The 67154-nt window shown below is 39.0% G+C and overlaps 4 protein-coding genes across 7 annotated transcripts; 1 reads left to right on the forward strand and 3 right to left on the reverse strand.

The window, feature by feature from the left end:
- Positions 1–14079: 14079 nt before the first annotated feature.
- suclg1 (succinate-CoA ligase GDP/ADP-forming subunit alph) lies at positions 14080–33660 on the reverse strand. The gene is made up of 9 exons (XM_071503235.1): positions 33537–33660; positions 31374–31474; positions 28300–28416; positions 27848–28060; positions 27195–27252; positions 26523–26606; positions 23740–23891; positions 18945–19133; positions 14080–14498 (listed from the first exon to the last, which is right to left on the reverse strand). Exons 1-9 carry the CDS (start codon positions 33568–33570, stop codon positions 14472–14474), a joined length of 975 nt encoding a protein of 324 aa, XP_071359336.1. The 5' UTR covers positions 33571–33660; the 3' UTR covers positions 14080–14471.
- A 1458-nt stretch (positions 33661–35118) lies between these two features.
- cisd2 (CDGSH iron sulfur domain 2) lies at positions 35119–40511 on the forward strand. The gene is made up of 3 exons (XM_071503238.1): positions 35119–35344; positions 38822–39036; positions 39154–40511. Exons 1-3 carry the CDS (start codon positions 35242–35244, stop codon positions 39241–39243), a joined length of 408 nt encoding a protein of 135 aa, XP_071359339.1. The 5' UTR covers positions 35119–35241; the 3' UTR covers positions 39244–40511.
- Positions 40512–40907: 396 nt separating this feature from the next.
- On the reverse strand, positions 40908–52709 carry LOC139635783 (sodium/hydrogen exchanger 9B2). Of its 3 annotated transcripts, XM_071503232.1 has the most exons (13): positions 52576–52709; positions 51063–51324; positions 49939–50140; positions 49147–49317; positions 46943–47085; positions 46405–46532; positions 44863–45038; positions 44379–44485; positions 43840–43989; positions 43488–43596; positions 42588–42724; positions 42192–42375; positions 40908–41763 (listed from the first exon to the last, which is right to left on the reverse strand). In XM_071503232.1, the coding sequence occupies exons 2-13, from the start codon at positions 51195–51197 to the stop codon at positions 41702–41704; spliced, it is 1704 nt and encodes a 567-aa protein (XP_071359333.1). In that variant the 5' UTR covers positions 51198–51324; positions 52576–52709; the 3' UTR covers positions 40908–41701. The 3 variants fall into 3 exon arrangements, with proteins under 3 accessions (XP_071359333.1, XP_071359332.1, XP_071359334.1); XM_071503231.1 differs by lacking the exon at positions 52576–52709 and having other exon boundaries at positions 41552–41763; positions 42153–42375; XM_071503233.1 differs by lacking the exons at positions 40908–41763; positions 42192–42375; positions 52576–52709 and adding an exon at positions 42900–43001 and having other exon boundaries at positions 42587–42724.
- A 48-nt stretch (positions 52710–52757) lies between these two features.
- On the reverse strand, positions 52758–60470 carry bdh2 (3-hydroxybutyrate dehydrogenase, type 2). Of its 2 annotated transcripts, none has more exons than XM_071503236.1 (10): positions 60400–60470; positions 57708–57798; positions 56363–56441; positions 55238–55334; positions 54680–54788; positions 54254–54314; positions 53962–54075; positions 53583–53641; positions 53323–53415; positions 52758–53168 (listed from the first exon to the last, which is right to left on the reverse strand). In XM_071503236.1, exons 2-10 carry the CDS (start codon positions 57777–57779, stop codon positions 53115–53117), a joined length of 738 nt encoding a protein of 245 aa, XP_071359337.1. In that variant the 5' UTR covers positions 57780–57798; positions 60400–60470; the 3' UTR covers positions 52758–53114. The 2 variants fall into 2 exon arrangements, with proteins under 2 accessions (XP_071359337.1, XP_071359338.1); XM_071503237.1 differs by having other exon boundaries at positions 57708–57795; positions 60400–60460.
- Positions 60471–67154: the final 6684 nt, after the last annotated feature.

Here is a 67154-nt window from a genome sequence, read left to right on the forward strand (position 1 = left end):
AGAGATAATAATCCACTTTGGGACTTGGGAGCAGCTAAGCATTTTCTCCGACGTCAATATGATATTGTAAGTGCCAGGTGATGGGCAGAGCAGAAGCTGAAAAACATGTTGTTTAGGTCCCACAGTTTTGCAGAAGCACACAGAAAAGATAATAATGATAGGGATTTATTTCAACATGAATATTAATTGATGTGTTTAGAAGGTCATTTCTGCCACAAAAAGAGAAAAATACATTAAAATACATCAAAATGACTCATGGTAACTTAGTAAGTTAAAATTATGTGACAATAATTAAATATCTATATTAAAATAAATTGACCATTCACAAACCCTGCCTTTCCTGGTTACTGATGCCTCGTCTGTCAAACTTTCTGTTCCAGCAAAATTCATGTTTGTTTCACATTGATAACTAGGGAAGATTTACCATTGAAAATCTGAAACAGTGGGACCTTGATTAAAGATACACCAAGCGGGGTTCTCCTTTTCAGTTGGTTACCATCAATTTTGCTGATGAAAATGACAACTGTAGCAGATTTTATAAACTGTGGCCAGATATAAATCATTGCTAACTCTCTGAGTTGGTTGAAAATACTGTCTTCAGTGGAATCATTTAAAAACAAGGGACCTGCAAAAGATGATCATGAGGTGATTAGAGCTCTTCTCAGGACTGTGTGGGAGTGTGCAGCCTGTGTTTGATTGACATCCCCCTCACTCTCCTGTTGCACTTTATTGCACCTGCCAGGGTGGGAAAAATTACTCCTTTATCATTCTAATTAGTGCTTGGAGTCCAGAGACCTTATGTAAGGCCGAGCATAGCTCCACCCACCTTCGACATGAGCAGAGCTCCAATCAGCTAGGATTAATGAAAATACCTGTGCTGATGTTAAATGTAGCTGCACATAATGGCTACATATGTACAAGTCTGAGACCACTTTCCCAGAAGGGAAAGTCCACATTACATAATGTACATTATGTAGCATTACATGAATTACATAATGTAATTCTAATCTTCATAATGGAATAAATAAATGAGCAGTATTAAAGTAAGTCAGCCCTAGTGAAACAAGACAAGGTTAAAACAGTATATGGCTGGACCGCATGTGGTCAATGTGTGAAATTGAAGATGTAGCTGAAAACTGCTGTGGAGTCGCTGTAAGCAACTACTTTCGATGGAAAGTAGCTACAGCCTGCTCGAAAAGTTGCAACATGTTGCTAGATGTTGTAATATGCTAATTAGCAGAGTCATGACATTATCGCGTCGTATTCTGCCGAGTGTCAAACAGAATGCCAAATTTTTGAAAAAAAGACATTGCTAAATCGGTCACAAAAGTTGGTTAATCTGGCGACCAAGGCGCTTCATAGGCAGGGCCGCTTGCCCATGGCAATACATTCTGAAAAAGCCAAATGGCCGATGGGGAAACTCTGACACCCCACAGACATCATTCGGTCAGTCAGTCACAGACATTCGCTGTTTTGCACTGGCCTCGCTGTTGCGTTCCAGCTGTAAAAGAACAGGTACATTATTTTTTTCTAACATAATCCCTGTGTAATCCCTGATTTATGCAGCTGTGAGTGTCAACTTCTCCAAATCCCCAAAGTCTGGCATAAATGGGCTTCCATATATTTGATAAAATGACACAGAGGAAAGATTCCCCTGTCTAGACAGTATCTAACCCCTAGCCACTTTAACACATGCATTGCAAGCACCCGGCTGCTTCACATTATTCTACTCAATCCTTACATTTTCATTTAATTTATCCAGAGATGTCCCAAGGCAGCTCTGGTCCTCTTGACTGATCCCCAAGCTGCGACCTTTAAGTCAGACCTGCAGCACTAATTAATCTTAGCAGAATGATATATTCAGAGGTTCAACCAACACATAATACAGGAAACCCTCCGCTCAGACTCCTACATTTCACACCAGGAGGAGGCACAGAAGCCCTATGTACATATTCCTACAACAAACGTATGAATGCAATACTCCCTGAGCGAAGAGCTTTAAGGAGAGGTTGAACTGATAATAAAGATTTAAATAAATGTCGAAGGGAACCTGTGCTCTATCTTGGGGATATAATATCTCTGGGAACAGTTGGCGGAGAAATTCATGAGACAAATATTTGCACCAAAAGATAAAAGTAAAGAGCCAGGGATTTGAGTCCCACACCTCGCTGAGCACTGCTGGTTTGGTATTCATTTCCCAGCTGGATGAAAGCAGAATTTAGTGGACACATAGATTATTCATCTGTGACTCCAGCACAATCACTTACAGCCCTATATCTCAACAACAGACCAGAATGTAAAACTGACTACAACTAGCTCGCTGATTGATGGTGAAGGTGAGATATTTATGAGGCAAACTCACTGTCCTAAAACATGACGGCACATCTATGTCAAACCAGGACATGTATTTTCCCTGTAATTGCTATTGATAAACACAGGCCGGTTTGAAAGACAGCACCGCCTCTTCTTTCAGACATGTTGGACATGTTATTGGAATGAATTATTTTTGACAACACAACTTGATTTTTATTTATAAAGCAGGTTTGGCAGGAAAAACGGCATTCACCCGTTCCATTTTTGATGTGATCTGGGGATTCTTAAGTGAGTGTGAGCGATGGACTTAAAAAATGGATGAATAACTGATGCTTGGAAAACAGCTGAAAATGAAATGAAAAGCTCCGAGCCTGTCTCGCTCTCCCCCCTCGCATGTTGTCCTCTCTGCTTCGACTGCAGCAAAGCATTCTCAATGAGTTACCATAGAGATGATTATTGCAGTTGCTGTGAAAAAAATTGGCTCAAAACCTCAGGGACAGTACCAACATGGTAGATATGCAGAGCAAAGGAAAAAAAAGATGAATAAACAGACATGCTTGAGAGAGACAATGTGGAGGTTTTTTTTAGGGTTGAGAAAAATCAAGAACAGCAAGTCTATCTTTTACTAGAATTTAAATTATATTAATATTCATATTGCTTTTCATTTTTTTGGGGGGTGGAGAATGTTAACACTCCTTCCCTTAAGTATTTATGTTATTGTTATGTTATTTTGCAAGAAGCTGCACCAAAGAAAAAACAAACAAACAAACAAACAAAACAAAAAGTAAACAGGCGAAGGTCATGTCAGGCCTTAGAGGGCTTGTCACTGCTTTGGTCCCAGTGCCCTTGAGTAAGACACTTAACCTTAGCTGCTCCACTGGAGCCACTCACTGGTCAACAGTTGAAGACTGCAGCAGTACTGAGCAGCTCCCAGGCGTGAATGTGTGCAGCTGTACCATGAATGTTAAGCAGGGCATAGCAGGAAAAGAGCAAGCATGCTCAGCCCACTTTACCAAGGAAAATAAAAGTAAAAAAGAGAAAATCCAAAGACGCGTATTTTCAAGGTACAGAGCACAGTGAGCAGTGAGTCAAAGCCTGTGCCTTACAAAACCAGTCAGAATATACAGACAAGGATTTGTGACTTGACTTCTGAAATGAAAAATCTTGCAAATAAATGGCAATGTCACTGTTGTCTAGCATTTGATTCCAGTGTTGAGGCCACTGGCCCCGTAATATAAAGGATGGTGCGGTTATGGCAGAAGTGAAAGAGGTTTAGGTAATCAAATCAATTTGCTTTAAGCAGCTGCAGCGAGTGCACTGATACAGCAAGAATCAGGTGTGACACTGCAGATGTGTTTGCGTTGACGGGGCACTGGGGCAAAAATCAGTTGCCATCTCTGTATAACCTGGTTCCAGACCTTTGACACACCACCTACATTTTTCAATTTGTTGAGTAATTTAACTGTGGCCATTCAAGGCTGTTTCCCCTTGTTTGAGAAAGTGTGAACTGCTGACATTGATGCAGCTGTAAATGTTGTTTCAAAAGTGAAAATTGTTAACTGCCCCAAGCAACTGTCTACACAGCCTACGGAGTTAAATGAAAATGTCTTCGGAGTGACAAATATTTATCAAATAAAGCAAATTAAGTTTCATTATCAGGCTGCATTCCTGGAATATCACATGGGCCAAATTTTGTGTGTGGTAATTTGATTAGTATGAACGAATTTCGAAATTTTTATGATATAAGCACAATTTGAGCTGAAATAATGAAGGTCTAAAAGAAACAGTTTAACACTTTGAGAACTGTGCTTATCCAGTTTCTTTCTGACAGTTCGGTCACAGCTCTTCGCCAATACATGTGTGCAGACAAGGGCTACAAAGCCAAGCTTGCTTGTGCACTTTGTGTGTACTGTATATGGAGTATTAAGTATATCCACTTCATTCATGGTAAAAAACAGAATATCTTCCTTATGAAAGTCAGCTTGTATACAGAAACTCCGGCAACACTTGAGGAGCTTACAATCTGGAAGAGAAAACGGCAGCAACAACACTATAAATGGTATTTCACAAGCTCTGAGTGATGAGTTTCTCTACAAATCTTTCCGCCATTGTTATGAAGATCCAAAACTACTGCTAACCTTACTTTCTGATACTGCCCCCATCAGTCCTACTTGCATCTTAAGAACATATGTTGATATCCGAGGCAGGTCGCCTAACTTAGCCTAAAGCCTGAAAGCAGGGTTAACCAGCTATCCTGGCTAATGTTCAAAAATACACCTAACAGCACCTCTAAAGCACAAGTAACACCAGGCCCGTCAAAAAGAAGGGGAATTGGGGTGCAATGACCACCAATGGAGCATCACGTACCCCACCATAACGAACCCCTCCACCTCTCTAAATGAATTAATTCATTTAACTCTGTGAAAGAAAGCAAAACCCAATGTTTAAATACTCCTTGAAAAGTAGGTTTTGCCACAGATTCAAGACCAAGTAGGTTCAGTCAAGTGATCACAAACCAGCTGCCGAACAGCTGCTACACGAAGTTAGAATGTATTTGATTGGGGAACATCTCTGCTTTATCTAATTATTTGGGGTTTAGGAGCAACAAACTACCATATAATATTCTTTTTGTCATATACCCTGAGACACACACTCAACACTCATGAGCAGACTGCATTTTACCAGACTGCTGCGTTAGTTATTGCTCAGGTATACTTCACCAGTAGGCTGGGGTGTTATAAGACTCTCTATTGGATTTAAGGCCAGTGAAATTGCTCCTATTTTCTTCTTTTGCAGGCATCAAACCTGTGACCTTTAAATCGCAGGAGATTCTCCCTCAGCCTTTTTCCAAAGTGTTGTTATACAGGAGCTGTTTCCTCTTTGGACTTTTGTCTACCTATCAACCTCCCTACCGTACCTACGCTGCCACTAAATTCAATAAAACCACAACACAGAGAAAAGCTTAAATTGTGTTAAGTGTAACATTAAAGGATCTGTTGCGCACACTCCAGGTATGATGGATTGGCAGCAGTGAGGAGGTACTCTACAGCAGGCTGCTATAAGGGACTGAATGAGCTGCTGGAGGAGATCATTGACTCTCTGATGAGACTCTGAGCTGTTAGGAAGCCGTTCTGCAGCAAAATGCGATGTTCGTCAATCTTCCTCTTATCAATAGCACAGGTAAACTTACCCCTGTGCTGTGAGGAACTCCACGGCTGCGATCAATACATCAATCAGAGACGTTCCCGGCTTGTGGCAGCTCTTGCCAGTAATCATCCTCTTCAGTCATCCTTTCGGTGAAATAGAAGTTACGATATCTTTATCATCAGCGGGACTGTGTTTATAAAGGCCCAGAGGGGCTCTGAAGAGGACAGCAAGTGAAAGGGCTGAGCTCGACTATAAATGTCCACAAAACGGCAACAAGGGGATCAATAAAACCATGACACAGTCGAAAAGCATTTCTACAGAAGTTGTACAGATCCTTTTGAGGATAAGGCCATTTTGTTTATCTCTTTAAAGTTGAGGGATTATTGCACTTTATTTAGTGCCTCATGTTCTTCAGTAACTCACATCCTCAGGCATAGCCCGGAACTACTAATCATGATATGTAAAGAAAAACATCCATCCTCCAGCTTCAGACAAACCAATGCTTAAACTGAAACTTCAATAAACATTTAAGGATCAGAGGCGCTTATATTCATTATGCCATTCATATGCCCCTCTGTAACCTCAGCTAAATGCATTTAAGCTTGAGTCCTGTGTCTCATGCTTGTGTTTGTCAGTGAGTTGGAGAAAAAAAAAGAATAAATGTTGGCATTAATAAAGATGATGGAACAGGGTAATGTTGGGGGCAGATGGTTCATGAAATGATACTGAGGCACACATGATAGGAATTGTAATAGTCCTGTCAAGGTCTAATAATGCTTTTTAGATTTCATATTCTTGTCAGTCCTGTTCCTATTTTTGCAAACACCATTTGTGGCTGACAACTGAAGTAAAGGCCACCCGTGTTCGTATCACAAAATGTACCCCTGCACATCAAAACCCATCTCTCCTTGGGATTAGCCCAGACTGGTGCCATTCCCACTGGGAGGAATCCTGATGAGGAGCCACTGCACCGACTGGTTGGACATGATAACCCAGCATGTGAGCTCACCATTACTGTCATTATACGGCCACCAATGGGGACACGTGTAAACTCATTCCTCCTGTTTCCAAATCCACACCTTTTCTCTACTGCAAGGTAGAAACACAGCACCACTTACACTCCTTACAAACAGTGATGACTTATAAACCACTAACACCCAATGTATATGGGTATTATTTGTACAGCACTTTCAATGTGTTAAAATGTGATGTCATGTACTTGTGTGCACCAATCAGAATTTAGCAACATTTGAATCTGTTGACGGTGGATTTTTTGGTCATTCTCAGTCAAATCCGATGGAATCACACTCACTGCAGTCCTGATGAAGCAGATCACTGTAAAAGGTTCTGTAGATTATTATCACTGCCACTAGATGCCATACTAGATCACCAGCATCTCAGACCAAAACAAATGCTTCATAAGCCACACCTCCAGCTTTCCATCACATTCTCAGTGAGCAAGATGTCATGAACCCCCCGTGCAAGTGGCCACTAAATATGAGGCACATTTGAATAAAGCTACCCTGTGCTCTTGAGCCAACATAAAAACAATCTAGCCATAACCATTAGCCCACACTAGCATTGCCATTATATGGTCCTCAGACATGCTGGCAGTTAGCCAGCTAGCAGTAGTAACATTTGCCCTAACAAACTCATAGTATCGGAAACAGCAAGTTAGCTAACATTATCATATTATCATGCCCTCTGTAGCTGGTCACTAATAAAAACAATCATGTAACATTATGTAGCCATGAAGTTACTTACACATCCAGGAGAAGAAAAACCTGTCCTGAGTCAAGCTGGAGCCCCGTGGCATCTTGAAGGGTTCTTCACCTCAGTAAAGCTAGTCCAGTATTGGCTCAATGGTCAGAGTGGGAAAGAAATCCAGCCTTTGACTTTATCTGCTGGGACCAGCCAACGGAATGACAGTGATGGAGCTGGTAAAAACTTTATTAGTCTTACAGTAAAACTTTGCTATATTGAAACTTTACTCGGCCATCAGCCAATCAGGAGACTGGTAGTCTCCATGGCCAGTTTGTCTGTGCTCTTGTTTTCCACCTTAACTCTGCATGAACTGTGCCATCTCACCTGTGGGCAGTCCCTGTGTGTTCGTAGACATGGGGAAGATCAATAGTAATAGAGGGACTCACCTGTATGAACATGCACCTGTACAGGCGAGAACATGCACATGCTGACAGACCAGATACTCAAGTCTTTTACAACATTAGTTTTATGTTCCTGCTTCCCCATTTTTTCTATCAGTTATCCTAACGCTGTACTCCCCAAAGTAATTGCCAAGCTTTCTGAAAAAATGGGTCCAATGGGGCAACTAACAGGAATAGTCAGATGATCATACAGTTTATAAACAAGCCGACAATTTTGCTAGATTAGCTGCCACTTTATTTGGAGAGAAAATTGAAAGTGAGCACACCAGTTAGGTTTCTAATGATCCTCAGCTGTCTGTTTGCATTACATTTTACAGGCTGACTTACTTGTTCAACTATATTTAACATGTCATACTTGTATTCAAAGAGGCATTCATAGCTTGCATAGTTTCACCTCCAAAAAAGTGGTAGCTAATCTGACAAAAAAATTTCCTCATTTACACCATTTGATTGCCTGACCGCTTGTTTTTGTTGTACTGTTGGACCTATTTTAGTTTAGTTATATTGCTAGTAATGCTCAACAGAAGTAATCATTGAGTAAATACTTTATTGAGTAGGACATGATCAAAACAATAATAAAATGGATGGTGGAATCTATGAAAACCATGTCCAAAGTTTTCCTGTAAAGAAATGTTTTGAATATTCGCTTTCTAACAAAGACATAAGTTCACTTGTGAACTTCAGAAATGCCGGCGAGTAGATTTTCATTTCCCTGAAGAAAAAACCAGACTAGCTGTTTCGTCCTGTTTCCAGTCTTTGTGCTAAGCTAATCTAACTAGCTGCTGGTTGTAGCCTTATATTTACAGCCTCTGACAGTTGTACGGATCTTCTTACCATATCGCTGCATGATAAGCAGAGCAAGTAAACATGTTTCCCAAAGTGTGCTTTAAGAATTGTTTTGCTTGTAAAAGAACTATGAAGCATTAGTCATTGATTTGTTAACCATTATAAAACACTGGTTGCAACCTAGAAACCAATGGACACCTTGTTAGAATGTTGTAGCAAAAAGCAAAACATAAAACACAAGCCAAACATTATTGCTAAGAATTATATTAGAAAAATATTGTTTAAAATTATTAGAAAACTGAAAACAAGATGACTCTCATTGAACAGATGCCAATAATATGAAGGAAATTCATCAGAACATCAATTATGAAAAGGCAGCAACTTACTCTCTGTATGAAATATTGTCTTGTGTCTTTGTATCATCATAAGCCAGACAAATAAAACCTTTCCTCTGTCTGAAGAAAAAGCCAATCCACAGCTGACTTGAAAAAAGAATGGGGCTCTGTTCCAAGATCCCTTTACATCCGCTCCTCTGTCCTCATTCTTGCCCTCAATTCCCAAAGCAATCTCAACTCAGTGGTTCTATTAAAACAATACCGCCTCATGCAAATTGCTACTGTCAAGCCCCTTGGTTTTATTTCTCGTCCTCACTGCTGCTCTCAAATGCTTTAATGGATATTGTGCCAGCCAGACTTTGCAGCATCAGGTAGGATCAATGGTATCAATAAAGCAATCTGACAATCATCACTAGCACTTTCAGGCTAAAAAGAGCAATATGTGACTGTGAATGGATGAGCACTTCATTGAGGGATGCTGCCAACAAACTAGGTAATTACAAACAAGAGCAACAAATCGAACCTGCACCTGAACAGCTTCCAGATTGCACAACTTTTTGGTACAGAAACATAATTATCCTAATTGGCAGGTAGCAGCTTGTGCTATTATTACATTTCAGTGGCAAAGTTAATGACCCACCGTATGCACCATGTCAGCTTCTACTCATCCCTAAAGCCAGTGTCACAATTTAGAAAAAAATTGCTCTATCCTCTTAACATAAGATTTATCGTCTGTTTCATTAGCAATCGTTTAATTAAATGACTGATTTGCATGTTGGGCACTTTGGCACTGTTCAACTTCGCCTCACATACATTAGTAATAAGGTGTTGCTGTGTGCACGAGGGCACTTGCAGGGTACCCTGTTGAGTTCATTAGGACTGCTGTCTGCTCTGAGGAAAATCCTTGTTTCTTCAACTCATGCAACTGATTCGGCTGAAGTCTACACTCTCTTGGTAATGAGGCCTTTGCTGTACGTCTGTGGGTGGGTCTCAGTCAGCCATTCATATTTTTATGAATACAGTTAACTCTCTGGTCTGGGGGAATAAATTGTCATCTCCTTTGGATAAAAGGGTGACATCAAAATTGAACTCCACCTGTCATCAGTGCTGCTTTGTTAGTCAAGTGCAAGGCTATGAAGTGGTTAGATGACTGTTGTTCCATAAAGCAACTACCATTTCCAGCAGAAGGTGAACCAACCAAGATCTTAAAAAGAAAAAGGTTGTCTTGGAGTAAAGTGGAATAGTAGAGTGGAGTGGCCAGCAGTGTAGTTGTGGAGTACACTCAAGTTCTGGACCAATTTAAGTTCAAAGACTCAAAAGTATTTCATCAAAAGCACAAACTCTATGCTTTTTGAGGCAAATGCTTAAGTGTTTGGTGATGGGTTCTCTCTGAAGTACACCACTCTTTTTAAAGCAGCAAGCCTGATCCAGCATTTCACTACACATTACCAATATTTATGCCATTCTCTCTATGGCCTTTGTTAATCTAGAACCATCTAACAAACAAGCCTTGAAAAATCCCACTAACCCTGTTGCAACTTTACTGTCATAACAGAGATGACAAAATCAACCGTGTTTGCGTCAACAACCATGTCTTGAGAAGGCAACAAATATGGATAGCTAAAGTCAGTACAACTTTTCATTCAAGGTAATTAAACCAAAATGTGGTTCATTTACTGTTATAATGTCATTGTGCAGTATTTTTGACTCACATTTTCTGACGCACTCTCTGCTATCAGACTGCCGCCATGAGTTGTCCAATGATGTCAATTCTTGCATTAAAGAAAAATGTATCTTTGTCATCTCTACTTTTCATCAATCTCATTTGTGCACATCAACAACAACTCACAATTTAGGCTGGAATCCATTTCCTGTTTGGAATAACCCAGCTCTGTTATTACTCTGTTACTCTCCTCCCGTGTGGTTGAAAACAAAGCGTCATCCCAGTAATGAAAAATACTGCTATAAAGAGTGTGATTTGTGGCACAATGAAATAAGCGATGAGTGATGAGCGAGAGTGTAATATGAAATGACAAACAAACAAGCAAATAGCTACTAAACGTCACCAGAAGGCAAACTTTGGCGTCTTTTACGTTTTACATGAAACCAACTACAGCAGAAAACAGCTTGGCAACTTCAGTTCAAGAAAGAACTTCTGAGCCTCTAAACAAATAAGCTTTCAGTTCCACTGTCAGCCATTATGTTAATTCGCTAATGCAGATTAAAAAGTAATTGTTAACAATGTGTACACAGAATAATCTGCCTTGGCTGACTGCTGTAGAGCAGATAAGAATTGGCTGTAGAGATGTCCAGTGTAGGGCATTATATGCTTCATTACACTCTTTTGTTCCTAGTGCGTTAATTTAAAAAGATTCTGTGGGAACAGAACCAACTGTAACCTTATTTTCCTCTTTCATTTTCCTCCACTCAGTCTAATATCACTTTGTGTACAGTAATGAAGGTGTTAATTTAACCAATAGCTTTGTCATGGAGCTTCCATTCCACAAATTGCCATTGTTATTTGTCATTTTGTCCATATTAACTGACTGGTCTATAAAATCTCAAGACCAATCACAATTTCTCAGAGTCCAAGTTAACGTCATCAAGTAACTTGTTTAGCCACAAAAGAAAAAGAAGGGAAATAAATCTTTATGTATTTGAATCTACAACTGGTTAATTTCTTGCATTTTTTGCAACAACCTAACAACTAAAGTAATTGTTATTGAAAATGCTTTGACACATCAGTAAGTGTCATGTCTTCACAAAATATATTGAAGTAGAAGATTAGTGATGTGGTGACTAGCTGCAGGACTATTTAGTGAACTACTGTAGCTTAATGCTGGCCTAAAAGTGAAGAAACTATTCTTTTCTGCTGGCCCTTTAGTGACTTTGATATGAATCGAGTTTATACCAGAATACAAAAGCTGTAGCCTTGTCCTGCCAGCTCGGCTTTTAAATGTTACCAAACTAAATGCCAGCCATATAATTTTAAGTATTATAACCTAAAATACTGTTATAAACTCACTTCAGTACTGTGTGACAAAGTTTAGCTTCAGGCAGCGCAGGACTGACTGATGTTTTCCTCATGGGGTTTACGGTGGCAGTATGCACTCACTGATGAGAACGTTCAGTTCTACAACCCCACACAAACTCACAAACTTGACTCGACTCACCTCGGCTGTTGCTGATACCAGCTCTTGGACACCTTCGCTGCCCTTGGCAATTCCTATACATGCTGATCTGCAACCTGTGCACCAAAGAATGCTTAAGAGACCAACGGGGGGCGTCAGGTTTTGCCAGATTCATTCATGAATCAGAGTCAGATAGTAGACTCAGTGCTTGTTAGCTTGTTAAATATGGATATTACTCCAGATTCCAGCTGTAGTTTGGTTAGGCCACACAACTTTTAGAACCTATTAGTGTTAATAATTATTTAACATTTTTATTTAAATACTTTTATTGCCTCCAGGTTATTTCTGATTTCTGCTACTGTCATACTGCAACATATATATGAGTTGGTAGAATTTTGTTTATTTACTATAAAAGTATATGTAGCATTAACACTTTATCATCACATTAAGTCTTTATTTCATCTTTATCAGCTTTATGTAGCCTGCAACCTCATATTTTGGATGGATAATAATATTTAGATCTGTACTGCACTCGGCCTGAAAGGTAGGCAACACTCAATAGTCCATATAATTGGAGGTACACACCCTGAGGGCAAAAACACAACATTTCATAAAACACGACATTTCACAAAACAACATTTCACAAAACATGATGTCATTTTAGTTTATGGAAAAGGTGGAATAGCGTTTATTATTTATGGCTGGACAGAACCCAAGTCCCTGGTGACAGTTCAATGTCATTTCCTGTTTCTACTGTGCACTACTCTGAGTATCCTTGCATGAATTTTAAACTGAGTTTGAAAGGATGGAAAGGGAGATTGAAATCAAAAGGAAATTTATGGGAGTTTGGGTGTTAGGAAGTTAATAACAGGGTTGGCTCTATCCATTAGGTTACCCTAGGTGAGATTAGGATTTTGGCCTTGTATGTAAAACTGTATGAAGGAGTTTTATACTTGTACTACTTTTTCTTATTAATACCTACTTTTTGTTAAAGCAGGACTTGTAATGGAGTATTTTTTCTTTGTTGAATTGGTACTTTTACTCAAGTAAAGGATCTTAATACTTCTAACACTACTGCTGGAGTATGTTTATAAATGTCATTAAAAGGCTGTCTTTGTTGATTATGTTTTTACTTTATCCACAATTAATAAAATGATATTAGTGGAATTCTTGACACCCCCCCCCCTTACATTCTGTGCCCCAAGCAACCCCCCATGCCACCTACCCCCAAACTGGCCCTGTCGTTGTGTTTTGACCCTCATGGCCACTGTATGAGGGGAAAATAACACCCTGACATCCCAGAACTACCAGCTGTCAAGCTAGCCGCTAACAGACCAGCAACCAAGATTTTTGGTACTTGGCTGTTTACTCCTCCCTGACATTTTGTTCTCAGGTGCCTCAATTAATTCTATAAAACCTTATTGAAGAGGAATACAATCTCTTTGAGCTAGCGACTTTGTTAAATGACAGCAAGCTAACAGAACATGTTGTTCACACATTCTATTCATGAAACATATTCATATATTGTCACGCCTCTTTTGTGGATCAGTTTATATGAGATTAAATAAAAATGGATGGTGCAACACAGCTATTAAACTACAATTGCTTTCTCCATTTTGGACTTGCCCCCAAAGATCAGCAGTAGCAAGACAGCTCGTTAGCGCTCAACTGCACAAATTTGCATGTGAAAGGTCATCAAAATCGAATTAATCTTAATAGAATAATCCTAATAGTTAAAATGACCATTTGGCTTTTCAAATGTTTCCAATAAAAAATGTAAAAATAAATAAATCTGCCAAATATCTATTAATTGTTTCTGCTCTCCTTTAATAGTCTTTTAACAGTACAGTGGCCCGACTAAAAATAAAAGCTATGATTTTACATGGTAGTCTACACAACTGAGAAGAGGGAATTTTCAGAAAATCTTAACCTTAAGATGTATCACTTAAAAGCACCTTCATCTTGACACCTCACCTGGTACACTGGTATCTGGCACACGTTGTGCTTCAAAGCTTGTAAACATCATGCCCGCTTGATATCTTTTGTATCCCTGTCTGTTCTCTTATACATGTGGCGTTTTATACCCCTTATGTTACTTCAAAAAGATAGACACCTGGAGAAAGATAAGTTTGTTCTATGAGATCACACCAGTTTCTCAAAAGTGCCACAAGAAAAAATTACAGACACAACACAGCAAGGAAATGATATGAGAAATATTTCTTATTCAGGTAGACAGCCAGTGAAATGCGTGATGGAATATGTCTTACAGGAGTATAACAGAACGACTGATCACCAAGGTTACCATAGCATACTTCGGCTGTCGGCATTGTGTGGAGGAAGAAAAAACATCTATAAGCTTTGACATTGTGTACAATGAGTTCTTTAGGATACCATTAAGACGCTATCTTTTATTCTTTTATTATGTGCAAGGTACAAGTTCATGGCAGAAATTACAATATAAACACTGTATGTGCGCATCGTAGTTGAAATAATCAGGGTTTACAGATCCTGTAGGGCATATCCACCTCCAGAATCAGGCTGTTCATCTCAATTTTGGAGCAGGGGGTAAAAGGTTGGGTGTCTTCTTGCGCAATTTACAACATCTTCCTCTTCTCAAACTCCTACAGAGATGGACAACAGAGAGGAAGAAGAAAAGAAACAACATGATGTGAAGTGAGATAGACAGAAGTGAATGATTTATTCATGTAGAATTCACACAGCTCTGTTTTGATCCTGTGTTTTAGATCAGCCGTTGAGGGGGGAAACAGGACGGCTGGAGCTTTAGAGAGCATGTTGTTTTTTCCCGGAGAGTGCAAATCATGTAGCGCGTATGTGTCAGTGAGTTCCAGTTGTCAACATTAAAACAGCTCACTTCCTGTGATTGATATGTGCTCAAAATCTGCAAAAATCTGATTTATGTGTGGTTATAGCTCCTGTTTATCCGCACAGTCCAACCATGTGACTATAAATGAGAAAGCATTATGTTAGCCATTAAAAAGGATGTAGCTATTTACATATTCAATTTGGAAAATATCACACAAACTGTGGGATGATAGAATATGTCGTTCCCTGAGAATTTTCCATTCCACAGGGGGAAAGTAACTTAATGCAAATGTCATTTATCAGGTCTACAGAACACACAAGCACTCATGCTCATGTTGGCTCACTCCTCTTTGGCTTGTGGATGCCTGGAGGTCTACTGCCACCTTGAGGAGAAAATATTCTCCTCTCTAACCCTGCCTATCTGAGAAGGACGAGTTGAACGAGGAGACATTTCGATAGGTGGGGGGGCTGAAGAGTTGTGGCCTAGTTCATTAGATTTTTGCTTTACAGATGAGGTGAGGTAAAAGAGGGAGTGGCAAAGGGATCAATAATTGGGGACAAAGCTATAGAGGAGGTCTGACGACAAAGAAAGAGTAATTGGATGGAATGAGTGGCATGAAAAAAAAAGGAGGAAAGTGGTTCTTGGTGCACAGCAGGACACAGTTACTCAAGAATACCATACAGGAATGATAGCACCAAGGTAAGACTAGAGTGGTTTGTGTCAGAGAGGAAAAAAAACAGACTCTTTGTGTGAGACAGAATCAGACACTTGACAAGACAAGTCAAGAGGAAGTGGGGGAGTAAAATGAGAAAAGTAGAGGTTGCCACTCAAAAGGGACGAGTGAAAATACATCTAGATTCAAAGTGAGGAGAGCAGAGGAAAACATGACATGAACGAAGAGCAAGACATTTACAAGCTAGCAATGACAACAGCTTTTATCACACCTGAGGCCAGATGTATGAGGAGTGCAGGTGTCGTAAATATGGTCTGTGAGCTGCCTTCAACTTTTTGGAGTTTGGAATTTATTGAAGCAACAGAAACTAGAGATTAAACGCTTCTGTTTGTCTGCACACATCTGTCAACATGTGCATGCATGAATACTGAGCAGGATAAGATAATGCTATCTGCTGCTGTGATTATGTGTTCCAGATATTTTGTAAACAAGTAAAAAAGGTCATTATTATTCCATCTTGCATATAAATTAGGTCCTTCTCAGATTAACATATGTTTTCTGATATCTTATCCTTGCACCAGTGGCACTGAAAATTCCTTTGGATATCACTGCAAGCATTTCATATTTAATTTTGTTTCAACATGCTGTTTTTAAATTGTAAAAGATCCAGAATTCATATTTTCTCAAAAGATATTCTGTGAGCAATGTGGACGTACATGAGCACAAACTTCTCTGCTAAATTTTCAACAGTTTGAGTTGTTTTACTGAGAGATATCTGTAATTTTATTTGTGTTCTTAACCTTGCTTTTCTGACCTCCATAGCTAAGCAATATTAGAACCAGGATCTGATGGCAGTTGTTGAGTTATTTGCTTATATTAAAAGTCCTCTCAAGAGTTTGATAGATACAAAGGGATATTTTTTAACTTAAAAAAAAACTGTTAGAAAGGAATACTTGGTATAATATACTAAGTTTTCAGAGGCTTCAAGTGAACAAGAGCCCGTAAAAAAATACATGTGAATAAGAATCACTAACTAATCATATTTTGTAAAGAATTAGAAAGTAAATGAAAATAACTTTAAACCTTTTACTGTTTACTCGTGTTATGAAAATGCCATTTTATGCATTATCCACTCCCTAAGAACCATGACTGAAACGTATTTCTAATAAACCCAGTACTGATAGTGTATAAGAATTCAAATATTAATATTTCATGGTTCCATTTCTCTATCTACCTGTCTACTAGATGTGCTTTGGCAACACTTAGTTTGGATAAAGAAAAGACTAAACAAGATCTGAGATAAAAACATCATTTGGCCTGTCATATTTTACTTTCAGCAAATTGTCAAATGGCTTAAAATGAAAATGTTATCATTTTAACAGACAGTGGTAATGATAGCTGCGTGCTGTATCCTGTTTACGCTACCACTAAATTGATAGTGTATATCTGTAATTGTTATGATGATGAATAATGTGCCAGGACGTGCTTATGTAACTGGAGACAAAAGCGTCTTGAGTGGTGTTTCTTCCATTTGATAATGTAGCACTTGGAAGTAAGAGCATTACTACTGCCATCAGACATTTTATTTTACTGAAAACATCTCAATTTTTGATTCTAAAATGTACATTTGATGCAACACATGACAGAATGTAAAGTCTAGACACAGAGGTAATTTTGTTCAGATTATCAGGTTCTTAGCATAAAAAAACATCTGCTGCAGCAATATGCATAATTCATAAAGCTCTAATTTAATATGATGACGCATGTATCCACTTTTGCAAATTCATGTTTCCAACACTCATGTCGCGGCTCATGCAGGTCAGGAGCAGCAGAGATGCTCTCCACGACCTGAGCAGCTGCGACTGGGGTCGTCATTGTTTCCCACACCCAAAGCATAATGTCTACTTGCTTCTCTTACGTGTTATTACTCCTATTACAGCGGTCAATGAGATTAACAGAGATGTATGAACACAATGTGCAGCAAAATGAGCAACCACGTCGCACGTTTTTCATCATTACACACAATGATTATGAATTAAACTTTGGGAAAAAAAAAACGTGTAAATCTATATCCGCGTGCAGTAGTGCCAGTACGGGTAATGAAAGTATAAGATGATGAATGGTTGTAATACATGCTTTCACTTTTTATACATCTTGTTAACAGTGCTTCCCTAGAGATAAATTGAAATAAAGAGGCAGTGGCGCCAACTCAGCCACTGTCAACACGCGTTTATTAATTTCTGCCCTTCTCTTCTGCCTTTCTTTACGGCATAGTAAAAGTTCAATCTCGACCTTGCTACTCCCAGAAAAAAAATTAAATTCCTGTTCCCAGTAAACCTTCTCGCATTTGTAACTGTTCCGTGATGACTGATGGTGCTACCAGTGACCAGCATCACAAAATAGTTTGTACAGGGGCCAAAAGACAAGTATTATCAGTGTTATTGCAGTGTGATTATATTACCTCCTCATTAGCTATGCTGGCTATCAGCTTCTATTAGCTGAAACATGACTGTTCTGTGAAAAACACTGGAGCAAAGAAATGTATATTTTACTATTTACTATTTAGTATTTGTTATCAACATCTATTTCTAAATATCTCACGCCAACGTTGTCTTACATTTGAATCCGACAGCAACAAAACTGAAAATGAAAACTGAAGCCAAGGTCAACAAAAGACAGAGAGGGATAAAATTAGATTGATGAATGAATCTATTTGAATATATTTAGGATTTTTTTTGATTGAAATTATATTATTTTGAGAAAATTAGCTTGTGGCTGAGAAGTTTGTGTCTACAATGGTGACAATGCCAAAAGTCCCTTTCAAAATCTGAGGGAAATGTGTAACTTTGCTGGCATCATCTCCCTATCAAAATGTGTTTTTTTTAATTTTTTTTTTATCATTCATCTGTAAGTGTACGTTATTTAAGTGTTTGCAACCATTTTATTCAGATTAGGGTTAGGTTGATGGACGATAGTATCACTGATGCTGATGGTTTACAGCTCAAAATGTCAAATGCCAGTGCTGTTCTCTAACACAACCTGTTAAATTTGTTCAGCGAATCAGTGAACAGTATTCAGGTCAGGTGATAAAACATCACTGATTTGCGAAAGGGACTTTCAAAGTCCGCCTTAATAATTGATAATTATGATGAAACCGAAAACTCTGTGATGGTTTCTTCATCAGGGTGTGAAAAGAAGAGGAAAGCAGAAACTTATTGCTGTAACACAGCAAGGTCTGTACTGTACTGAGGCGTTAACCAAGATACACTGAGTGCATTATTACATCATCCCAGTTGAATAGCGAAGACCTACAAACAAGTACTTCATTCTGAATGACACTGGAATAAAACCTGTCTGCAAAGCATCGTAGATGAGCAGTTTTTGTTTTTGTAAGTACTGAATATTGCTATAAAAAGTTTTATAGCAAATCTTTTTAAGATTATTCACTACAACTATACTCTCAACTTGAATATGTGGTCCTGCTCTCTTGCACACCCCATCAAAACAGTACAAGTATCACTTTTTACTATTATAATCCATGATGATGTCTAGTTGGGAGAGAGGACTCACCTTGAACATAGTACTGCCCAGCTGGGCCGGGGACATGCTGACTACAACTCCAGCTGACTGGAGGGCTGCAATCTTCTCTTTGGCTCCACCCTTTCCACCAGCGATGATGGCGCCAGCATGGCCCATCCTGCGCCCAGGTGGAGCAGTTAGTCCCGCGATGAAGGACACCACGGGCTTTGAATTAGCACCCTGGATGAAGAAAAGGGAAAGACAGTAAAATATGGGTGTAAAACGTGGAGAAAAATAGATAGAGAAGAAGAATGAGCTCAAGGGAATGTTTGAGGATTAATACAGTACAGTTAGCAAAGCAACAAAGTTGCTTGGAAGAGGAGGAAAGAGTCAAAACAAGGGAGGTGGATGTACAAAAATAGAGAAAATACATTTTCTGCACCTGCGTTTTATTCATTCATTAGAGATTTAACACCCCATGTCCTCCTATTACAGTGCCCCCATGATAACAGGCTTGTCTAACCAGCCATCTCAGTCTCAGCCTGCATGATTAAAACAAAGGGTCAATCAAGCCATTTAATTGCATGGGTTGGTGTATGACCAGATAGAGGCTCAGGCTCCTGCCATTTCATATCATCTCATTTCTGAGATGGTAATTAGTCATGCAGGCACTGATTAGCTCAGCGCCTGTCTATGCTGCTTGCTCATTGATGGATGTTACGTTCAACAGTTAAGATCATTTCCAAGGTGAAGAGAGCTAATATTTCATCTTCAGCAATAACATCATTACCAGGGAGAGGGACGGACAGTGTGTGCGTGTGTGACCATGTACAGCAGCTAATATTTCACAGTAAGGAATAACAATATAATTGTAGAGGGCGGCTTTGTGTGCGCGCACATACACGCACACTTAGTCCTGGGCCCTCAACAGAAGGCTGTGGCTCATCTGGCAGACTGCTTTCAGAGAGTGAATGTGGCGCGCTCAACAGCCAAAGCAACACAGCGAGGTCCTTTAAAGACACCCACATCTCCTGCCATTTCAGCTCCGAATTCAACCCTGACACTGGCAGGAACAAGATGGCAGCCACCAATATAAAGTAGAGATGACTTTTGATAATTAGACTAGCAGGACATATATCAGCCAGGGAAATGTTGAGGACCTTGGCTAGAAGTGCACTGCTAATGAGACATTAACACTTGCACAGTTAACAGGGAAATGAAGAGAGAGAGAGAGAGAGAAGGAATATCACTTTAAAGTGCTCTAAATATGTTACAAGCATCTGTTCTGGGTGTTGAAAAATGTAAGCACAAAACAAATTAGCACCAAACCCGACTCAGTACTCAGAAGTCAAATCACGTTCAGAATAAACAAACCACCCTCATGTGAATCAAGTCTTAAATCTACCTCAAACGAAAGGGGGTTTAATTACTCTATTAATCCCTGCCTCCCTGGATACTAAGTACTTACAATGCATACAGGGAGGGGAGTCATACCACCATTCGCTTTGCCCGTCTTTTGTCTTCAACTGTTAGCAGTTCAGATATATTACCTTAATTATGAGACAAATAGGCTAGTTCCCCCACCTCTGTTAACGCGACTGGTGGAGGGCTTTGTTCTATAAACACAAAACAGCCTGCTCCAAGGTGAGGAATTATATTCACAAGCTTAAAAAGCCAAAGTGAGACAATTATACACCCCTATAAACATGACAGGTAGGCATGAATAAAACTGGCGTGTGTGTGTGTGTGTGCATGTGGAGCCAAATGGCACTTTTTTTTTGTTGAACATCACACTTCCTCCAGACTACAGCCTGCCTTAGTTTTCAGTGTTGTTTCCACAGAATTACAAGGGGTTTAGCTAAGCTCAGTGGAAACAGACTGGGCTAAAAGTCAAGAGGCTGGAATAGAAAAAAAATCTGTAAACCTCCACAGCAGCTTAGGTGCCAAATACTCCGACCTACTTGATATGCATGGAGCAAATTGTAATATGGTTTTTCTGTGTGAAACCTATTTCTGACTCCAGAAAGCAAGTGAAGCTCTGGTAATGATAGGCATACCTTTGATACAGGTGACTTCTTAAGACCATATTATATTGGCAAGCCTTGCAGTCACTGATGAAGACTGAACCCTGAAATATGCCCTGCATCATACAATCTGACAGCAGAACCTGGTGGGAAATATAAGCTTGTTTTCTTGATTTTTACAGAATTAAGGTGTCGGTAGATAAACAGTCGGCAGTAACTCAGCTGTAACATTGATGGATACTGAAATCAATATTTCCTCACCTTTCTGGTATAATGTGTCTTTTTCAAATAGGAGTTCAATATATTTAATGTTGCATGACACAAATCAATCATGACACTGGACCTTTAATTTCACTGAGCATTCGATACTAAATGTGTCCAGTGTGGCAGAATTTGTCAAGTTAATGTGAAGCGTCAAGCATCTTAAAAAAAAAAACTATTTTCTAAATTAACTTCTTACGGTGAGTGATGTGGTCCGGCTTCAACACAATTTTCTGCCGAGGTTAGAACAGTTTTGTCTTTCACATCAGATATTTATGTCTTTACTGTTGTGTCTGTGTTCCTCTCAGTGTTTTTAAGTTGAAAAAAGGTGATGTCACATACACTTGGTTGGCAGTTTATTGCAGTGCATTCAGAAAGTGTACAGACCCTTTCAATGTTTTCACATATGTTGCAGTCTCATGTTCAAATAAAAAAAAAAAAAGAAATAATTTCCCTCATCAATGTACACTCAAGACCCTTTGCTACGAGACTTGAAATGTAACACATGTGCTTCCCAGTTCTTGTGAGAGAGGCTCATTTCCTTTCATTTCATTCATTTGGTTTGACTTTGTGTTCAAGTTGGCTGATCTCTCATTGGGAAGTAATTTGGTTTTGATTTGTCTAAAAACCAGTCAGTAGAGAGTGACTTATCCAACATTGAAAGTTGCCTTTTTTTATAACAAATATTAAAGAAATAGGTTGATTTTAAAGTTATTTCTTTAAATCAACTCAGATATGCATCTGCTTGTCAGTGTCTTTGTAGACAGACTGTGTAGGCCACTGTCAATTAAATCTGGTCACACCAGGAAACCAGTCCTATAATAATGACTAAGAATGTTTTTTTTCCCCCCGAAACGTTAACTTTGATCATTGTACTTTTTAAGACTAACGATTATTTTCTATTAATCCGCCAATTATCTTTATCATTTTGTCTATAAAATGACTGCCTGGCGAAATTTCCTACAGACCAAGGTGACGACTTCAGACTCCTAAATCCAAAGATATTCAGTTTACTATGACGTGTGATAAAGAAAAGCAACAAGTTGAAAATATCTTAACATTTTCCTTTCAAACAATTATTTGATTATGAAAATAGTAGCAGATTGATTTTATGTTGATCGACTTATCGAGTAACTGACTAATCATCGCAGCTCTTCAGTCATGAATATTTACGGCTCTAGAGAAACATTTAGGATTTAAAAAACAAGTTCTCAGGGGCTTTAAAAGACCCAGTGACATGAAGGATTCCTAAGCAATTCTTAATCAATTACTATCAATAAGAAAATGTGTTTTCATAAGAGCCCAGATAAAAGCTTTTTATCATACATGAGTGCACATGTGGGCTGATTTCTTCTGTCAGCTCAAGGCTACAAATTCACATCAGAAGAAACATATTGAAAGGTTTATTGTTACAACAGTTCAACTCACTAAAGATCTCATGAATTAGCTAAATCCCCTTGATCGTTGGAGCATACAAAGAATCCATCATATGTTCTGTTTTATTTATTTATTTCAGGAGATTTGGCTGAGCTCACCTGCTGCTCATTTCCAGTAACACTGTGCTTCACGTTAATACAATATTCACGTGTGGGAGCTGCCCTAGGTTAGTGCACTGGTGACATGAATTCAAATGTATTCAAATCAAGAAAAGTTAAGTTTTCTCCAAAGTGAAAACAATGTCTCCTGTCTTCTTTTGAGCTTTCTCTATTAAAAATTTGGTCCAAGGACTCTATTTTATGTACGCTGTTCTACACAATTGACTTTCAACGGAAGATCTGCAGCTTACTCCCACGCTCTGCTGGGCTTTTTCATGCATGTGTTTCATTTGAACTGCCCCTCGCTGTCAACACTCTGGGTGATTGGGTGGATGAGTGGGGGCGGCGGCGGTGGTGTTTGTACTTTATTTGTCGAGTGAGAGAAGTTATTCTCCTGAGACGCTAGCCGGAGATTTGCATGCATTAAAGCAGCCGAGGGCAAATCAAATCCATTTCTCAGCTCAAGAGCACTACAAGCACGCACACATACACAGAAACAAACACATACACACTGGAAATTTAGCAGATTAAAAGTCATCTGCAAGGAGCAAAATGCCAAGTATAGGCCTGGCGAAGTTAAAAATGTCAGCTACAAGTTCTCAGCCACTTGGCTCTGTAAGCCAGTCATCACCATACTGCTCTTTATCACATGCGAGCATCACAAAAAGGTTCACTGCTCGTAAACACCGTATATTTCTGGAACGTGCCCTGTGAATCATACCTGGGCCCCATCTATCACTCTGTATCACACAAATCACACAGACACTGAAAGCAGGAAGGGGAAAGCCTGAGGCTGCGATCAAAAAACAAGGGCATTTTCATAGTTCCACCTTGTTCTCGTTATGCGATGGATTCCAGTGTTCACTGCAACTCATAGATTTGAAAGGGCATGACTAAGAGCTAATTCAGAAAAAGGATAAATTTTTTATACGAACAGATATATCTGCTGAGGTGACGCGCAGTAGCAGAGGATATTACAAGGAGAGTGAAGTGAAATAATGGGTGTCCAGTGTGTTATTTCCTTACAGAGTTGTGCTGTTTGAGGTACTCTGCTGCATTCTCCTCTGCATTGCCCCCGATTTCTCCAATAAGGATGATCCCCTCTGTCTTGGGATCCTGCAGGAACACCTCCAGACAGTCTATGAAGTTTGTTCCATTGAATGGATCGCCGCCAATACCTTGCAGGAGACAAAGCAAACCCTTGTTGTATACTTAAGACTCTCAAAGGATGAATCCTGTGAATATTTGAGGATCACATGAGAGCAGAATAAAAAGCAGGTGGAGCCCAACTTTATGTCAATATGGTCCGATTATCAGCTCTGTCTGTTCACAGTTGGTCACTGGGGTCATGAATTGTTCAGCAGGAGCACATGAAATGTTTCGAGATTGATTTGGTTTCAGAATGATTGGTGTCATGTTGCTGGTGTCCTGCCAAATGGAAGTCCCAAATACACTGTCCTTTTATGTCTGTTTTGGTCTTCACTAACTCCTGAAGGAAATGTCAGGCTCTTTAGCTGCTAAATGCTACACTATGTTCACCATCTGGTCTGTAATGCTGTCTGTCTGCAGTTTGGTGGTGGACAGGTAGTGCACAGTGGGTTTAATCAGGATTTTTTTGCTGTGTAACTACTGCATCTGGAAAACAGCTCTATGAGAGGGCGGAAAGTGGATCAGGGCAGGAAAGTCGTGGCCAGCACAACCAAAGCAATGAGCTGAAAGAAAGCTCCACAGGGGTGATGAGGACGATAGAGTCAGGTGATAATTTTCTGTGGGCTTCACAGTAAAAGTAATCATGTGATTTATTGTTCATATGTTGTTTATTGGTGCTTCACAATTCATCTCTAACACAATTAAGTGTGCAAAATGAGGCACATTTTGGTAAAAGTTTAATTGGACTAAGGTTAAATGACTACCATTTTTCAATTTTACTTTAAAGTCACTTCAAAAGTTTGCTTAGTGGTATAACTGCGTCAAACCACCTTTATCTCTGCATAGTAGTTTAATGATGCCTTTCCTTTCATACCCAAGCACCACGACTTATGAATCTTTTCCAAATCAGAAGAGCCCAATAATCATTTTTTAGAATAATTTCCACAGAAAATTACACCAGGATCTATAAAAGCCTGGGCAAAAGCTCTGCAAGACAAATCTTCACAGACAAAATGTCACCTAAATTTATATTCATACCATTAAAAAAAACTGGCCAACACCAAGAGAAAAAGATTACATGAATAATAATCAAAGAGAGCCACATTACCAGCAACAATGATGACAGTGATATTAAATATTGTACCCACTATAATTTGCTGTAGCCCCTAGGTCATACTCAGATTTAAGAAGTTGTGAGCAGAACCACTAATAAACCCCTTGATGAACTCTACAATATTTAACACTGTTGCAGCATTGGCTGTACGAAGTCTGGCTAGAGGACACAGTGTAATTAAAATGTCTAAATAATAATGAAGCCAAGTTGTTTTTCAGTTAATTTGGGTGATCAACCAGGCCTTTAATACAAATTCTCTGGTGGCAAATAAGTTATTATATTTTTTTCTTCTAAAAAGAGTTAATCTTATATTTGCTGTGTATCCAAGACAGAATAGAGTCCAGTTATAATGTCAGGTGCAGTGGGAGGGGTTCTCTACTATTTCACTGAGAATGACAAAAAGGAGCAGCACAAGATTGACGGATATTTAAGTTAGTTAAATTTGTTTTTGAAGACAGCAACAAAGACTGTTCCATGTAGTGTCCCAGCTTCAGGCTGTGCTATAGAGCTGCATTTATTCAGAATCCAGTCGAAGTCAGTAAATTACAGAAACAAGGCTGTGAGAAATTGTGGGGAAGAAAAACAAGGAAATCACAAGATGGGCAGTCAAGGTATCTGTATGTAGGAGTTGTAGAAATTACTATCACCTAAATTTCATACAGCAAAACCTGGCATGAATCTAACAGCTTTTAAAACATTAAAAAATAGGTTCTATTCACCAGTATGTCACAATGTTATGGCCTTGCTCTTAGCATCATTGACACCAAATAAATAAGCTGCTTCCTGAAGTTCATGTTCAACTGCATCAAAAAGAACATGAATGGGAAAACAAGAGGCAAAAGCATCCACTAAGGATGATCATAGAATACTTTATTGGTAGTAAGGTCGTTCACTTTTGAATCAGTCTTGTTTGAATTGGATGATGTTGAATCACGAGTTTCACTCCTCTGGTTTGTGTGGGAAAAGAAAATTAGCCTGACCGTGGATCAGAAATGAAACTCACTTTTCTTCAGTGCTCAGATCTGGGGGGGATTTTCTACGCAATAATCAGACAGTGAGTAAGTAGTTTTTTTAATACAAACGTCTGTGCTGAAATGCATCAGCATCAGATAAGGTTTAGTGAAACATGAACGTGGTTGATCACCCTTCTATTCCCAGGAAGTCAAGGAAGATTTTCATTCAAGTTTGTGTCTCTAGAGAAATAATTAAAGACATTACAGCACCTATCTTTTAGTACATTGTATCTTTTTGTGTCTTGTAACTCAAGTACTAGGTCCAACATTCACAATTAGGTTGAAATAAAATGCCTAGTATCAAGAGACCATCTGGTCTTCAAACCGAATGCAATGATAAAATGTTCTATATTATTCTGAGTAAAAATCTGCTGAAATCTTCTTCCAACAGCCCATGAAGCCATACACAGTTTCATGATAAATTAAGTTCTTTTATTCAAAGCTGGCTGCTTGTTTTAATAATGTCTGGATATAAAACTAAAACCTGTGAGCTAAATTTAAATTCAGTATGCCACAGATCATTGCTATCTTACCAACGCAGAGAGACTGGCCCAGGCCGACTTGTGTAGTTTGGTGGACGGCCTCATATGTCAGGGTACCAGATCTCGACACGATGCCTGAAAGACAAATTGAAAAAAACATTTTGTGAGGTTGATATTTTTTGGAGAAGACCACACTAACACACTGCTGCAGTCGAGGGTGATAACATGATATAAGATCCAGCTGTCTTTTTCTGTCCAACTTTGACTGAATTGTTGTCAATATGCCTGCAAAAACAAAAAAAGATCACCGTCATAACAGAGCTCTGTAACAGCTGTTCTGCGTATGCTTTGGGAATGATGGCAGTTGATTTACTATAAAAACAGCCTTCCTGTAAAGGTTCACTGGCCAGCAGCACACACTACTTATCAAGCTGTCAACAGCAGAAGTTACATCTAGGATTCAAGTACAATGCCGTAAAAAAGAAAAAAAAAAATTGGGAAAAAAGGTTTTAGTATGAATTCTGTTTTTTTTCCCCCTTTCACACTTTTTTTGTCAGAGAACACTAAGTGATCATTTAAGGAACCTGTAAGCTGTCATTCAGCAAATATTCTCAAATAACCTTTAGCATTTAAAATGCAACTTTTCTATATAAATGAAATGCTTGCAGATCCAAATAAAGAATTTACAGTGTGTGATTTCACAGACAAATTAGGAAATCTCACCAATTCTTCCTTTCTTGTGAATGTGGCCTGGCATGATCCCAATCTTGCATTCTCCAGGCTGCAAATAAATATATTTTAAATATTAAAGACAATTTACTATGACATACACACATATGATTCTTTTTTTTTTTTTTAACTTTTTTAACTTTTTAACTTTAAACTCAGTCTCCAATTTGACTTGTTTTTCTTTACTGAACAAAACATTTCTCTTTGCAAAAGAACAATTTAGTATTTAGCATTTTCTTTCCTACCCCATAAAAAAAACATGAACAAATTCAAAGACTATCCACATCATAAATTCCATTGAAAAACAATACCCTCTTCAATTGTTCTTGGTCCAAATGCAAGTTGTACTATACACTAAAATCCAGAAAATATTATTCAAGCCAAATAATAATATTAATGCTACCACAACACAGAAACAGACAAACAAAAGCAACAGTATGAGAAAATCATGCTCCTTTAAGGTTTTAGTTTGACTGAACAGAATATTAATGCATTAAATTTGAATTACTCCTGGACCCTTGAGAGGGAGCTTGTGCTTTCAGCCCTCTCAGCCACATCAACAGCAAATAACAAAAACAAAAAAAAGGATGTGCATCATTGTGTGTGTGTGTGTCTGTGTCTGTTTGTGTGAGAGTGCGTGAGCTTACATTGATGACTCCTGGGCAGTTGGGGCCTATGAGGCGGGTGGTGCTCTGGCGCAGGAGCTTATGTTTGACTCTCACCATGTCCTGCTGGGGGATGCCCTCAGTAATGCACACCACCAGGGGTATCTCTGCGTCAATGGCCTCGATGATGGCCGCTGCCGCAAACGGAGGAGGTACATAAATCACAGTGGCATCTGCCCCTGTGCCCTCCTTTGCCTGAGGTAAGGAAAACAAAGGTATTGGTGATGTTTTTTTTTTGTTTTTCTAAAAAAGGAAATTCTAAAGTTATGAAATAGTGCCACCTAATGTTTCTCTAAAAAACATCTGTAAAAAGCGTCACTGTCCTTCACAGGATACTTGCTGCAAATCTGTCAGCTCCATAACAAATAGTTCAGTTTTTATTTATATATTTACACAACAGACACATGCACAGACAGATAAGGAGTCATACATACCTCCTTGACTGAGTTGAAGACTGGCAGGCCAAGGTGCGTCTTACCACCCTTGCCGGGGGAAACACCTCCAACTAACTGGGAGCCATAGTCAAGAGACTGCTGACTGTGAAACGTTCCCTACAAGGGAAGAGGGAAAGACGAAGTCAGTGTGTGTACGAGTGTGTAATGAAGTGGGGTACAGCCACTTCTGCAGCGTCAACCTTGAGATATCATTACAGACAGAGAGGATGGAGGAAATATGCTGCCATCCAGGATTAATCACCTGTGTCTCAGAGTAAAGGGATGGGTACAGAAGTGAGGCTGGGCCCTTCTAGGGATGCAGCTATATATATAAATATATTCAATGAGAGGGACTCGAAATGCTCTTGACAGATAAATAATGATGTAAGCTTAGTTTAATCTCCTTGCAGAACATTTGAAAAAAAACAAATCAAAAGCGGCTTTGGATATTCTCCAACAGTGACTGAAAAATATCTCCAAAGGAAGATAGTTTACAAAAAAAAATATCTGACACACTGTCACTATCATGCAGGCTACAGGGAACCTGTCATGGCTGCCATAGTTGGAGGATTTTATTCCTGACAGTCATGAAGTCAATTCATTTGCATGAACCCAAACAGAAACACATCTAATTCATTAATTAACTTTGCATTTCAGATGTTTATTTTATTTGTCAGGGGAAACACATTTAAACCTCAGACAGTCCCCATACTAACACACAGTGCCCGTTTTTGGAGCTTTGGTTTTTTAACACACATCTGGTGAGTTTGTGCTGTATTTTTGGAGAATTACAGACCTCAAATCTGGGGTGGTGGCAGTTAGCACCAGAGGAAGTAATTAACCACACAATGCATGATTTATCCATGCTTATAAAAGGTGCAGGATAGATGTAGTGCAGTTTTACTTTAATCCGAACAGATTTCTCTTTACCACAGAACACTATGATATATAATGGATTTTTGAGGCTGATACCAATAAATGTGATATATCAGTGATATAGTGTTATTAATAAGATATATCAGCCAACTGTAACTTTTTTCATAGCATTAACATTTTTACTAAGACAATTAAGAATTGTGAGCAATATAGGTACTGAGCAGACACCTTTTGCAGTTGAAGAATACATTTGTCTGGCTTCGTTTGGCTCCCTAAGGACAAACAGTGCAATGGAGACACTTTTTCTAAATTACCTCAAACATAAGCTGGCGGACTGTTGGACAACATATACAGAGATACCAATGTATCTATATCAACCTATATTGTGGATTGTACTGTTAACAGCTGTACAGCCAGACCCACAGATATCAAGTATGTCTGACAAAATGCAGTTTAGATTTTGAATATGTCGCCCAGTGTCAACCACATAAAGCTTCAATGGAGAGCTGGGACAAAGCCACACAAAATGTTTATGTGATAGTGTAAGACAGCATGGAATAAGCTGATTTTCCAAACTTAAAGTTACTTGAGGGGAACAAAAGATGAAAACTAAATGTTAAGAAGACTGGACGTGATAGACAGAAATATCAGCCGACTGCTAGTACTTGTAGTTCCTACCGCTCTGTGTTTGGTACAAATATCCCACCAAGGGCCCAGATGTTTAAATGAAAATAAACAAGATAAAGCGGCAATAACAATGAAGGGAGCAGAATGTATCTTGAGAGGTGAAATCATGTGAGTGAATCTCAGTTGTCCTTTTCCAGAAAATGAGTGCATCAAGGCGGCATAAACTGATTTTCAGCTGCATGGGTCCTATCAGTCTGTAGTCAGTTAATTATTGCTGAATAGATGCTGAAACAATGTAGATAAAGTAGCCAAGGGTCATAACTACAAGTGTGAATAAATGACCTTAATGTAAAAATTATAACTAGCCTATTAAGAGGAATTAGAAGTTATGAATCAGCATTTTTCCCCCAAATGTAATGTATTCCTTCACCCTGCTAACTGTGCTGTTTTTGCCAGTCATTATTATCGCAAATGTTGGGACAATAAATTTGAAAAATGGTTTGCTTATCAAGCCAGAAAGACATGAAAATGTGCACTCAATAGCACTTGCTTCATTTCTCATCCTTTTCTAATTACCCAGAGTGTTCGCTGGAACTATATTTAACAACCTTTTATTATGTTGAAGAGAAAATGGAAGATGAAAAATGGAATGTGCACAAGGACAGAGGAAGGGAAATAAATCTGTAAAGTCCGTGTTTCTGGCTTGTTGAACACACTTGCCAAGATTTTTATTCTCCTTGACTGGAAGTGGTTCAAGGTAAATCACCTGAGCTTTTTCCATGTTTTTGAAAAATAACTGGAAGGATCAACAAACTGTCACACAAAATTGTTATTATTATTGACTGAAACAGTGACTAAGGGTTGTCACAGGGGAAAAAAAATGAAGTTAAAGTAAAAGGGAAAGTTTTTATTTCTGCCCAAAAAAATATCAACTGAAATCAAACAAGAACGAATGATTTGGAGGCCTTTAAGGCAAACAAACAACTCTCACAACAGGGAGCTACAGTAAATCATAACTCTATCGACTGATGCAAGGTCAGGGTTCTAGCGCTTACACAGAGCCTGAATAGCATCATGAAAAATACAACAAATTTAAAAAAAAAGAAAAAAAAAAAGAAAAGAAAAACTAACTCTTCACTTTTACACTTTGACAAAAAATCTTTGAATTGTTGGACAATGAACCGTCCTGCAGCACTTTTTGTTCCTCGTCCTGAGGCAACAGAGCAGTTTCTCTGTAATTGAACTGAAGGTCTAAGGATGGAAAGTGTTATAGACTGTACTTATTTTAAGATGCTCTGAGACATACTTGTGAATTGAATTGACATATTTTTCTGTAACTGACTGCCTTGTAGAAACAAATGGTGAAAATATTTATAAGTGATGAAAATAAAGTTTTAGAATCTTTCCTGCTTTGTGATCTTGGTCACAAAGAACGAATTTGACAAAAAAAAATTAGGAATCATGCGTGTTTCTGAGATTTCACAACTAGATTACAGTTACCTAATATGAAGCAATAAAAAAAAACAAAAAAAAAAAAAACATGTTTATGGTAACAAGTTATCAGTACAAACCTGCTTCCCCGTGAAACCTTGGCAGATGACCTTCGAGTTCTTGTTGATGTAGAGGTTCTTTCTTGTTCCCGTATAGCAATACCTAACTCCACTCTGCTGCACTGATTGAAGAAAGACAAGAGGTGAAAGACTGATTTTTGGTGACAATGCACAGGCTAATTTCAATCATCAAAACCTTACACAATCAAATCTTCCTAGCCATCTGCTCACAGGAAACGAGGACAATAACTCTCCTGTTACAAGCATATAAAAAACATTTTTTTCATCAAGTATGGTGTGCAATATACACATTAAGCTAAGCTGTAATTTTAAAAAATGGTTTAAGAGGAAAAGCTTAATTTTTCAACAAAAGCAAGACTCTTTCTTTTCCCAATGACTACAGTAAGGTTAAAATATGAGTGGGCTATTCACTTTTCTTCCAAGAAATTATCCTTTACTTTAGACCTTGCAGTGTTTTGGCAACAGTCTTTTTGCCTCTGCTACTTTCATTTATTGTTGCTGGGTAACAATTTCAACTTTTCTCAGACTTAACAGCTGAGTTTTACTGCACCTGTGACCCCAGATATTCTTTGTTTTTTTCTTGCTCTGCATAATTTTTAATTAAAGATGGTTGCTTATTACAGCTTATTGGAGTTGTTATGGTGTCAACTACTGATGGAAATTGGACACATGAGAACACATTATGTCTAATTACACTGCCTGATTGGAAGCGTTCATTACTTATCATTTGCTGAAAAGGTCTCTCCAAGCTTCCTGAATATGATAATATCATCAATTTAAAAAAAAAAGAAAAAAGGACACTACCAACATATTTTGCAAACAGTAACTGAGGTCTGAGGTCAAAGTGCAATTGAGGGGGCTCTATCAAGTTTTAACTCCATTGTGAGACAACTGCTAACCGTTATAACAACCATACATTATAGGTAAAACAACAAGCAACATGCTGCTGCACCATTCACAACATCACAATGAGGTACTGCAGACACAGTAGCTGTTTCATCTTAGCCTTCAATGTGATTTCATAGGTTTTAAACCAAAACTGTTTCTCTTTACTCTTCACCACCTCAGTGAAATTAACATGTGTGCAAGTGTGTATGCATCCATAAAGAAATAAACACTGAATGCTACAGCCTGACTAAATGCCACTCTTCAGTTCACTAGTCTGATGCCCATGTGTTCTACAACCTTAAGCCAATTAATTTAAATCAATCGAATGGATTTGCCCTTTACTAAATGTGAGTAGGCTCAACCCTGCAAGAAAAAGACATCAAACATAAGCTACCTACAAGTAATGAAAATTAAATAAAAAGAAGACAGAGTCTGATGGCTGTGTGACCCTCTGTAAGGTCTTAAAGCTAAATAACTTCTTAAAGAAGACTCAACTTTATACAAAGATTTGACTAAGTAACATATTTTGGTTTTACATTGTGTGCAGTCTGACGGGAGGGCGGGACTAAGCTAACATATGTGAACAGCATTCCCCCTGAATGACTGAACTTTGGTCTTCTTTCTGTGCCTGAGTGACAACATATCAATAACACTGTGCAAAGTTCACTTAAGCTCGGTGTCCTAACAAAATGACTTTTAACAAACGTTGTGTTTCGATGTGAGCCAGTGACACCAACCATGTTCTCATTAGAGCAGCATCTAAAAAAAGGCTTGTCAAATCTCTGTAATGCACCGAGCTGTGGTCACACATGCTGCAGACAGACTGCCACAACAGCTACTTTGGCTGCTTCCAATCACTGCTTGGTGAAAACTGTACAAGAGCTACATCGACCAAACATCCGAGGCAGAGCGAGTGGACACGGTACATTTAGTCGAGAGGACATGCAAGGTCAAAGATCGACACTTGCCCTGGCCTGGGGGTTAAGGTTACATTTCGGTTGGACGTTAGCGCAAAGCTGGCTAGCTAGTTAGCTTGCTGGCTAACTGTCAGTGAGCTTTACCATTATATTCGGTCGGCAGGCTAATGTGGCTAAATAACCCTGAAGCTAACTGACAGTCAATCCAGGGGAGCTTTGCTAGCCAGTTGCAAGACTGTGTGAACCTGCAAAGCTCAGCTTCTGTACAACACAGAGCCAACGAATACACGTCTGTTACAGAAACTACACTCAGGGGTATTTCAATTGATTAAAACTACGTTTTGTTAAAAATACTTACAAAGCAGCCTGGCAAACAGCCTGCTGTGAGACATCTTCGGTCATTCACCAATGACACCGGAGGCTGAAGACCTGACAGCTTTACTTTAGCTGACTATGAATATCCCCGTGCTTTTTTTTTTTTAAATCAGCTTTAGTTAGTTAGTTTATCAATGAACTCCTGACATTTCGTATTCAATTATAACATACTGAAGATGTTTTTTTGTGACATGTGAATGTAGTACAAAAGACAAATACCAGCATTGAAATGCCAGGCGATAGAGTGGGCTGCATAAATTCACACTGACTTATGGGTATTGAAGTTCTCTACAAAGTACTTGAAAGAAAGCTTGTCAGCACTAGGGGGCACATCAGTCACAAGGATAATTTCAGTAAATGTCACCCAGAACGCCCCTTGATAACAAAAACAATAACAACAAAATAACAAAACAAAACAATAAATAAATATATAGATACATTTTTACTATTATTATTATTATTATTATTATTATTATTATTATTATAAACAGATTTGATTAAACAAATTCTTGACCTTGGAAACAGTCATGTAGAAAAAGGTCCACTTAAAACCTTTTCCAGAGCTTTAACTGTATATTGTAATTTTTTTTACTAAAATATTTAGTTTTCAAAGAAAATAATCTATTTATTTATTTCACATATAATCAAATCTTATATGACACATTCCTCTATATGAGAAATTAGCTCATTAGTATTTGAGCAGTTTTGTGGTTGATATTAAATGCAGTGTGTTGTCACTTTTTATGGTACTTCCTCTTGTCAGTCACATGTGACCAGAGACTGTATATGAAAATGTGCTGATGGGGAGCTAAGAGAACAGGATTCTCTGCAGTTTGCCAGGAATTGAATTGGCCATGTATGCTGTGTGTATAGTTACAATTATTATGCAAGAGTCAGTGGTTGGTAGTGACTAAGTGCATTTATTCACTTACTATAACTACTATAAATAGGACAGTTTTTAGGAACTGGAACTTTGCTTGAGTATTTCCGTTTTGTGAGTTTTTATTCTTCCATCGTGAGGAAAATATTGTACAGGGTTATAAGATAATATAAATATAATATATTTTGGGTTGTTGTCTGAGGAAAATCTAGTGGGGTGAAACCATGACTGTGGAATATGGAATAGTGATCAAGTGATTACAGAGAGGTAACTTTAAATCATGGGGAGCTTGTACCCCTAACAGCTAATCATTACAGGATCACAGTTTCTACTAGTTCAGAGATTATAATGTCACAGTTACTATGTAATTTTGTCAACAAACTTTATTAAAACATTAAATGCACGCAAGAATACATGTATTCTATTAACACTCAATGTCACACACTGCTTTTGTCATAAGATATAATATTTTATTATTGTGTTGTCTTTTGCTACTTTGTTTACGTCTTTAAAAATGGAGTTTTACAAGGAGCACTTTAAGTAGTCAGAAACCACCTCCATCACGCCAAATTCAAGTTGTCCTATCAGGAGCCACCAACTCCTCCAACGCTGATTGGTCACATTCTCTACCGTCATAGGTCGTCGTTACGTTTATTCACGAAACCATCTACGCTTTATTTCGGCCCACTTCGAGTTTTATGGGAGGAGGGTACGTACCGGTGACAATATGCGCTCAGAAATGAACGCAATGACATAAACGAACCCTAGGAACTGTTCAAGCCAAACCTGTCCATTTGAGCAACTCAAGATGGTTTTAGAAAGTATTTCAAGGATAATAAAAGTCCAGCTTCCAGCCTACCTCAAGAGGCTTCCGCTACCGGAGACGATCGGCGGATTTACAAGGTTAACAGGTAAGTTAGCAGCAGTTGTGTTGCACTCCTGGCTGTGCTGTAAAGATGACTTCTGAGCTCATCGGGGACACTTTTCAGGACAGAGCTCTTTACCTTAGCTAGCATGCGAGCGAAAGCACAGTGATAGTCGTGCTGAAAGTGTGTGTGTGTGTGTGTGTGTGTGTGTGTGTGTGTGTGTGTGTGTGTGTGTGTGTGTGTGTGTGTGTGTGTGTGTGTGTGTGTGTGTGTGTGTTACCAAACATTTGCTGTGTCCTCGGCTGCTCCTTAGTTCCTGCTAAACTCTATCATCGTTTTACTTTGTAGTTCTCTTTAGCAACGACAGCTTAGTAATGACCTTAAGGCAGCACCTGTTAAAAAAAAAAGCAATACTGTGCACAGTCTTGACCTTAACCAGTAAGTGTCTGCATTGTAAAGTTGCAGCGTGTCCTCTGCCGTGTGTCTGATGTCCTGCTATACCCCAGCAATTGGAAATCCAACGCTTGTGAGCCTCTCGCACAATATGTAGCTACCTTCCCATCAAGTGATGCACAGACAGGATAGTCCTGAAGTAGAGAGTGCAGTACATGTCTTAAAGCACAGTCTGCTTCAAGACCCTTGTTTCACAACGTTTTCAGGCCTGTGACCATGTCCTTGGACCCATGATCAGTAATAAACAGGACATTTTCATGTAATTATATGAATGCCAAAAAGGGTAATGGTTCCAGCCCCTCACACGGGAGAGTGTGTATTTTTCTCATCTTACTCTATATTCAATTTACATTTTTGGTTGTTTGCACTGGCGGTCAGGCAAAACAAGACATTTGATTAGATAAAACATCAGAACGGCCTGAGGTGACATCTCCTCAGGCTGTTCTGATGTTTCATAGACCAAACGATTAACTGAGAGATCAATCATTAGATCAATGCATAAAGAAAAATCGTTGCACTCCTTAACTGAAACGTGGAAAACGTGGAGGAAATTAAACAAATCAAACAGATATCAATGCACCAGTTTCTAGGAATGTAGTGATCTGTTGGGGTGGATCGATAACTGTGCTGCTGATGATGACCTGATATTGAGTAGATTGGGTATCAGCCATGAAGTGACCATTTCACGTTAAATCCAACTTCGTAATCAGAGCCATTATCAAGTTCCATGTTTCTGCTATCAGTTACACTCATTCAGTCATGGCAGGCCACTACCATTTGATACCCAACGTTAAAATCATTTGGGTGAGTTCCATGCAGTGAGATTGACAGAGTTTAAGTTTGGGGGGAAAGAGCACTGGTACTGGATCCGACTCTCTGAGATTAGGTGTCAGAGTGGGTTTCGGGAAATAAAAAGTTGGATGAGTGCATACGTATAAGTTCCAGAAATCTCTTCATATAAATCTTATCTGTACCACACTGGTATCACACATGGCGTGCACCACACAAAAGACCACAGCTAATGCATTATTTGATTGGAACTCTTCAACGGCAGGAGTCAACATGGCACTGAAACGGTAAAGAAGATAAAATGTTTTCGCAGCTTTACATTTTAAATAAAGGAGAGCAAGTGGATACAGCAGTGAAAGTGCATCTTGAAGCTGTTCAACCACTTCAGCTTGACCCTTCAGCCAACACAGACCTTTGGAAAGTGCCAAATTTAGCCTCGTCAAAAAGCAAAAATAGCCATGCATTGCTGAAATATTTTTGTGACAAATGACATGTTCGAACTATCTGAGTGGTGCGTCTCTGAGAAGGCCATAAAACCAAAGAACATCGAGAATGCGTGAGTTTAGTGATTGTGGTACTAACTAATTAGGATTTGTTACAGCCCTAGAATTATGGGCGCCAGTTTTAAGTTTGATGTTTCCAGATGTTGCCTGAAGATAAAACCCATTTCTGTTTTTTGTCATAAATTAGCAATTTAGTTCAGATAAGAAGTTTAAGGATTTATTAAGTGTTCCTACACTTAAAATACACTGAATATAATTCCATAAAGAGCTTAGGGATTAGCAATGTCCCATTAGGCATCAAAATCCTTTTATTGGAAGTATTTTAATTGCCATAAGAGTATTATCAAAAGTTCCAGGAGCTGGTTTCTAACGCATAGCTAATTGTAAAATTATATAACTGTGGTTAATCCTCACTGTGCTTCACTTGTCTGTCTTCTCCATGTATGGGGGCAAGTACGACGGGTTTTCCCATGGCACTTTCCTGGGCTCAGTGTAGCTCAGTGTAGTTCAGTGGGCTCTGATAGCTGTTGGTGCGAGATGACACTCAGTATAATAGAGTAGAAATGCAGTAAGAGGTGAACTGGGTCTCTATAGCTGCTCCAGCAGATACTGTGTGCTACCTTGCAGTCAGCTAAACGGGATGGGGAGAAAAATGGAAGCAGGTGGATCAAAGGTTAGAATCACCTTATTTCTCTTATATATCTACCCATTTGCAGAATTTAGCTTATAACATTTTCATAATAAAATATATAATCATGGCTAAAGATGTATATGTATAGTATAACATCAAACCTAGATGAGTACAGTGGTATTTGAAGATATCTTCTATCAGATCATGCCCAGCACATGGTAGGAAACAAACGGAAATATGGTGCATATAGTGGAAAGCAATGTTTCTTACATGTACACTGTATTTTGAGTTGTGTACTTCCATTGTCCCAAATGTTTCCAGCAATTTTCAGAACCTTGAGAAATCTGTCATTTTAATCAAGGTGACGATCTGTTTCACTTGGTCACCCGTCAATGGCGTCATATCCGCTTTGCACATGCGTTGGCGTTGTGGTTGTCCGCCAGATGCGGTCAAAACAGTCTTTTCATTATTTTAAGTCCCTTTTTTACAATACTCTTTTTAGATCTTGGTTTTTAACCAGTGTATATGTGTTAATCAAATGAAGGATTTTAGTCATCGAACTTCTGGATCTTAAGTTATTGGAGAAACAAGTTGAGCAAACGATGGCCCCTCCGAGACATTCTGTGTCCGCCAACGAAAAGCGTTGGAGAAACACTGATTTTTAACGTGAAACAGCTTTATTCAGTGGTCTTATGTGTTAATAATATAATAATTTCTTCTGTATCGATCATTTATGCATTCCATCTATAAAATGTCAGTTGATATTTTTATAATGGTATTAATGTCATAATGAAAAATGTCCATCGTTATTTCCCATAGCCCAAGAATATGTCCAAATTGCATGTTTTGTCCAAACAACAGAAAGCAACTAAGAAGCAGGGAATCTTAACATTTGAGAAGCTGGAACTATGTTTGTTGCTTTTGCTGAAAATGACCAAAGCAAGTAATCAATAATCAAAACAGCTGCTGATTAGTTTTCTACTAATTATGTGAGCTCTAAATTGAATTGTAAGATTTCAAAGCTGCCCGTGTGCACATGAAGGCCCCAAACTGCCCACAGGGCCAAACACCACTGCTACATTAAACACTGTTTTCCGGAGTGGACATGCCTTTGTTTTTGCTAATGTGTTTGCACCGTGTCTTTAGTGTCTGAGTGGCTCCGGTTGTTGCCTCTCCTGGGTATCCTGGCTTTGCTGGGCTATCTGACCATTCGCCCATTTCTGCCTAAGAAGAAGAAGCAGAGAGACAGCCTGATCAACCTGAAGATCCAGAAGGAGAACCCCAAAGTGGTCAATGAGATAGACATTGAGGACCTGAACAGCGCAAATGTGTGTTACTGTCGCTGCTGGCGCTCCAAAACTGTAAGTTGGCGGGTCATTTTCTGACCATCTGACCTCTATGCATTCATGATTTTTAAGGTGGAGTTTATGTTTCTGTATCTTGCTGATCAGCTAATATCAAGTTGTTTCCTGTTTTAGTTTCCTGTTTGTGACAAGTCACACTTAAAGCACAACGAGCTGACTGGAGACAACGTGGGACCGCTCATACTCAAAAAGAAGATACTATAATCAACCACTAATGGGAGTTTTCTTCTCACCTCCCCAGTCTTTAGTTTTCATTTCTTAACAGTCTGTAGTTTTTTGTTTTTTTTTTAACTTGTCTTGATCTTTGTGTTATGTTTATGTTAGTCAGAAAAATGAACTTCCTGAGTCTTTATTTAAAGTGGTCCTAACACATAAAATACAAACTTTCACAATCCCACTGTGTGAAAACTGTATTTTAGGTTCTTTGCTGGCGTCTCACGTCTAACGTCTCAATCTTTTTGGAATCAGTTACAAAGCCTCGGGACCACTTTGAGGGGAAAACTTGAAACATAATTTCAGTTATTGTTATGTTGACTAACAAACCCATCAGGGTAAAAATGTTATTCCGAGTTAAATGGTTGTTTAAATGAAATACTTAATACTTGTCCAACCTGTAATCAACATTTTGCACTGTATGTTTTCAGTTTGGACGATTCTTTCGTTATTTAGCAGCCAGACTTTTTTTTTTTTTTAGCTCTCTTTCTCTTGCTTCACATTTTCTGTGTGCCAAATATTAACGTACTGTCAGGATGTGAAATACTCTCTTATAAGTTATTGTGTGTATGGGAGGCTACTTATTCTTCTTCAAATATATTTTGTTCATAGCCTTTAAACGTTTGAGTTTTACATTTGTTTGAGTTGCCTTCAAACATTTCGAACCACTGCGCCTTTAAGTAATATCCAGTTATATACAGGTTTAACCTCACTGCCCTATTGAGGTTTGACAATGTAACTTATGCAGCATAATATTTTTGCTGTGTACCATTGCTGTTTTTTTTTTTTTTTTTTTTTAGCCTCTGTATTGTCAGAATGGCTGTTTATAGCTGACTTCCTGCTGGAGCATTTCTTTTTTAATTCATCAGAAATATTTTATACATTAATGGTTTGTATTGTCAGATCTGTATTTTCATGAGTGACTGTGTGTTTATGAACCTTTGTAAGATAACGGCTGGAATTCATTCATTCTGCACTTGAAGTGTAAAATGTGTAAAGGAAAAGTCAGGATGTTTAACTCAACAGTTTTGGCAAACACAACTGCTGCTTCATTCCCTTCTTTCACTGTTATGACTGGGGAACACTTCACATAACCTTGAGTTGAAAAAAGTGTAAATGAATGACAAGGAAACGTTGTACACTCCTTTCTAAATGTGTCTGTCACTAATTTTTTCAGGATCATATTTTCCCATTATTGTAGGCAACAGCCTCAAGTTGTTCACTTGTTCAAGTATTTATAAACTTGAAGTGAGTTGGTATTTTTTGTAAGTACTTTGCAAAAATAATTTAACAATACAGCAATACCTAGGCCTTATCAGTATTTTAGTCATGTTTATTAACAGAGCACAGTGGCAATAGTTTGAGTCCAACTTCTGTGGTTGTTTGCAGAGTCAAGAATTCAATTCAACATCTGATTCATCAACAATTCAGATGCATGACGTGTGTATGAAGTCATTTGGTGACTTCATCAGTAGTGGTGGTCGTTTGTGCTAAGTTTTCTGTATAAAAAAAAACCAAAAACTGAATCCCAAATCCTAAATCCCAAATTAGGGTCGCTACTAAACATACAAACTATAAATATATGCACTGTGCATTCACTACATTGAAGAAATGTACTTTACATACACCCACAACAAAATTCAAGAGATTGACAATTTTTGGTATTTTCTTTTATTGTTTCAAGAATATCTGGTGAAAAACTATTACTCAATTCTGTTAAATTTAAAATAATTGCTAATAGTTGCTTCTCATTATCAAGATAAACAGCTAATACATATTGTAATAAAAAAAATACACAAACACATAGCTGCAAAAACGTACCGAGTGCAGAACACCTAAAGACTGACGTGTGTCAAATGTGTAGTCTAATTTAATACAAAAAATAAAAACAAAAAATATTGCTACTGTCAGTACATTCAGTTACATAGCCCTCCAAAAGAAATGGCTTATAATAAAATGCAGCATTATTGCCTTTTCAAGTACAGTGAATAGCTTACAGAAATGTAGTTATAAAAAAAAAATGGGAAATGGGAATATAGTGGATTCAGTAAATCTGACAGGCAGGAACAATAGCCACCTTTACAAAAATGTAAACCATACTCACCTGCACTGATATATATTAGATTTTATTTGATATAAATAGATATATAAACGTTCATTTGGGACCAGAACCAAAACCACCTCTTGTATACTGTTTATACAGCATGACAGGGCAGATGCTTGGATGTGGGTCATTTGTTTGCAGCCTGAGGCCTGGAAACCACCAGAAGCTATAAATACAGTGTGATTCATGTGTTCCTGCAGCATCGTAAGCATGAGGAGCTGACCAGCAGATGAAGAGACAAAGAGAGCCACTCGGTGGCTAAAGGAAAGCTCAAATAGCTGAGGTGCGAATGCACACCGAAAGTCTCGTTAAATGTCCTCGCTTGCTGGATGAAGACGGGTGGTGTCAGAGTGTACTTTCATAGGTGACAGGAGTTTCATTATCATCTTCACCTCCTGCTGCAGTTCCTGCAAGATGGGAAAGAGACAGGAGGAAAATTTAACAAGGAAATGTTCAGTAAAAGCCTGATGACATGCATACAGGAATTACAAGTTGCTAAAGACAAGTCTACATTCATGAGTTGCTCTTTTACCCAGTGGTTAATCCAATATTCTTACACTAACAGCAACAATGCTACTGTTGTGTGGATGTAAAACATATAAAGGCTAGAGTGACTGGGTAAACAGCCAACCTAAGGCTATGCAAATCTTCTCTGAGTGGATGCAGCTAGCACAAAGGTGAAGTAGGCAAAAGCTTTGCAGGGAAAGGATACTCACTACGAGAACACAACTACGAAGCAAAGCTGGACGGGGGTTGTTGAGCTGATTTGAAATGTTGAATGGAGGACTTTACCTACCTAAGAAAAAAGCTGATAAATTGGGTTTGACTCGCTCACCACAGGCTGAGTTCTTCGGTCTCTGTAACAGGTGAGGTCCAGAAAGCCCTATAATAAGAGCTCCTACAGGGGCTGTGAGAAGGATGGCCAGCACAGCCACTGTCAGCACATCCATGCCGTACTTCTGCAGCCGCTTGTCGTCCTTTGCTCTGGCCATGTCTAAAGCTGTGGAGCCTATAGCTGCCTGAAAGGGAATAAGATAAAAGCAGTGTTTCCTCTCTGCTCACTCACCAAAACACATTCAATGGCACCATGAGGGAACACTTGAAACTGAACTAATATTTCAGTGTATGTACTTTTAATTTAGATGTTTACAGAGGAAAAGAGACACTGTTTTTCAGATCCTCAGCTGAGAACACAAAATTATTCCAAACAAATATTTCAGTGCTGACAAACCTGCACTGTGGCTTTGGGCATCCACGCTAGGGCTATGAACACTTTTTCCCTCATGTTAAAGCCCGCACACAACACACACACAAAGGTGAACAGGACTCGAACCAGGAGGGCAATGAGCAGTGAAGCTATACCCAGACCTAGACAGACAAAAAGACAAGAGTCATGGAGATGTCACGGGTGATTTTTGCTGCTTTTTAACACCAGAAGTGTGGGTTCAACCTTAGCACAGCATAGCACCATCTGGAAAAGTGACTGGAGCAGGATTATAAAAGGACAGACAGTGTGTCAAGTGTAGGCTTTAATAATACCCACCACATCTGCTCCTGTCATCTCGTTTAAAAGCAGCACAGTTTTTTTTTTCTTAATGATCCAGAGAGAGTTCAGGCAGGTTCTTGTCCTTGACACACAGAGCTCCTTCCAAAGCACAAATATAATGTACATCATTCTAAATAAATACAGTATATCAATATTATAAATATGTTCCTAGAGAAGATGAGGCTCTGAAATTGTTTTCCAGCAAATGAAGATTTCTGGCACGGTTTATCCTTATTAATATATTATTTAACCAGAAAATGTAAGTCATGCTGTAAGAATATCAAAATATGATACTTTTCCCATTTGTTCTGGCAGGAACACATTTTTTTCTGGAAGATCTGTTTCCAAAGTAACCCCCACACAGGAACTACTATGGAAGTACAGAATGAGAGTGCTAGCTATCACTGACTCAGGTTTCAGTATTTACAGATCGAGAGATTAAAGCTCTCCTTGTGCTTCTTTTTTGGCTATGCAAATACATTTACATCCATACTGTCATATTTGAATCCCTCGCCGTGACAGCAGCCATCCCACTGTGTGTCATATTGAAGTGTGTGTGTGTGAGTGTGTGTGTGGTCGACTCACCAACTGTGTGTCCCTCCAGCTCAGAGATTCGAATCTCTGCTCCAATGAGTCCAAAGAGTAGAGGCTGAAACACATCCCAAGCCCACCCTACCACTTCCTCCACACGGGCCTTAAGAAAACAGAACACACAAAAACGTTTAGTTGGGTTATCTTCGACACACAGCAGTGTACACACTGACTAATGTACCGATGAAGAATAACAGGTTTGGAAGTGGCAAACACTTCTAACAGTTCATCATGCAATGTACTTTTGTGCCAACCTCAAAATTAATTTTGCAAGATTGACAACTGTGACTACAGGCCTGAAAAATATGCTGCATGTGTGACAGATATTGTATGCATGTGTTATTACCTTTTCCGTCCCCCAGCCAAGCCCAGCCAGAAATGCCAACACCAGGGTGCAAAGGCCTCCAGAACCAGGAAACCCAGCCACACCGCTCCCGAACACGGCAAAGACGGACAGACCCAGAACCAAGAAGGAACGCTTCATCACTATGTGTTTCTAGGAGAAAAAGACAGTCACTGATTACATACAGAATCTTTCACTACAGTGAAATTTTTAAATACAAAATTGCACTTTTAATAGTGTTGGCAGATATCAGGTGGTTGATGACATTTTATATATAGTGGTATGTGTCTTCATTCTGTAGTGATTCATGCACCTTGAGTGTGGCAAGTTATGAATATACATTTCTGAAGTGAGATGGTAGAGTCATATCTGTCATGTAAGGAAACTCTTGACCCTGTATATTTTTCATTAAATGTCCTCAGAGTTTTAAATCAGAAGTAGAACACTTCCCTGACTTTTTTCAAAGGCATTTTTTGGTTCTACTGAAGCTGTTACATTCACATTTGCTGATGTCATGGTAATGCTGCTGAGACTATGCTTACCTGGTCAACACTGGGAAAGTATTGGATGAGGAAGCCAAGAACAATCCCAGCAACCATCCCACCGGCCACCTCCAGTACACCTCTCAAGAGGTTGAACCAAGTGGAGCCTAGAAAGATCAGCAGAGACAATATACAAGTGATACAACACAAACAGCTGAATGTGTGTCACTGGCTGTGTGAAAATGTATGCTCTTATTTACATGTGGTTAAGTGTAGCTCTGCAGAGACTTTACAAGTGGTACAAATGCACTGTGGACTGGCACAGAAAGCCTTTATGTTTTAACAAGAGCTCACGTACACCCTCTGCTGAGCTCCTGACAAACTACACACAAAAAAGTGTTGACCTACACAGCAGCACACTGTACAGGATACCACTCACCTGGAGATAAGATAGTGTTGTATTTCAAAAAAGAGCACTGTATTCAGCACTTTTCATTTTCCTTCCATGTCTCCACACACGCAAACACACACATCTGCAAGTTACCTGTGGCGAAGGCCATGCCCAAGCATGTGGTGAACCCAGTGATGGCAAGAATGTCGTCAAAGCTGCCTGCAGCCATCAGCAAGGTGGGGATGCCCTGCTCCACGCCGTAACCGTCCTTCTGCAGCAGCAGCATGGAGGGAACCACCACTGCTGGAGACACAGCGCCCAGCACAAACCTGCAATGTGGAGGAGACTGAGTGTTTATGAATTTACTTACTCCTACAAAGACATAACAAATAAAGAAATTCCTTTGGAAAACATCAGCCTTTGAATACACTTGAGTGTAGCAGGTTTTAATATCCTTTATACTGTAACTGAGATGAGATACTGGGCTCCAATTTGCTAGAATGACAATTATGATTCTTCAATGGTGCCTTGATCATGAGTGCTTATTGACCGGAACTGTGCTGTAAATATAAACTTGATTTTCAATTCTAAAACATGTTATTACTAAAATTCTGCTACGAATCTCAAAAGAGAATGAATTGAAAGTGACTACACTGTTTAACAGTGACAGTTATCTTTCTTGTTTCTAAAATGAAGCTGACTCAGAAATGGACATCTGAATTGTGCAGAACAAAAATATTTGTTTTGGCCCCCATCAACGCTCCAACCACTGATAAGCAAAGCATTCAGAGGGGGAACAGACCATCAGTGAATAAAGCAAGTTCCTTTGAATGTACTGATAGCACATGAATGATACCATGGAAGAAATACAAAGGTTTGTATTTTATTTAGTTTTTGGACGGACAAAAAAAAGTCCATCAGCCATAGTCCATAGACAAATCTTATTGTTGAGAGTAGATGAATTTGCCCTTTCACAAGTCCTGAAGACAAACTGTGTGTAGATTAGAGAGTGTAATGTGATCTAGTGATGCTCAGGGAGCAGTGTGTTGCTGTTTTCTGCTTCATGGGAACATGCTTCTTGTAGGTACAGTGAGTTGTAGTTTGTCAGTCAACCTTCCATATCTTATTTCTAAATCTTGACATGCTCACTCCACAATTATCAGCTAGAAAAAAACGCTCCTGTTCCACAGAGAGCGGGACAGTCTGCTCACACAGCAGGTAATGGCAGTATGGTGCAAATACTAATCAGTTGTAAATTAAAAATAATAAATAATGAATGAATAATGACCACCATGAATTATCTTCTTTTGATTAGGAAGATAGAAGAAGAAGATGAGAAAAAGAGACCCCTTGAGGTCAAACTTGGTCTGTGTTTTTTATGCCTGATTAAATAAAGGCTTTTAATATAACTTGTGCCCTTGCTCTGCCTAAAAATGCTCAAAGAATCTTCTTTCTGTGATTAGTCTTTTTCATTTTAAAGAGCACCTGAGGGTTCCCCGATCTGCTGCATGCAAAACTAAATGTCTTGGCTTCTCACTGTTACTGTCAAAAAATAATGTTGAAATTGAAATGTTAAATATATTTGACTCCAACACATTCATGAAACAAGCAACTGTGTGTGTGTGTCTGTCTGTCCTTATGACATATAGAATGGAGATTGGGGACAGAAAGGGGAGTGAGTAGTGTTATATTTACCCAAGGATGAAGCCCCACACCCAGGGTAAGTCCATGAGGAAGTGAGAGACCAGAGCTATGGTGCAAGCCTCTATCAGGCAGGGCCCAGCTGCCACACGTACACACACGGACTTCAGTTTCCGCAGAGCCTGACAGCACAGATACATGCATAAATCCAGAGTTTGTAACAGTAATTTATCAAATTCTGTACAAATATACACTGAAGTGATGTTTAGCAGCACTAAATCATTAGTTCACCGAGGCTCAGATTTGCTCGGTTTTACTTATTTCATAACACCGGAAATTAAATACTCTGGATTTTTTCGACTGCTGGTCAATATGAGTTTAACAATCTGAAAAAAACTGGTAAAGTCTGTTCAGGATTTATCAATAGGTTTGAGAATTTGTAGGCTCAATGATTAAACGGTAACAGTAAAAATTATATTTTCAGTATAGGCAAGCCATATGCACAGGGACGAGACTAAAACATAGTTATTATATGTCTCTAAACATATCTGTCTGCAGATACTAGGCTGCAGTAGCAGAGCATGAGATGTACCGTGGGATCCAACCCGAGACCAGCTCTGGCCAAAATGACAGCCAGAGCAATGTTCCTCAGTGATGCAGACCATCTGAAGTTGATGTGCACCCCCTCTGATATAACTGGGACGTTCCTCAGCAGGAAACCCATCAGGAGCATACCTGCAGCACAACAGACAGTGTGAGAAGAAAGACTATCCTTTCTACCATGAAATACTGTTTATTCTTTAGGACTGTCTTTCATAGAGCTACAGAACAACAATAAAGACCACCTGTTGCTTTTTGAACTTGCGCTGCTCAAGCTGGACACCTGAGACTATGAGGCTCAGTGTGGGCTGTGAGCTATGTGTCATAACACTGATAATTCAGGTTTCAACAATATCCAAACCTACTCTAAAACCTCATGATTCATCTGTAAATTTGTTAACAAAACAAACAACATGACAGATTACATTATTAGAAATCAACACATTATTAAGAATAATGAAATGATGTGAAATTTAACAGATTCCTCATCATGGATGTACATGTCAAACTATAATAAGGGAAAGAATGCATACATAGCAAATATCTAAAACTGTTAGTGAGTGGGGTCAGATAACTGACTCTTCTATAACACAGAAATCCTCTTGGCAGTTGATGCCAAAAGAAATTTCAAAACACATGAATCGACACTGAACTTGTACACTAGGCTACTCTTTTGAGGACTTGCTCGAAAAGAAAAGAAAAGAAAAACAGGAAAGTGAAGTTTAGAGAAAAATAAACTCCAAGTTGTACTTCACTCAACCTTTTGATGTTATTTGTGAATGAGGAGCAGCTCTAGTTTCCTTGATTTTTATCTCGTTGGGGTGCAGTTAGAGACTTTTTACATTTCCCAACTCATGACACCAGGAATTCACATTACATTACATTTAAACCACTGCCAGTTGCTAGGACAGAAGACATTTACATTATCTTCTGATCACAGAAGATAATCATCAGCTGTGATTCATTGCAAGTCAGCACTGCTGATGTAAAATAAGGGCAGTACCTCACCTTGGGTAACCCATTCTTATTTAACCAGAGTCAGATCAAGGTTCACATAGATTGTATTTCCTACTTAGTGATGCATGCAAACAGTCTCTGGATGAACACCTCTGGATGAACAGAAGGATCACTGACGTGCATTTTCAGGTTAACAAGACGGTAGCAATGTAGTCTAACAATACGACAAATATAGGCAAAACACAAAATAACAAAACTGAGAAAAACCCAATGCACCAGCAGTTATCTTGTACTTGATTAAGAACGAAGGAAGTGAGTCACATGATTGTACAGTTAATCAGATCTCCCTCTTGTTTTTTTTCTATCAATGACAAAGGTGAACACAAATTTATATTATCTTTATTTAAACTCGAGGGTCATTGAGGGCGAGGCCCTCATTTACAATGACGTCGAGCAAATCCAAATAATAAAAAGATCCAAAGTAAAAGAGAAACAATCAACTAAAACAAACACATAAATACAGTTAATAAATAACATACAGGAGATCAATTAAAACAGGTACAAACAGAAGTTAAAAGGTTAGAAATTTTGGATTTAAAATGACCAAAAGTTACCAATGCATTCATTTTTTAAGTGTTTTGTAGCGAGTTCCAAATGGTTGGTGCAAAAAAGCAAAAAAAGCGGTTCTTCCAAGTTCAGTATGAACTCAAGGGACACGGAGAGTAAGCCAGCCATTGGTCCTAGTGTAATGTGGTCCAGTGGATGATATGTTTGGCCAACTCATGTAAATCAACAGCTGCTCAAATACATTTGAGTTTGGTTTGAGATTATTTCAAGTGCCTCCATTGTGATGCATGAAACTCACAGTGAGTCCTGAGTATTTTTTGAAAATAAGTAATTAAATTGTTGCTCAAACTCTGACTCTAACGAACTATAACAAATACAATTCTTTGCAGTTTACATAGCGAATACTCAGGTTAGGGCTGTGACATATTTGCAGGCGTCTGTAGTAAGACATTGGTGCCACTATGGGTAACGTCATGACAGCATAGTGCACCCATTACCACCTCTAATCTGTCTGACCGCTCTGACAGAAAGTTAGCAGACATTTCCCTTCCCTATTGTGTTACTAAATATTACCCTGGTGGAGGCATCTGTGTAACTAAAACATGAAAGTAAGGCTTGTATAAACCCACCAGTGCATTAAATACTTAAACACACATCAATTCTCTGCCTTACCGAGGAGTGGTGGGAATGGTGGGAGCTTGGGCAGACGGATGAGAGCCACCAATTTGCCACCAACAAGTGCACAGATGAAGAGTATTGTGATGCCAAACAGGTTTCCCCCTGGAAGACATTCGTCCTCTGTGACAGACCAAACCACTCCAAAGAGCACAGCTGCCAAAAGGACTGGAGGGGACAGAGGAGAATGACATCGGTATGTTAATGCAAACAATGATATGATTATTCCTTTAAACACATTATGAGAAGAAAGAAGTGGGGGAGTAAGAGAGCGACAGATAAATTAATTATTACCGAAATTTTTGCTGTGAAACAACTTTCAACCTCAAAAACGTCCTCATATGCCATTCATAAGAAAACAATGCTGTTCCGTGAACAGATAAAGCTATTCAGCGTTCAGTGTTGATGGAGTACCCATCTATTGTAAAAGGCTGTTGTGAACATAAAACTACAGTAGTAATCTGGGTTAGCGCAGCAGCTCTCAAGCCAACACCTTATCTATGACAGTATGTTGGTTTCATCAGACCTTTTTCATCTATTTGCATATATGTATGAATGAATATAAAGGTAATTAGATTAAAGTTTTCTCAGAATCTAAATAAAGTACTAGTGTTTGTGTGTCTAAATATATTTATCATAATTGTACTCTACACTTGTTATTATTTATTTACAACATGGCTGCATTTAATAGATTTCAGAGCGTACAAGTAAAATATGTCATCTGCAGTTTGAGCCTAATCTTGAGTGAAAGATTAGCCAAGGCCACGGAGACCTCCACTGCTTTATTACCTTTGGTAATGAGAGAGGCCAGGAGGCCTCTTGGAGGACATGGACAAAATCTGTGGAGCAAGGGGCAGCAGACCACTGGTGGGTCTGTGTTTGTGCCGGCATCCACCAAAGGGTTTCGAGGAATGAAATAGGTCGTCTCCTCTGTAACATTTGGACTGGAGCAGCGCCGTACCACCACCTGGATCTGGTTCACATTTAGGTGCTGGAGGAAGAAGAATCAGGACATGGAGAAGGACAGGCCAGTGATAACATGTAATCTGCCTAAACACTTTGTCTTCATAGACAATGTTTTTTATAAACATATGAGCTGAGTGATATCCCGCTGTGTTCTTTTCACTTATAATGATTAATGCAGATTAAAAACTAAAGAATGGCTTTTAAATTACTTAAATCACTCCTGTCACCAAAATTCACCGCACTGCATTTATTATCTTTAACAAGTGAGCAGTCAAACTAGTCAAAACAAACGAAGCACCTCACACAGATTGTCAGATCTAAGGTGTCCCACTGACACACATATGAATGCAGTGTCTATGGAAAGATGGGAAAACTGGTAGATGTTCCTGTGGCATATTCATTACGAAACCTGCTGGCACACAGGTACCTGATACCAGCAGATTACAAGCCACTGTTTCTTGGCAAATAATAAAGTGAAGATATGAGCTTGCCCAAGAAGCTGATAACTCTGACTCCAAGAACACCCTCTTTGTCATATTGCTCACTTGGGTACATTGGCAAAAAGTTTAGACTTGCCTCTGGTTGCATTTCAATCAATTCTCACAAATGATGAACAAATTATGTAGGGCAGACAATCAATTTAACAAGGTTTGGGAAGAGTATTTAAAAAATGGAGGCATTAAAACAACAAACCGCAGGCTAATGTGAATGACACAGAAGCAGATAACAAGATCATTTTTATGTGGCTTAAAATTTCTTATTCAGTGAATAATGAAAAACCCAAATCAGAAATCTGACAGCCTGCAAACCCCCCCCCCCCAAAAAAAAAAACAATTATCAGGCGTACAAGCAAACTTCTCAGTTTTGTTGAGACAGTAAAAACTGAATACAACACATTTACACCAGAGTAATTAGTGTAGAAGATTCTTATTAGCAAAATACTTTACCTCCACATGGTTTGCTGCAGGCAAAGCAATTCTGTCCAGCAGTGGGCTGGGTGCAGGACTGGGCGCTGGACTAGGAGCAGGACTGGGTGCAGGGCTCGGCTCCGGGGTAGCAGGTTTGGGCTGAGTGTCCTCCATGGCAATTAGCTAGAGTATTTCTGGTCCAATGACTTCTCTGTCACAGTGCATCAAGCTTAGGGGTGGGGTTGGCCATTGATGGGCAGTTCACTTATGCTTCTGTATGTCCACCTCTGACCTCAGGCTCCTATTCACACAGCATGGCTTTATCAGTCGGAAAACAAATTACTGTTTACTCAGTCGTGGAGAACAGTGATGTTGGTACAGGTGTGGAAATTGGCATGACATGAAATAAAGTTAATCTCACACACTGGTCTATACCTCGCCAAACAGACAGGCTTCACAGTAAAGATGACAACATCTAAAAGACATTGTTGTCATTGAATTTTACAAATACTACTGACTCTGGCCATGAAACCTGAGTTCAAGCAACATGACCATTACCTAAATGAGAATATATGTGGGTGATAGTACATGCTGCCTACTAAGTGTGTCAAGTAAATCTCTTCCACTTGACAAGCACATTCTCTTCTCATTTTTTTTTTCTCAACAGCTTTAGTTCAAACTCTGTTACACACAAACGCTGGGAAAAATCATGTGCTACTAACCTAACTACTACAATGTTTTGACAGTTGCTTATGGTGACAGACGCTGGTTAATCCAATTGTGAACAGACCACACTAATCAATGCTTACAGGTCGGCCATATGGCACATCTAGCTAGCGTTAGCTCAAGTAGGTTAAAGTTAACTAGCAACTACCAACAATGAATCTTATGTTTCGGTTGCCATTTAGCTCACTAGCTAAGTAAACTGCATGTTAGAGGATGGGTTGACTTGGCGTTTTCGTTCAGTTTAATGTAGGAACAGAGACAACTAGCGCTGCAGTAATTAGCTAGTGTAGAGTTAAATGTGCGCCATATGATAAACCGAGTCGGTAGATCCATTATCGGACACGAGGGTGCTCATTGCTCCCAGCTGACTGACGCTAGTAAGGATTTATTTCCCCCAAAATCGCTCAAACATTACACTGTCCTTCAACCGGAAATCCCCTGACCAACCGACGCTTAGTTTAGGATAGCGACGGCGCGCCACACGACTTCTTCATGTTTTTTTTTTTTTTTTTAAGTAACATGGGTGTCGAGTGAAGCGCCTGCGATGTAAGCTAACACCGAAGTTAATGTCAACGGTGTAGTTGACCCGGCCGCCGGTAAATACAGTGAAGCTCAACGGGACTTCCTCTTCCACGTTTTGGTGTAGCTACAGTTGAAATTTAACCAGCGCTGTCCGATGTTAGACGCATCGCCGGTAGCTGCCTCCTACCAACAGCTGCCAGTCAACTCTCCACCTCCCATTTAAAAACACAGTAGCCAGCTACTGTGACCGCTACCCCCGACGGGATCCCCGCAGATATGTAAAATGCGAAGACGAGCACCTCACCTCGTATCGTGCACGCCGTCATCTCTTGTGAACTGAGGGCGGCGGCGTCTCTGGCAGTCGTGCGGCAGATACACCAGCTGGGAAATGGGAATGAGGCGGATTAGTGATGGCCATGTATGCACCGAGCACAGTAAGGGGGGGGGGGGGGGGGGGTTGGGTTCAATGGAAAAGTCACTCAAGTGTATTGCTTAAGAGGTTTTAATAGACAGATTTACATTAATAGACACTGAGATTTGGACAAAGTACTGAAGATAGATATGTTTATTAAAAAGGTGGTTACACTGTTATACTGTACCAGCCATGCGGTCAGTTCACCACAAGGCCTGTCAACATTTGACAGTTTCTCAATATTTGGCAAACATGGACATATTTGCAGCGCAGACTTGAAGTTGGGCAATAGGAAAATTATCACAAAATCTACAGGCGCAACATCCAACATTTTAAAATAAGAAAAGATCATCAAATAGTGCAGGCTTTATCTGGGTTTAGGGATTCGCTTCAAGAAACAGTCGTCACATGGTGAGCTTGCCACAGGGTTCTCAGAGTCTCCATCCTCCATCGATGATTTGCTCCGTCCCTGTCACATAAGCTGACTGTGGAAGACGTGCATCAGGTTGATTATTTCACAAGTCATATCTTTAGAGTATTGTACGTTTAGATCAGGGTTAAGCTTACATACGGTGCATACTTTACTGCAAGTACACCACATGCATTCATGCCATTTTTGCGCTAAATGCAAGCCCTCACCTCATCTGAGGCCAGGTAGACACACAGGTGCGCCACCTCCTCAGCTGTACACATTCTGCCAGTTTTCTGTCTTGCCATGAAATCTTTATAAGCCTGCAGAGAGGGGTTACAAGTGTAGCATTCATTATCTTCAATACCCAGCCATCAGGATTTCCTCTAGTGGAAACCAAGATAAGATGTGCCTGCTCTATGACTCACACAGGCATTACTGTCAGATTAACAATGGAGAAAATGACAGAGTACATCGGAGCGGACAGTACCTGTTCTGGGTCAGGTTGGGCCTCGATCCTGCCCCTCAGTGATGGCGTGTCAACAGTTCCTGAGGAAATATAAAGCAATATGTAAATAAATAAATATGATACGGTTTAATTCAGCTGTCCTGTATAAATAATACTCCCTTATTTATACAGCATTCATTTAATATTGCTCAGCAGGGACAAACTCAAGGCTTATATATCTTTGAAATACACAGTGTCCTCAAACATGACAAGCCATTCAGTTTTTCTAAAACCCCTCATCTTAATTTGCTCTCAAGGATGTCAACAATACTATCTGTTGAAATGATAGTAACCCTGAGCAATACTTGAGAAAGAATAAAAAAGGACACAGTTTTTCTCTTTTTTTTTTTTTAAAACTCACCTGGACAAACACAATTACAGCGAATGCCTTGCTCAATGAAATCCGCCGCTATAGATTTGGTGAGCCCAATCACTGCAGCCTTGGAGGTACTATAGACACACCGGTTCACAACACCTGTGTCAAGAAAACACATGTCACTCACACACAGACACACACGCAAAGCAATTATCTAAGATAAGAGGATTGCAATGAACATGGTCATACTTACAATGTATGACTTAATGCCCCTTTAACTGGGCATAATATTTGTTCTACAAATGTGCAGTGAAAAGTTCTGTGGAATATCGTTCACCTTTTATGCTTGATGCAACGGAAGCCATGTTAATAATGTTTCCGGACTTCTTTGCCAACATCTAGAACGACAAAAAAAAAAAAAAAAATCAGAAAGTTGGAAAACAAACAGGTTTTAATTAGTAAAATTATGTAACAATCTTAGGTTTACATTTTTACATAACTAGGACTTAACAAATGTGCTATGAGCCAAGCTCAAACTCCTCTTCGACACAGTTTGGTTAGTTTGCAGCTAAAGCTGGATTAGTGATTGGGCAGTCACTGCCCATCATGTCACAGGCTCAGAGTAATACAGCTAATCCCAGCGAACAAAGGATGAGAACAAAATAAAAGCATATGTCACTCAATTTACAGCGGCACCTATTTCATTCTCCAACACCAACGGGATGAACTGTGTTAAGCATTTGGTAAAGCGGGCAAAGGTCACCTTAGGCAGGAAAGCCTTGCACATCAGATACATGCTCCGGATGTTCACGTTCATTGTGAAGTCCCAGTCAGCCTCTTCACAGTCCAAAATGGAGCCGTGGTGCACAAACCTGTATTGAACACATGACAAATACACCTGAAAATTGCTAAAATGGTCACACGACTATATAGGACAGTATTGCATACATACATTCAATCATATGGCTCATTATACCTCATCTGTCAATCAGAATCATAACACAGAAGGGCACAAAAGATTTAAATGAGATATGAATTACTGAACTACAAAAAAATAAATGCTGGTCAAAATGCAGCCTTAGCCCCCCTGATCATTTTACTGAGCTTTAAAAGTGCCAATTTAGAGACCTTTGCTAATGAGATTGTCAGAAGGTCAAGTGGAGGTTAAACCTTATGGTATAGGGATTTTGAAAATGTAGATAAGCCGGAGATGGACAAACGTGCTTAATGTGGAGACAACATGTTGGCAGTACAAGTATATAATTCGATTTTTTTGCTATGAATTAATTGTATGCCAAGTATTACTCCATTTAAAAAGTACCCAGCGACGTTGAACAGCACATCCACACGGTCATGCTCCTTGGCCAGGGCTTCCACTTGGTCCCTCTTAGTCACATCCACCACCTTGGTCTTGATCCCTGTTGATGATGAGGAAAAAGGTCCCGGTCAGCTATGATGACGCCGGCACTGCTTTCATAACAATAAATGCAAATGTGTTTGCACGACTCCATTTTATTGCAGAATGTACGCGTTTCAGATGAAGCAGTTCACATTTCAATCATCATTTTCTTATGGTCGGCAGCCTTGAGTAAATGGTCTGTTGCCCAGAATTGACAAACGAGGGGAGCTACTACAGACATTCAGACAGTTACACACATTCGCACCTAGCTGCTCCCTTGTACAACCTCTGTCTTTTCCTGTTGACCACTCAACACCTCTGCCGCGAGGAGTTAGCGATGACATGCTTCGCTTGTGAGCTACCTGAAAGGAGGTGTTGAGAGAGGAAGGAGTGTTGATCACTTCCTATGTCTCCCAGCTTGCTCCTGCAGGGACTAGAAGAGGCAGTTTTCTACCATAAACCTTCTCCTCCATTTTATTGTCATAAAATTAAATATTGTGAGTGTATGTTCATGGTTTGATAGTCATCATTTTCCTGTTTGCTGACTAAATGTGCATACAAAGGATGGTTTCAATGTATTGTGATCAATCAGCAGTAATTAATCAAACTGCAACCAATAACAGCATTTTATAGCCATTTTGTTTACAATATGTCAAATGTCCTCTTTAGTAGTGGTGTCATATTTGAGGCCATTTCTGCTTAACTGGATAGAATTTTAGCCGTAAAACTACGGGTCAATTAATTTGATTATTCAGTTGATAGAAAATCAAATCAACTATTTTGGTAATCTAATCAAATATAAAAAAAAGCCAAATATGATATTTGCTGTTTCTTCAATAATAGTAAACAGCATAAGAAGAAAGGGCATTGTCAGGATAAACTAGGGAAATGTATCGAATGTGTGAAAAGCTACCGAGTCACACAGGTCACAACATGATCGTGTTGCGAAAAAGAACATGGGAAAACATTTTTGGCTGAGCTATCTCGGCTGAATCACACTGGTTGTCCAGCAGATGGCAGCTGCAGACCAACAGAGATGAATCTTGCCTGGAATAGAGTCCAGTTCCTTCAGCTTCTCTCCATTGATGTCTGTGGCCGTGACCTGAGCTCCCTCCTTCGCAAATGCCTACAGTTGAAAAACTTGAGTCAGTTAAAAAAAAAATAGATATGATAAAAGCAAATAACTTTATATTCTAAAACACATTAAGGCCATTTTGTCAAATAAGCTTTTGATTATGAAAAAAAAAACAAAAACTGATGGCTGGGAAAATTGAGGGGCAGATAAACTTTTCTCCTTGTGAAATCTGAATTGCTGCCTGAGTGCACACAGTCACTCTCTCTGACCTGAGGTAATAATTCTGCAGACGGTGCTGACACCAAGATCTTATTACCAAGTAACTATAGACACAGAATGTCAATATGTAACCCTAATCCTTCAACTCTCAATTCCAATCCACCTCCTGTCAGGAGATAGCTGATGGGGTGGTGGAATCATTGGAACAGACCACATCTACAAAAAAAAAAAAAGGCACCTTTTGAAGTCTAAATGGAAAATGCTCAATAGACACTATACACCATATGTGGCCTTTAATACTATGTGTTTTGAACCTAATGATCTCACACCTTTCTATATTTGAATTCCTCCCCACCACACTTAACACAAATCCCTGTAACACAAGGCACAGGTTCACACACTTAAAGACACCACTTAAGGGAATGGAAGTGACGACGACTCAATCTTGTCAAGTGCGTGTCATGTGTGTTTCAAGTGTTTCGTCTTCTATCTCTTTGCCAAGGACGTCAGGAGAGGATTGTGCATGATTACCGTCTTGAACCTGTGTTTGCATCTCAACAATCAATATCACAGCACGGTTATGTGTGATAGCATCTTAAAAACATACGCAACAAAAAAAAAATCTATAGTCTTGTCTATAGTCTATAGTCTCATGCGTGGTGAAAACAGTTATTTCTTCAAACCAATGTTATAATTCTTTTTATATATATATATATATATATATATATAAAAATAAATAACAGTTATATTTGTATTTTTTTTTTGTGGATTTCAGCTGTTTCCTAGTAAGAAATAGGGCAAAACAAGGATTTAAGCAGGCAACTGCATGTATGCACATAGTGAATGTTTCTTAGGCAGAGAAACTTTGCATAGCAATAAATGTTTGTTGCTGTAAGTCTCCTACAGAAGATATAACAGAATGTCAGCAACATTAAAATCTTTCATTTGCATACACATAAACTGATTGAACTTCTGTATGTAATGAGGTAAAAATATACACTGCATGGAGACTGCACACCACGGGCTATTAAATAAGAATTTTCCTCTGTGATTTGATATGAAGTATTTCAGTGAGAAGTACTTATCAAAGCTCATTACTATTGCTGCAGCACGTCCAATGCCTTGCGCGGCAGCCGACAACACAATCACTTTCCCATCCAGGCGACCCATGGTGCTCCCTCCACTGCTGCTGTGATCAAAACAAGAACAATCACAACAGATTCATTTTGATGATAAAAACTCTTTCTTGAAAACAAAAAGCCAATTTGCAAATGTGTTTGTGAAGATTTATTTCAGCAGAATGAAATGATGACTGTTCACAAACAATTCCTTGATTAAAATACATGAAATTCTATATATAAAAATAAAAAAAAAAATCTGATTGGCTGTTGTAATGCTTATCAGGAAATAAGATATCAGGGATAAAACATATACCCAGTTCGTGAGAGGTCTGTTACATATTACATAGCACTGTGTGTGAATGAGCAACAAAAGCCACTGTGGTTAGAGATAAAAGGAAAACAGCACCACCTTCTGAATGTCAAACTTTATTGCCCTAAGAAAGAAAATCCGCAAAGATGAGCTCAATCCAAGAGCGATCTCTGTTAAGCCGAGAAGTAATAACTGACAGGCTGTTTCTCAACAGGCATTTCTGAGCAGAGGCACAAAATGGTTTGACAGCAGGCTGCTGCATTCCAGGCCATACGGCTTCAAAGAAAAATCAAAAGTGACCACCCGTACATTATTATGCATTATAAAAACCTTTAATGCAGAGGCAGCTGTTCATAATGACTGTGCCGTTAATAGTACACCATAACTGACAATCAAAAGGTTGACTGAAAGTCCAGGGCTATAAATATTCATGTTCATGTTATTATAATATCACTCACATTGACATGCAACCTACAGTAAAAGGCTCTATGAAGAAATGTGCTTTACCAGTGATTTTCTCTTCTATCTTTAAGGATAGCAATTAATTATTGTAAAATTCTGTAATAATTTGCCATAATAAACATTAAAACAGCACAAAACTCCTTGCAATCAGCCAACCCCAAACTGAATTGACTGGACATAATTTCAAACTGCACATGTGTACATGTATTTAACGTCCTACAATTCACACTGCTTGGTCAGTCCAAGGAAGTCTCTATAGACCTCTGCGATAAACTTTCGAGGTGAGGAATAGTTCAGGGCAAGAGCGTAACCATTTCAGGGGATCAGAACAGAGGGGCTTCAGTAATTGTGAAGCGGAATAAGTTTTGAAACACTGAGTAACCACCAAATAGAGTAACCGGGTAAGACGGGTCTTAGAGTTGACCAAGAACCCAGCGGTCACTCTAATAGAGCTTCAGAACCCCTCTGCAGAGATGGAAGAACCAGCAAGAAGATCGACCATCTCAGCAGCAGTCCATCAATCAGGCCTCTTTGGTCGAGGGGCGAGACAGAATCCACTCTGGGTAAAAGACTGCCTGCTTGAAGGTTGGCAAATTGCATTTAAAGGACCACGAGAACATGAGGAAACTGTTTCTCTGGTCTGATGAGACAAAAACTGAACTCTTTGAGCAGAATTCATAACACTCTGGTGAACACCAGGCACTGCTCAAAACTGGGCTAAAACCAACCCTATGATGAAGCTTAAGAAAATGTTATATAATTCTCCTGTTTTTCAGAGCAAAAGAATTCTTCCATTTAACTGTCTCTCTCTGATAAAACTGTCCCCACCTGCCTGCAGCCCACTGGACTCTCGTCTCCTCTCATCGTACGCGTGTGAATAGAACGACATGCATACATGTAAATATATTGTTGATAGGCGCGTGATCTGTGACTGCAAGCCACCTCCTGGCTATGAACAATTAAACAGGGTTCACCTGCTTCCTAATATGCTTCCCATCAAAGTGACGTAAATATCAATCAATACAATACGAAAATATGAGGCTCCAGCAGTCTGATGACACAAATCAAGTGGATATCTTCTTAAGTTACATTCATATTAGCACAGAATTCCTCCAAATAGTGTTTTGATGTTTATTTTTTTATTTATATCTATTGTCTTAGATATAGATAGATACACATAGGTAAAACCAATGCAGTCTGACACAGTAATCCGAGACGAAATTCTACCTTCTTGAAGGTTATAATGTTCAGGTTTCAACTTATTCATTTCAGTTCACTTTAGTTTATCCTAAAATAGACATTTGTCCATAATGAAATTATGAGTTCCTTAGCTCTTGTAGCTTCAAGTAGTGACAGTGTTTGCTACACATCTGATGGGGACTGAGAACTCAGCAAAAAGTTTTTATTTTAGAGGGGGTACAGAACAATGTCTCAAGGGCACAGACAAAAAAATGTCTTATGATTCCATAAGGCAGGCAGGAGAAAACATTTAAGACTTTTATAAATGAAATGTAGGACTTTTTAATACCTCCTACAGCCTGAACTCTATGCACTGATTTTGCAGACTTTTTAACGAGCCGCAGATACCCTGTTTTTATTTGATGCATTAACCCAGGATTAGATCGTCATTGTTCTACAAAGATCAGTGGCTGGATAAAATAGCATTGCACTTGTGTTTAAACGTTGGGGAATATGTGGGGATCGCCCATACAGTCTACGGTGTAGCCCCATGCTCGCAATTTCAAGTTCATCGATTATGTGAAAACAACAACAACAACGGATGGGGGAAAAGGCAGGTTGCAGGTTGCCTTTAAAACAGATAAGCACTGTGGAACTGGCACATAATCTGTTCATAGGCTGAAAAAGTCAAGTAGCAACAAAACTCCTGGAAACTCACCCTCTTTGCAGGTCTGGCACCGTGAACGTCAAAGAGCAATGGAGCCCGACATGTGACCTTCTGCTTATACTCTTATTGGTTCCCGAACAGGAAGTGACAAGAGATTATAAAATAAGAAGATGAAATTGAGAACAAGAGAATGCGGTGACAGATTTTTCCTCTCCGCTGTGTTGTTTGCTGAGCAGACGCTTTCTTATTCAAGATACTCAATGATAAGTATTGTACCAGAGAATGTACGAGTTTATTCATTTCGCATGTTGGCAACATTTTGAAAAGCAACGCTTGATACTATTGCATAAAATTGTATAATAACCATTCTGAATGCATTGTTTCTTTTCCTTTCTTTTCCTATCTGTTATTACAATAACTTTTTAAAAAAAGTATCAGGTGACTTTTGTCTTTTCACTCTTTTGTCTGTGAACTGTCTTGATAATGATAATGATATCCACTATCTTTGGAAATTGACCTTTGAGATCCGCACAAAGTTCTGTATAGGAATAATTGTAAGGGTGAATGGTTTGTGAAAAGAATTTAAAAATCGTTTAATAATTAGCTAAGGGTGTAAACTGCAAACAGCATTTGTGATTTGAAAATTATGAATTTTAATCCAATATCCAATATCTTTAATCTGTTGATGAGGATCATGTAACATAATGAGATGCTCCAGAACAGTCATTCTCAACACAAGTGAGCCACATTATAAATTCAAATCTACATTTCGTTGCTCCTGGTGATTCAGCATGTCCTCAGCAATTTTCAAGTCTCGTTATCCATTATTTTACACTGCTGTCCTTCAAGTATTTTGTTCCTATTATGTTTTTGCTCTTCAAAAACACTACCCTGTGGTCAGTGCTCTCTGTTATATGTGAGATCCATGGCTCTAAACTGAACACGTCTGTCACTGCTCTCTTTGTAAAATGCATTTTGCTGGTTAAGGGTTATTATACAGTCCTGCAATAAATCCTCCCTTCACAGTTAAATCTTCAGTTTGTGTTGAAACTGTTCTAGAGGGCTGTTGATTTAACATTATGGTCATTTTGGAGGTTTTATTGCAGAAATACATTTGACTGCATTAGTTTTAGCTAGGTGCAAGTAAAAGCTTGTGGATGTAGCTAGTTCTTGACATGTCATTTTCTGGTTTAAAGATAAGCACTCAGCGAATTGTGACTAAAATGTATGGACCTGTTGAAAGACTGCACATGCCTTCTGAATGATAAAATATGCATGAACAATTTTACATTTGCCGAAGGCTTAACCATCCTAACAGCTGTTCTTGAAGGAGGCCGAGGGGGAGTGGGGTCACCATTATTATCTTCATCACCACAGAGAAGTGGACTGAGAGCCAGGATGGTGCACACCCGAGGGATACACTTCAATCAGTGGACAATAACATGCAAAAATAGAGGGCAAAGATGGAGTGCCTCACCTATTACACCACTGTAGTCTCTGAAATTGGTCACTTGTTGATGTGGTGCATTCTTATACAGTGCATTCGGAAAGAATTCACAGTGCTTCACTTTTTCCACATTTTCTTATGTTACAGCCTTATTCCAAAATGGATTAAATTCATTTTTTACTTCAAGATTCTACACACAATACCCATAATGACAACATGAAAAAGGTTTGCTTAAAAGTTTTGCAAATATATTAAAAATAAAAAACAAAAATATAACATGTACATAAGTATTCACAGCCTTTGCTCAATACTTTGTTGAAGCACCTTTGGCCACAATTACAGCCTCAAGTCTTTTTGAGTATGATACTACAAGTTTGGCACACCTATTTTTGGGCAGTTTCTCCCATTCTTCTCTGCAGAACCTCTCAAGCTCCATCAGGTTGGATGGGGAGTGTCGGTGCACAGCCATTTTCAGATCTCTCCAGAGATGTTCAATCGGGTTCAAGTCTGGGCTCTGGCTGAGCCGCTCAAGGACATTCACAGAGTTGTCCCGAAGCCACTCCTTTGTTATCTTGGCTGTGTGCTTAGGGTCGTTGTCCTGTTGTAAGATAAACCTTTGCCCCAGTCCGAGGTCCAGAGAACAAACTATTTTTCACAAAGAGTTGTCTAAACCACCTCTAAAGGCAAACGTTTCCATACCTGTTCCTAATTACCACACTCAAAGGAAAGGTAAGTTTGCTGTCACACAGTGGAGAAGGGAGCGAGACAGGAAATCATACAAATGGAGATAATGGCCCTCACCTCTGGACAGTCACATTTTTGGACTCAGAGGTGTCATCAAGGAAAGAAACTCTGAAGGTAACCGAAGCCTTCATTTACTAGATTTTTCCAGAGCTTCAGATTTCATCCGTGGGAAAAGATCATGAGATGCAGTTGCAAGTTCTGGAAAAAGCTAGCGAGTGAACCTTCAGTACAACATGAAGAACGAAATTTAGTGTAGGAGGGGGCCCATGCTATGGGGCTGGAAGTCAGGATATTCCAGCCATTCAACAATTCTTTGTGTATCTTTCACTTCATTTCATTTTTTTATTCAAGCCTCGGAAATCATTGAGGTTTCCTTTATTGAAGGTGAAGTGGTTTGAGATCTCTTATGGACACGCAAAACAAAACTGCTGCAGTAGGCCTACCCCTTTTATCTATGTGTTAGTACAGATATGCTTTATAAATGACTTGTAACAAACCCTTAATGACCTATTGATTGAGTTGGAGTAAAAAATGAAGGCACTTACCTCCTTAAGGCATTTATCCATTTAATCCAACTTCAAGTCTGTCAAGCTCTTGTACAAGATTTACATGATTTGTTTAAACCAAATGAGTCAATGTAAAGCCATTGCAGTACATAAACAGTGTTTAAACTGCAGTCTTTGTCTCAGGAGAGCTCTTCAGTTTGTCCATTTAAACAGTGGATCGAAGGTAATTTGGTGTATCCCTGACCTGTTTTGTTTCTGAAAGTATAAAGTGAGGAAGAGGTTCTGCTTATGTGGGAAATTATAACAGGATATATAAGTATGTTTGAGTGTTTTGTGTACTTTAAGCATTATGAATGTGGAATGTGTGAGTTGTAATGTATCTGTATTAGACACAACACAGAGGTAATGAAAAGCAGCTGTAAAATCATTGCCCGTGGTGATTCCAGGGTTAAATTTTCAGCTACCAGCCAGGACCTTTTTGGCTGTGAAGAGCAACTTGACATGTTTACCCCTGAAGGGTTGACCTCCTGAAATCACTTTCCTTTCCTATAGGTGGTGCAGGCTGCCATGAGTGGAAGGTGTCTGGCCGTGCCCTCTTGTGGGCAATATAAACAATGTCATGTGGTGCTTCCCATTTGGATATCTTGCAAACTAATAATAAAGATGTATACTTGCTATTATTTCAAAAAGAGCATTGGGTAAGGGGATATTATATGTATCCTTTATTTATGTACTTTGGAGAAAGTGTCAATAAACTATGAAGAACATAGCAAAAAATGAAATGACCCAGGACCCATTTGTGAGAGGAATGACTCAAAAGTGGTCCTCAAATTTGAATGTATAAACATTTAGAACTTTTATTACAATGGTTTTTGAAAAAGACATTGGCAGCAAATACACAACAACTATGGTGCTGTGTGGGAAAATACAGAATTACTGGGCCTGGCAGGAGCTAGTATCAAACCAGTCAAATTGGCTAATCCCCACCATGTCATAGTGACAGTTTACAAATGGGGAAAGAGCCCAGATTGAGTATAAACAGATTTTTCTGAAAGATGCAGACACATATGGAGGTGAATACACTGTACAGTAAGTATACACCACAGTAGAAATGCTCAGAAGCAGATAATTTCCCTTTTTCAGTTAAGTTCATGTTAATGGAGACAGTGAAACACTTTCCACCAACATGCCAGTGTTTTTCTGTTATTTTCAATTTTTGTTTTTGGTAATTTTAAAAATGTTTCAGTTAACACACACAGTGGATACTTCCCAGCTTTCTGTAGCAGCATAGGGGGGGAATTAAAATTTGAATTGGCATAAAGCTATTTATAAAGAATATGTCTATCAATATGTGAGACATGTTGTCACAAGCAAATTACATCCAAATACATTAACTGGGGGAAGCATATTTCAAAATTGAGCTGCCAGCAATTCAGACATTTTTATGTCATAACATGTGGACAAAGATTCATATTTCATATTATTTAATAATATTTTTTTTGTTGCAAAATACACTCAGCCCAGACTTCTCAGATATGTACACCCCCCCCCCCCCCCTCACCGCATCTCTTTCAGGCTGTGAATTGTTCTCATGATTAATTTTCTAGCCTGTCAGAACATCTTGACCTTGTCAAGTCACGTCACTGGAGGACTTTATTGTCCGTCAGTAAGGTCTGAAATTGCTGAAAGAAAAGTTTTCCAAAACTAAAAAAGATAAGGTCTTTTATGTGAATAAATGAGGATGGAGAATGAATGAATAATAATTGTCTTTGGCTGTCTACTTTTCTGATAATGACACAAATCAGGAAATAAGCAGTTTCTGTGTTTTCGGCATGCTGTTAAATCCTCAAAATAGAGAATATTGGACCCCTTATAGCCTGTTATCTTTGACAAGTAGATTTATGGTCACTCTAAGAATACCACTACACAATACATTTAACTTTTTTAGACCTACACTTCTAAATGTAATGTATAGTAGTAATATTAATTAGTCTAATCCTGCTGAAACAGCTGAAACAGCTGAAAAACAACCCTACATTATCACATATATTCTTGATGTGGTGAAAGTGTTAGCAAACAGTTGCCTATTAAATAATGGAGCTAAATGGAAGTCAGATAATTCTCTGTGGGGTCATCATTAACACTGACCCAACTTCACTGTACACTGTCATCTGACCTATACACACACACACACACACACACACACACACACACATTTTAGGCTATTATGCATACTGCAATACATGTTGATATTATCATTTTAAGGTTTTATTATTTTCCATTTCGTCTGTTTCACTTATAATGGCATGAAATTTAAGATGACCATAAGTGTTAAAGGATTTCAGAGAGGACAGGTTATGTAAGAGGCGACATGGTTGGTGGCTCAGTGTCTTTTCAAGGGACCCAGCAGCAACCTCGGACAGAGAACTGAGAGTTGATTGCTATAGATTTGCTGGAAAATCCCATCAACAATTTCCCATCTGCCAGAGTTGGATTCGATCAGTGCAGGAGCATGACAAGACTGAGTAAAGATTGATTGTTTGTATTTCTCTTCTTACATCAAAATTACCACCCAAATGTCACAAAGCTACTGTTTGCACCAGCCTTTTTTCAAGTGGTGCTGGGCCATTTGGATCGTGAGAACTTTTGATTTTGATTCCAGCTTTGAAGATATCATTTGATGCTAAAACAGAAATATATCATCAGCATTAATAAATAATCCTATCTGTTGTACTGAGGCCTTACTTTCTTTTCTATTTTTCTCACTCTGCCATCTGACAAGCTATCTTCATACTGATACTCATACCTGCTTCAGGACTGTGAAAACTGAGAGATGGGATTATGGACAGTAGCAGGCCAGATGTTAGTGAAGCAGGCTTGTGACCGGACATGGTTTAAGAAGGATGAGTGGTTAGTTGGGGCAAATAGCTAAATAAAACCTTTCTACAATGTACAACAACTGAAGCACTATAGTATTGGGAAATATGCTATTTTGTATTCATGATGTGACTTACAGTAGATGAGATGAGTAATACCACTCTCATGTCGGGAGCTATAACTGGGATGTGATTAGTTTAGTTGAGCATAAAGGCAGGAAACAGAGTAGGAAAACTGGCCTTGTGAACAGTAAAAAATCCACTTGCCAGCACCACAATAATCAATCATCAAAATATTATTGCTTCTTTGTTTAATCCATTCACAAACAGACGTTTTAAAATAACAATTTGTGATTTTAAGGGGAGTCACATGCTGTAAATATCTTTTGGCAAACATTACCCAGTGGCAGTGACTTCCTGCTATTACAATGTCCAGTTTGAAGAAGTACAAAGGAACACGTATTCTGTTTCATATTTCAGTGTTCTCAAATGCAACCAGGTAGCCTGTCCAAAAATACATTGTAGCTGCGATCAAACCAAACGTACCTCCCCATTTACTTGTAAGAAGAACAGGTATAGATAAATATTTATTTATACTTTTTTACTATTTAATCAGGAAGTCATATTGCGATTGGCAGCTCATTCATGAGTCAGACCTGAGTATAGAAAATAAAATAAATAACAAAAAGACATTAATAGAGATACAAAATTTCAGTGATTTAAATATACATTCAAATACACAACCAGGTAAACAATAACATGACAAACTATAGGCTCATAAGTTCAATCTGTAATAGTAGTTAAAAAACAGTTTACCTCAAGTCAGTAAGACTTCTAACCAGAAGGCTGACCATGATTTGGCATTTACTGCAGGAACATATGAAGTCAGCCAGTCCTGAAATTTGTATTAGAATGTCTTGGGCACAGGAGTGACAGTAACTAAGGTGATAATTTCTGGAGTAGCCCTTTGTAAATTAGTAGATAATAGTGTTGATCCTGCCTGACAGAGAGGGAGGGTCAGCCCACCTTCTGGTAGAAGACACACTGATGGGTGCCATATGGATTCGAGAGCTGAGTGTCAGGTGCAGTCCAGATATTTAAGGTCGGAAATGATAGAATGTCTATAAAAAAATCTCCATAATCCAATACAGAGAGAAAGGTCGCCTCCACAATCCTTTTACTCCTACACACTGGGAGACAGCACCTGTTCCTAAACCCCATCTTTACTTTGTG

The sequence above is a fragment of the Trachinotus anak genome, unplaced genomic scaffold (genome assembly GCF_046630095.1).
Source record: "Trachinotus anak isolate AG129_WGS33_773 ecotype Australia unplaced genomic scaffold, CSIRO_AGI_Tana_v1 ptg000019l, whole genome shotgun sequence".
Lineage (NCBI taxonomy): Eukaryota > Metazoa > Chordata > Actinopteri > Carangiformes > Carangidae > Trachinotus > Trachinotus anak.

What these genes read in the sequence shown, in the direction of transcription:
- suclg1 (XM_071503235.1), bottom strand. Translation starts at nt 33,570, where the DNA reads ATGTCTCACAGCAGGCTGTTTGCCAGGCTGCTTT. An exon ending in TCACAAGAAAGGAAGAATTG is followed by an intron (nt 26,607 to 27,194) that starts GTGAGATTTCCT and finishes TTTGTCTTTCAG; the next exon opens with GCATCGTGTCGAGATCTGGT. An exon ending in ACCTCAAACAGCACAACTCT is followed by an intron (nt 19,134 to 23,739) that starts GTAAGGAAATAA and finishes TTCTTCATCCAG; the next exon opens with GGTGCTAATTCAAAGCCCGT.
- bdh2 (XM_071503236.1), bottom strand. Translation starts at nt 57,779, where the DNA reads ATGGGTCGCCTGGATGGGAAAGTGATTGTGTTGTCGGCTGCCGCGCAA. An exon ending in GGAACTGGACTCTATTCCAG is followed by an intron (nt 55,335 to 56,362) that starts GCAAGATTCATC and finishes CATCATCAACAG; the next exon opens with GGATCAAGACCAAGGTGGTG. An exon ending in CCCAACCTGACCCAGAACAG is followed by an intron (nt 53,416 to 53,582) that starts GTACTGTCCGCT and finishes CCCTCTCTGCAG; the next exon opens with GCTTATAAAGATTTCATGGC.
- LOC139635783 (XM_071503231.1), bottom strand. Translation starts at nt 51,197, where the DNA reads ATGGAGGACACTCAGCCCAAACCTGCTACCCCGGAGCCGAGCCCTGCA. An exon ending in GGGCATGGCCTTCGCCACAG is followed by an intron (nt 44,486 to 44,862) that starts GTAACTTGCAGA and finishes TGATCTTTCTAG; the next exon opens with GCTCCACTTGGTTCAACCTC. An exon ending in TTGGCTGGGGGACGGAAAAG is followed by an intron (nt 43,597 to 43,839) that starts GTAATAACACAT and finishes TGTTTTCTTAAG; the next exon opens with GCCCGTGTGGAGGAAGTGGT.
- cisd2 (XM_071503238.1), top strand. Translation starts at nt 35,242, where the DNA reads ATGGTTTTAGAAAGTATTTCAAGGATAATAAAAGTCCAGCTTCCAGCC. An exon ending in CGGATTTACAAGGTTAACAG is followed by an intron (nt 35,345 to 38,821) that starts GTAAGTTAGCAG and finishes CCGTGTCTTTAG; the next exon opens with TGTCTGAGTGGCTCCGGTTG. An exon ending in GCTGCTGGCGCTCCAAAACT is followed by an intron (nt 39,037 to 39,153) that starts GTAAGTTGGCGG and finishes TTCCTGTTTTAG; the next exon opens with TTTCCTGTTTGTGACAAGTC.